This window comes from Malania oleifera, chromosome 7, assembly GCF_029873635.1.
Source record: "Malania oleifera isolate guangnan ecotype guangnan chromosome 7, ASM2987363v1, whole genome shotgun sequence".
NCBI classification, from domain to species: domain Eukaryota; kingdom Viridiplantae; phylum Streptophyta; class Magnoliopsida; order Santalales; family Ximeniaceae; genus Malania; species Malania oleifera.
Window position 1 is genome coordinate 102,851,746 of NC_080423.1, and position 72,089 is coordinate 102,923,834.

The 72,089-nt window shown below is 36.0% G+C and overlaps 2 protein-coding genes across 2 annotated transcripts; one reads left to right on the forward strand and one right to left on the reverse strand.

The window, feature by feature from the left end:
* Positions 1 to 2,795: 2,795 nt before the first annotated feature.
* LOC131159732 (uncharacterized) lies at positions 2,796 to 9,046 on the reverse strand. Its single transcript, XM_058114873.1, has 6 exons — positions 8,720 to 9,046; positions 8,474 to 8,566; positions 5,204 to 5,453; positions 4,980 to 5,076; positions 3,238 to 3,303; positions 2,796 to 3,109 (listed from the first exon to the last, which is right to left on the reverse strand). Exons 1-6 carry the CDS (start codon positions 8,967 to 8,969, stop codon positions 2,942 to 2,944), a joined length of 924 nt encoding a protein of 307 aa, XP_057970856.1. The 5' UTR covers positions 8,970 to 9,046; the 3' UTR covers positions 2,796 to 2,941.
* Positions 9,047 to 37,410: 28,364 nt separating this feature from the next.
* LOC131159733 (F-box protein CPR1-like) lies at positions 37,411 to 38,763 on the forward strand. The gene has a single exon (XM_058114874.1). It carries the CDS (start codon positions 37,493 to 37,495, stop codon positions 38,573 to 38,575), a length of 1,083 nt encoding a protein of 360 aa, XP_057970857.1. The 5' UTR covers positions 37,411 to 37,492; the 3' UTR covers positions 38,576 to 38,763.
* The last annotated feature ends 33,326 nt before the right edge of the window (positions 38,764 to 72,089 follow it).

Below are 72,089 nucleotides of genomic sequence, written 5' to 3' on the forward strand. Positions count from 1 at the left end.
ACTTGTTGGTAGCTACTTGGCACTTTAATGCCCCTAAAAATCTCAATGCTCCCACCATATTCTGTTTTTTTCTAAGGTTGCTGTCGAGGTTTCGGTTTCCCCTCGAAGGGCCTTTAGAACATTCAAAGTCTTTCGTTCAGGGCATTCCGCCACTCAATGCGGTCCCATGCAAAGGAAACATGAGACTTGGCACTCGACGCTCCCCACCACCTGTTCGTCTGCCCCTCCACTCCCTAATCTTTTATCTTTCCAAGAACTATTTATCTCCCTGTCCTTTCCCCCATTTGTAGGCTCATACACTTTATTGGGCCTAGAATCATTATTGGTGGACATGGGAAAATTTCGCTTCCCAGAATTGTTTGAAAAATCATCCAACTGTTCAGCAGTAGCGAAGGTGGCAGAGAGATCACTAGCACCTTGCCGGCGCAGTTCATTCTTCAGCCATGTCTTCAAACCCCGAAGAAAATGAAATAACCTGTCTGATTCGGTTATGTCTATGATGTCCAACATCAAGGCCTGATATTCTCGAACATAACTCCTTATTGAGTCGGTCAGTTGCAATTCCATTACTTTGCACCGTGCTATGTACTCTACATTTTCTGGGTAGAATTGGGTCTTCAACGCTTGTTTCAACCCTTCCCAAGTGTTAATGACACACTTATTGTGCTGAATATCATTCTAATTAGTTCTCCACCACAATTTAGTATCCCCAACCAGGTATACAGTTGCCATATTTACCTAGTCCGCTTCTAGATCCACTTATAAGCACATGAAGTAGTGCTCCATACCAAAGAAGAAATTATCCAGTTCCTTTGCATCTTGCGTACCCCCAAAACTTTTAGGTTATGGTACCTTTAATCAAAAACCCTCACTTGGATCTGCAATCGGCCTTTGGGCTATTTGTGCCACTGCATTCACTTTCACCGTCATCTCTTGTAAATCCCTCTGAACTTGGTCCACAACACTTTGGACATTGCCCATCTCCTTCAAATCTTCCTTCAAAGCAGTGATGGACTCCTTAACATCTTCTGCAAGGAAATCAAAATTATCCTTTAGCTCCCATAAGGAGCCCTTAAGCTCTATTGGCTCTCCTCGTTGGGATGAAAGAGATGGCAATATGCCCTCAATATGTTCCAGCCTACTCTCAAAGGCTTCCAATTGCTCGATACTCCTCTAGAAGGCCTCAAGCTCTATTGGCCTTTTCTCCAAGGATCTTACACATGGAATGAATTTTTCAAGTTTCTTAAGTCTCTCTACAAATTTTGATACCTCATAGAGATTTCCCCTAGGGGTTTTCTTCAACGGCCTCAAGCTCCGTTGACACGCCTTTCTCCTTTATCAATGTTGCCACCAACCCTTGGAGTTCACAACACGTTGTCTCCAAGGTTACAAGTTTTGTCTCAAGTGCCTCAATGTGCTTAACTTTTCCTGACTTGTTTCTCATGTTACCACTCATGGTGCTCGCACATACTGTGCTCTGATACCAACTTTCACAGACCCCCAAAATGGGACTCAAGTAAGGGCCGTGCAACACTCGTTGAGAGCTCTCCCCCAACGAGTCAACCAAATCTCACACGTTCAAGCCTACAAGCACGAGCATCAGGTGAGTCTCAATACTCAAGAGAAATAAGGAACAATATGATATCACACGAGCAATATATTTACATACACGGAATAAGGTTACAACAATCAGGTATATCACAATCTAAGGCAACAAAACACCATAATAAAAAGGACTACTTGTATTATTCAAATCCAAGAGAATAACCATACAAACGTTAACACAAATAATCATATATTCATTCTAAATCCCTAGAGAATACAATTATAGTAGTATCTCTCTCCCCCTTTTTCCCATTACATTGTCACTCCCTAGCACAGGACCTAACCAAAACAATAGTCCCAACACCAATGGAGCAAACTTTGCGGGGAAGTCCATCTTGGCCTCTTATAGCACTGTTTCATTCTGCTTCTTTGTGCTCTTCAATTCATTAGGGTTTTGTCTCTCTCTTCATGATCAAAATCCTCACAAGCAAATCCCCACTTCACTTGAGCTTCAAATCTGCATGGTAGCAATGTTCTTTACATATGGCATTGCCGTTGCTACCATTACCCCTAATGAAAACGGAGTAGGGACTTTTGTCACTCTGCTTACATCTGTCTCTCCTTCAACCGTTTCTCTTGTTGTCAAGTTGGCAAGACTACACATCAGGAGGCTTCCTGAACTTGTCTCAAACATAAAATCACTTGAAAGGATGGGGATGGATAGTTCACTAGAAGAGTACAATAACCAGAAGTATAATTGGTGCTCGATTTGTGATTGGGGCTATTATAATATACTTTTTTAAATCAGATGCCGTCAATGTGATCTCTCAAATGCTGCCTCAGCCAGAAAGAACCATTGCTCACAGATTTTGCAAGATAAAATGCCTGTGTGGAAACCCTGAAAAGGGGAAGTGATGCAAAGGGTGGATGCTGTAGTTAAATAGTGTTGCAAACAGTTGTTGATCAATTTTTAATGTATGATGCCTGACACCCTAGATCTCGAACACATTATTTTGCAGACTCAGTAAGGATAGCAGTTCAAAATAGAAGCAACAATAGATTGAGATCTGTGTGTTACAAAACTTGTTGAGAAGCTCACCTTATGCCTCAGTTCAAGCTGCAAATAAATATCCCTCGCTGGCTTTCTTTCTATTTTTTGTTAATTAAGTATTCAAATCATTGCTTTTTACTTTTAATATCATAGTTTACCCATCCATTATACACAAAGCAGTTTATCTCGCACAAGTTAGTGTTTGCAAATGTGAGCCATCATAAGAGTCAAATAAGCTAACAAAACCTTGGCGACAAAGTTTAGCAACTGAAATAAAAATCCCTACAATACAAATACTCCACTGCAAATTTTTGAAGTATATACTTGAGATGACTCCCCTGGAGATCAACATATTTTATAGGTTTTATTACCAATTTTACACTCAATGCCATTGAATTTGCAGGTAAAAATATGTTTTTGCAGTAATCCCTTCTTCAGTTCTTCGACCACTCTCTTTAAACTAATGCTTATGTCACCCAATGCCCAAGCAATGGATATATGAGGGCGTGGATCCTACAATCAATAACCAATAAAGCACATTACTTATATGAGGAATAATATGTCCTAGCAAAATTATTGCTCTAATTACCATAATAAAAGGTATCAACTGGCAAAATAACCATGAAAATAATCAGCCTCACCTTATAAAATTCAGGAAGATTATGAAGTTTATAAACCTCATTAACCAGTCGAATTTGCTTCGTAATCTGAAATTAATTCAAAATTTCAGAATCATGTTGAGAGAGTGGAACTTCAAAAAAGAACAATTTCAGCATATAAAATTAATGAAATAATCTTGCCATTTAGACAAACCTCAGCACCCAATGGATCTAAACAATCTTCCATATAACTAAAAAATAAATACCTGAATGAATAACTAAATGAAGGAAAAAATCCACAATTTGATTATGGCTTGATGCAATAATAAACAGGAAAGATAAAACTATCTCTGAGGCGCTGAAGAATACGGTATATTATTATATTGTGACAACCTTTGGATTTTAAATTTTTAAAGCCCTTAATTGCCTGATGGTGTGCTATATGCTTATGCTTTCCTTAATCATGCATTTTGTATATTATTTGTTTAGGTCTCTATATTATTGTAGGACACAACCCTATGAAAATACCAGCCCCATGGCATAAATGATATAACCCAAGTCCTTGTGGGTAATTCGGTAGACATTTTAGAATAAAAGAGGAGGGCTATTTATGAAAGAAATTTTATGGGAGAAAGGTTGAACTGCCATGTTGAAGACTTTAGATGCCTAAAATAGGAATAAGAATCAAAATAGTTACTTACTGATAAATTAACCAGGTGCTTAGATACGAATATTTGAAATTCCTCTGTATATGTTTTAAAAAACTAGAGTCTTTTCCTTCTTTAACTATGAGTTTAGAATAGTCTTCTTGTTTTTGAGATGGAGTAGGATTCAGAAATTAAAGCCTCATTGCCAAGTACAGCGAGTAAAAGTACCTACCATTGATGGATAAGAATTATTTGAATACACTTGCACAGTTGCATTCCGTTACTAAGCTTGTTACTTTCTTGTAGGCTGGACATCTAAATTGCCTTCTAGAGATTTTCATTCTTCCTCCTTATCACCCACCTTAATGACAAACTTTTTTTTTTTTCACATTTTTGTCACCTTACCATCCTTTCAAACCAACTCTTCCCCCACCAAACCCTAACTCTATCATCTACAATGTGTCAAAGGAAAACCACCATTATAGTTGATTCTTGATAGCACAAAAGTTTTGCTCCCCATTTTTTTCCTTCATATTTAAGACCCAAACATTCTTTTGTTTTTTTCTAGCATCCATGCCAATCATATACCTAAATATTTTCCTAACATTTTGACACTATGTTCACTTTTGCAAACATTTGCCCACCTTTGTGTATTGTAGGCAACCTTGTGCTTTCCTTTTTAATGGATGTACCAATTTAATAGCAAGGAAACCAACATGTCAACAATTACACCCAAAACTCACAGATACAATGACTTCTTATTTGGTGTTTGGAAGTATGGATTTTAAGCCATGGATTTGGAATTGGAACTGTGTGAAATTTGACTAAATTCAATACAATTTTGTGTTATTTTCGTCAAAATCCACAAAATCCCAAATCCAAGACTCAAACCCCATGTTCGCAAATGTGGTGTTAATATATTGGCTTATGCTGATAATAATAATATTAAGAGGCAATTTCACAACATGAAATGGAAGAAACACAATCCATAAACTACTAAATAATGCATTGATAACATCAAAAAGAAGACCTTAAAGAGCCCTTGCAAATGATTTTGCTAGGAGAGACCCTAACAAATTTACTTGAAAACAAACAAGACAAAAAGAGAAATTGTCAAAAGAAAGCTAGCCGGCATACCTCTACTAAGCCTCCTGCAATAACTTCAATTGATAGGAAGGACCGATTTTGCTCATCATTGACAAAAACCTCCCATCTACTAAAGTCAATCCAATAACTGTCTTACAATCACAAAAGAAAATATCTTAAATCCAACTGATGGAGAAATTGATCCAGCAGGCCAACTGTGCAATGCCTTACCACTGCACTAAAATGTACAAAGTAAAAGGCATTATAGAACTGACCGCTTCTGGAGCTGAAGCTTTTGGCGAAGCATTGTCACAACTGAGTCAATCTGGTGCACTCGGATTGGCACAGTTCTCCCCAAACTTATGTGAAATTCTCTTCCTAAGGCAACTTCATCAAGTTTGTGATCATCTTTACACAGAATGTTAAGTGGAATGTCAACATCAACAGCATGAAGACCAGGCATAAGTGATGTAACCTTCTTCAAAAACCTGGCCATCTCCCTCTTTGACGTAGATGGTATATGAACTACAAGCACACTATCTATTAAACTGCTGTATTAACTCCCAAACATTAAAGTTAAGTTGAAATTAGCCACAGAATAATATCCAAACTACGAGATCCCAACAGAAAAATCGAGCTCTGAGATAGCCATGCAAAGGATATCAAACGAAACATTGCAGGTAACTGCATTATGTGTCTAATTTTTCAATGGCTTCTGACTAGTTCTTCCCTGATGGCAGAACAAAGCAAAAGCATGCGACTCCATTATCTTACTCACAAAAACCTCATATTGCTGCAAGTAATTCTGAATAATTCATCAAGGAAAACCAAGGGAGTGCCAACCTAAACACAAAGCATATTTATATGATAAGAAAAACATCTATAACTGTCTGCATATCCATTTTGGCATGCCCGTGAAGCAGTCTAGTAGTGTTTTCAACATCTATCTTTAAGCTTTCAGATATCTCCTCACCCTAAAAAATTCTTCCATTTCTTTCCCTCATACAAACTAAAAAAAAATAGTGATAGGGATTAAGTTAGTAATTTTTCCTAACAGATTAATGACTTGAATCTAATATCTTAAGTTCTTGTAATGCCTGGGTTTATAGAAGTAACAATTGAAAAATCCTAAATTTATCCTATCTAGAACGGTTGTTACTGGTTGTGATGTTCACTCTAGAAAGTAGCAATTCATTCACCTTGAACTCCTCATTCCAATTCCTCTCCAATCTAAATTAGTTTCCATTTGCACAGCTAAATTATTGGTAAGGCTTATATGCTTGCCAGGGTCCAGAGTTTTTCCTTCAACCCAATATCAAATATGTTGAAATCAAGTTTTGTTATTGAAAAATTCTAGAGTCACAAACTTTATGAAATTCAGTTAAACATGACTCCTTCAGTGTTGGATTTACTAGGCGGTCCATTAATGTCCCATGTTTGTAAGATTGAAGGTAACTTCTAAAAAAAACTAAGAAGTATTTAGAAGCAACACCTTTGATCTTGACTATTGCTTATAAATTTCTTCACCCCCACCCCACCCAAGCAGTCCCTTTTATTAGCTTTCTCACGAGTAAAAAAGGTCTCTTATGCCTAGAAAAAACCGCCCCGGAGGGGGGGGGGGGGGAGGATGAAGGTCTCTGCTTTTCAGGCATTTTTAAAAAAAAAGTTCAGTAGTGGTTAATAAGAACTGCAATTTATTTATTTATTTATTTTTCAATTTTGGGAACCTAATGAAGTGTACTTTCAATCGAATGGTTGATATAGGTTAACTCTACCTACACAATTGATTATGGTGTTGACGGCACTACATACGATCATCTTGTCACACTATTGGCAGCGTACATTGTGGTGATTTGCCATATTTTCACTAGAACAAAAGAAAAAGACCAATTGGAAAATCTAGAATTTCCACATTATCAATTTTACTTTGAAAGGGATTTTATGCCACAAAAAATATTACCCAAAAACAAATAAAATCTTAAGCTTAGTATCCTCAGCACACAAAAAAATAAAGAAAAAAAGTCATGTGGTCCATTTCATTAGATGTGACAACAGCACAACTATAAAAAATGGATAACACAGGAAAGGCCCTTTAGGACAAATGAAGCGGCCCCAAATACAAGGATGGCATCAAAGGTAGCATTGGTATTGTGAAGGTAGAAACTGCACAAATAAAGAGGAATGCCAGGAAAGTTAAAGTTCTAGGAAAATTTTTTATTTCTCCTAAATGAGTCCCTCCCATGACAGGGGTGTCCCCAAACATGTTTCTCTACATAAACCATTATTTGCTTATAACTATTAACGTTACTAACACTCAGGATGGTTTATTGAGTACTGAGAGCTTTTCTTTTCACCTTTTTCTGCTAAGTTCATGTCACTCATTTATAAGTGACGACATCTAACAAATTTATTCCCCCTCCCCCTCCTCATGATAAATAAAGAAATTTATTAAGAGAGAAACAGAAATGCAGTATGTAGGACAAGGCATCCTCTAACTATTCCAGGAAACAACAAAAAGAAAAGAAAAAATTTCTATAAAACAATGGTATCAAAGCAATGCAATCCTATTCCACTATTAAAGAGAAGTCTTAGAATTTCTAGCATTCCTATCCACTCAAGGGCGCAAACAATGGCAAAAATTATATGTCTCCTCAAAGCTTTCCTGTCCTACTCATTCTCAAAATTCCCAAAATGAAAGAAGGTTAACAAAATCAATTCTCATCAAAACTACAAATTACTCCTCATACTCCATGAGAAAAGGGCAATGAATGACAAATGTGAACAGTCTCCAAACTCCTAAAGCAAAAGACACACATATCTGATGACACAGTTTTCTTTGGTCTTTTCCGTTGAAGCACAAGTAAAAGGTATTGATATTTTATTTCATTCAGGATCACAATCCAAGAAAAATTCATTAGTTTTTTTAGGAAGTTTTTGCTTTTCAAAGAAATGAATGTATAATAAAATACTAGCACTAGGCGTGCAAATCATCTGAATTATAAAATAAAAAAGAAAAGAAAAAGAAGAACCCTTGCAAGAAAAGTTCCCAGAGGCATATAAACCCAATTTCTTTAGCCCCTCACCAAAGATGTAAAAAGAATCAGGCACGAACTTTAGAGGAATGAGATACATGCTCCTTGTTTTGACTCACTGATGTGTCATTCTACCATGGGTTGCCAAATTCTTGATATCAAGAAATTTTTTAAAAAAAAAAAGGATCTTATTAACATGTGACAATACTTGTCGGTCATAATTTTGAGTAGGAAGAGTATGGCTAACATTTTCCAAAAGGTTATGAACAATTTTAAATTGATAAGCATTTTTTCCAAATACACGTAACCAAATTAAACAATTGATACACAATAGAATTGCGTTAGTATCCCTAATGAATCAGATAACTTATAAGTTCATTCAAGTTACGAAATTCACTGAAACAATGGATTACCCAGCGTAATCTCTCAATCTAAGCAGACTAAACAGGCAAGAACGCGCTGAAAACTATTCAAACAAGAAGTGAGACCAAAACCCAGAAAGGAATAAAGAACCTGGGATGAATACATGCAATGCGTAGTTCCCTTCAACATGAGGAAAGCTCCTGACCCGACTCGTCTGACCACTTCGCAAGTAATCACTAGTCCCTTCGTTAACAAAAATATCAAACAGTTGGTGGCTAAATACAAATAAAGTAGCAGCATTTGAAAGTGTGTTTTCCAGTTTCTCGCAGCAAAAATCAAAGATAATTGTGTTTTTGAAAGCGATTGAAGCACCTTCCAAAAGCTAATTGTGCTTACCGAGGGAATTGGGGGGGTTGAGGAGTGAGAGAGGAGGCGGCGGCAGACAAGTTTGTGCTTCGGAATTGGATTTCTGCGCTGAATTTGGAGTGGGTGGTGGAGAAGGAGAATCGAAATTGGAATCGGAGTCGGAGGAAGCGTCTCCATAGGAAGCTCTCAGAGCCTCCATTTTCCTCTTCTCCCCGTTAACAGAGCCCCTTCTGTACAACGTCGTTCTAGGCACTCGCACTTCGCACCGGCACTGGCACATATGCTGCTGGCATGCGGGTCGGGTTAGGTTGGAACGGGTGGAACCAGCTCATGGTGGGCTTGATTGAATCCTGTTGTAAAACATGTATATGTATGTAGATGAATATGTAAATAATAGGTTAGAACTATGTGATTAATCTTTATATTATCAACTATATACGGACATGTTTTATAATAAAATGTGATAATAATAAGATTAGCAACATTTAGTTTCTGAAAAATTAGATTGTTGAATTTTTATAGTTTCAAATTTTTATTTTTCTTCTTTTATTTTATTTATAACATGTTATCAGCACGATCAAATTTGTAATGATTTAACAAGTTTTGTTATTATTATTTTAAGGTAAGAATCTTATTTTCTTTAACATTTGTTATCTATATAACTTTAGTTTTTCGTCAAACTATATTTATATGTTAATTATATCTCTTATTTTGAGTACGTGCCCTTAAACATTTTTATGTTGGGATATATGTAAGAATAATATTTTCATTTAATATATGCCTAATTTTAAATTTTTATTTATTTTCAAAATGACTTTATGATGTCAAACCTTACAAAACTTGAATTCGTTGTTCTTGTTATTTCTGGAAGAAATTATCTGTCATGGGTACTTGATGTTGAGATTCACCTTAATGCTATGAATCTTGGAAGTACAATTGAAGAAGGAAATCAAACATCCCTACAAGATCGCGCAAAGGTAATGATTTTCCTTCGAGACCATTTACACGAAGAATTGAAAATTGAGTACCTTACTATTAATGATCCATTAAATGAGAGACATGAACACCAAAAAATAGTAATTCTTCCAAAAGCTTGATATGATTGGATAGACGTGCGATTGTAAGATTTTAAAACTATAAGTGAATATAATTCAACCTTATTTAAAATTATCTCTCAATTGAAGTTATGTAGAGAAAAGAATTACCGATGATGATATGTTAGAAAAAACATATTCGACTTTCCATGCCTCGAATGTGCTCTTACAGCAACAATATCGAGAGCGTAGATTTACAAAATATTCTGAACTAGTTTCTTATTTACTTGTGATTGAACAAAATAATGAATTTTTGTTGAAAAATTATTAATCTCGTCCAATGACTCAACACCATTTCCTAAAGTGAATGTGATTTTTTCTCAAGGTCGTGGATGATGTCATGGTAGTAAAAGGGATTGTGATAGGAAAAATTGTTGGACCCGTGATGATTATCCTTCAAAGTTTGAAAGCAAAGGTACTGAAAAAACTCAAAGGAAAAAGGACAAAGAATAAAGAAAGCTTTGAACAAAATAACAAAATGTAAAATAATGATAATATTTGCTATAGGTGTGGAACAAAAGGTCATTGGTCTCGAATATGTCACACTCCTAAATACCTAGTTGATTTTTATAAGGCATCGTTAAAAGGAAAAGGGAAAAATGCTGAAGTGAATTTATCTGAACCCATTGATGCTAAGTATGAGTCTCCTTTGGATGTTGATTTTGATGTTTTTGATTTTTTAGAGGATCCTAGTGACAAAATTGATCATTTGATTGGGAATGTCTAAATTATCTTTATGTTTATGTCATTTTGAAAAAATTAACTTATGTATTTTTTAATTAAAAGTTTTACATATAATATGTTTGGTAATATTTTTTTTTTATCTTTTCTAATTCTTAATTATTACTTTTCATTTACTAGATCATACAAAATAAACTTGATAAAATGAAGGATGACATGTGTTTGGTGGATAGTGGCACGACTCACACAATTCTTCGTGTTAAAAAATATTTCTTGCAATTAACATTAGCTGAAATTAATATTAATACAATATCTTACTCTGCAAATGTAATAGAGGGCTTTGGAAGAGTTCATATTATGTTTCCAAATGGACAAAATTGTATATTGATGATGCATTGTATTCTAGTAGATTTCGAAGAAATATACTAAGTTTTAAAGATATACGTTGCAATGAATATCATGTTGAAATAAAAAATGAAAGGAGATATGAAATATCTTTTTATTACATCTACAGTTTCAAACAGAAGATCATATTAGAGAAATTTTCAATTTTTTCATATGGCCTATATTTCACAAAGATAAGGAAGGTTGAATCAAATTTTATGCACCAGAAGTGCTCCGAGCCTAGAAGTTTTATACTTTGGCATGATCGTTTTGGCCATTCTGGTTCAACTATGATGTGACGAATCATTGAAAATACACATGAACATCCATTAAAGAATCAGAAAGTTCTTTTACCTAGTGATTAATTTTGTACTTCTTGTGCTCAAGGAAAACTACTTGTTAGACCTTTTCCATCTAAATTATCTTTAGAGTCTCCATCTTTTCTATAAAGAATACAAGGAGATATTTGTGGCCCAATCCATCCATCTTGCGGACCATTTCGATATTTCATGGTTTAAATTGATCCTTCCACTCGATGGTCATATATTTGTCTACTTTCAACTCGTAATGTTGCTTTTGCTAAATTTCTTACTCAAATAATAAAGTTAAGATCAAGTTTTCTTGATCATCCCATTCAGACTGTCCGTTTAGATAATGCGGGTGAATTTTCTTCAAAAGCATTCTATGACTATTGCATGTCAATAGGAATAAGTGTTGAATATTCTATTGCACATGTTCATACACAAAATGGTTTATCGGAATCCTTCATTAAGCATTTACAATTTATTGCTAGACCTATGCTTATGCAATCAAAGCTTCCCGTATCTGCTTGGGGTCATGCTATAGTGCATGTTGCGTCTTTGATTAGAATTAGACCAACTGCATATCACAAGTTTTCACCTTCACAGTTTGTGTTTAACCACCAACCTAATATATCTCATCTTAAAATTTTTGGTTGCGCCGTATATGTTCCTATTGCACCTGCACAAAGAAGTAAGATGGGACCACAACGTCGTCTTGGTATTTATGTTGGTTTTGATTCTCCTTCTATCATTAGATATCTTGAACCACTAATAGGTGATCTTTTTAGAGCAAGATTTCTAGATTGTCAATTTGTTGAATCAATTTTTCCGTCATTAGGAAAAGGAAAAGGAAAAGGTAAGGATTAAAAATACAAGAAATTTGTTGGAACGCACCAACTTTGTCTAATCTTGATACACACACAAATCAATGTGAACTTGAAGTTCAAAGAATAATTCATTTGCAGAATAATGCAAATCAATTGCCATATGTTTTTATAGACACCAAAAGGGTCACTCAATCACATGTTCCGACTACAAATATTCCTACTAGATTGATTGTTCCTGAAGAACACCTAATGGGAATAGCAGCTAATGAATCTAAAGGGCGCTAGAAGCATGGTAAACCAATTGGTGCAAAGGATACTGTTCTTCGAAAGAAAAATGAAATGAATAAAAGTGACACTTCAAAAGAGTTCATTAACACTCAAGAAAAGGTTTTAAGAAATATAAATCAACACTTCCATATTTCCACAGAAGCAACATCAGAAGTGGTTTTGGTACCGAAAATTATGAGATCTCATTAAAATTTGAAAATATGCGGAGAAGAAATGAAATTATTGTTGACAATGTGTTTGCATGTACGATTGCTTCAAAAATTATTAATGATAATGAGCTTGAGCCTTAAACTGTAGAAGAATGTTGATAATGAAATGATTGGGCAAAATGGAAAGAAGCAATACATGCTGAGCTAGACTCATTAGCCAAACATAAGGTATTTGGACCAGTAGTTCCAACACCTGAGAATGTCAAACCTGTTGGGTATAAATGAGTTTTTGTATGTAAAAGAAATGAAATAAATGAAATTGTGAAATACAAGACGTGTCTTGTGGCACAAGGTTTCTCCCAAAGGCTTGGTATAGATTATAATGAGACCTATTCCCCTGTTATGGATGTAGTTACTTTTAGATTTTTGGTTAGTTTAATGGTTTCTGAAGGACTTGACATACACCTCATGGACGTAGTAACAATTTACTTGTATGACTCATTGGATAATGACATATGTATGAAAAGCCCTGAAAGTTTTAAAATGCTTGAAGCATATAATCCAAAACAACAACAAATGTATTTTGTTAAATTACAAAGATCCTTGTATGGATTGAAGCAATCTGGATGAATGTGGTAAAATTGTCTAAGTGAATATTTGTTGAAAATTAGATATGAAAATAATCCTATCTGTCCTTGTGTTTTCATTAAGAAGATAAATTCTGGATTTTCTATAGTCGCAATTTATGTTGATGACATAAACATAATAGGAACTCCAGAAGAGATCTCAACAACTACTGACTACTTAATGAAAGAATTTCAGATGAAGGATCTTGGTAAGACAAAATTTTGCCTTGGTTTTCGAGTTGAACATTTAACAAGTGGAGTTCTTATTCATCGATCATCTTATATAGAAAAAATCTTGAAACAATTTTATATGGATGATTTTTATCGATTAAGAACCCCGATGGTTGTTCGTTTATTTGATGTGAAAAAAGATCTTTTTCGTCCTTGAGAAGATGATGAAAAAATCCTTGGTCCCGAAGTACCCTATCTTAGTGCAATTGGAGAACTCTTGTATCTTGTAAATTGCACTAAATCAAATATAGCTTTTGCAGTAAATTTTCTGGCAAGGTTTAGTTCTACACCAACTCAGAGATATTGGAATGAAGTAAAACATGTCCTTCGTTATCTCCGTCGCACATCCGATATGGGTTTGTTTTACCCAAAGGGAGCAAAGTCGGATTTGAAAGGATATGCTGATGCTGGATTTCTTTTTGATCTTTATAAAGTTTGATCACAAACAAGTTATATCTTTACATGTGGTGATACTAGTATCTCATGGCGATCTGTAAAGCAAACAATCACCGCTACCTCTTGAAACCATTCAGCAATATTGGCAGTTCACGAAGCAAGTCGTGAATGTGTATGGTTAAGAACTATATGTTAGGAACCTGTGAGCATCCAGAAAGATGTGCGACCAAAAATTTAACTTGGTTCAGTCAATATTGACCTACGTCCATGGAGCACACACCAAATATTCACTATTTCACTGAAAATTACAATTCTTACTCTCTCTCTCTCCCTCTCCCTCTTCCTCCTCTTTATCCTCTATGCTCTCTGACTCTCTGAGCTTCTTACTTGTATCTATTACATTTCTCAGCCCTCTATTTATAGAGCTGAAATTTAAAACACAATTAATACATTAAATTGCAAATTTGGGGGTTTCATCCATCAAGATAAAATCTAAATGAATGGAGAGATAAATGGACCGCGTTTCCAACTCAACTCCATAAATGGACCGCGTTTCCAACTTAGCTCCATAAATGGACCGCGTTTCCAACTTAGCTCCATAAATGGACCGCGTTTCCAACTTAGCTCTAGCTCCTGGCTATCTCCTAGCTATAGCTACAACAATCTCCCACTTGGAGACAGAGACGCCTCCTCAATCAGTATCATGAATAAGTGATGTGCTCAAAAAATATGTCTTCAGACATGAAGACCAACTGAAGTTGAACACAACTTCAGTTTCTCTGTAGTCACCACCTTCTTGTCTGCTCGATTCCTGCGGACTAATCTGATGGCTGTCAGCTTCACAACTGGTGCAAAGATGCCGGTGTAGTCAATCCCTTCCTTCTGTTCAAAGTCTTTAACTATCAATCGAGACTTGTACCTTCTGGAGCCGTCATGCTCCTCTTCGATTCTATACACCCACTTGTTGTGAAGGCCTTTGGGCAACTCAACTAGTTCCCACGTTCTATTGGAGGTGAAGGACTTCATCTTATCTTTCATCGCAAGCTCCCACTCGCTCGTATCTGCCACCTGACATGCTTCATCATAGCATTCAGGCTCTCCTCCATCTATAGGAAGTAAATAATTAATGTACCTTCTGTTTGGTACATGGGACCGAGTAGATCTCCTAAGCTCCGAAGCTAAAGTAGGAGATGGTGGTGCGACGATCTGCTCTACTGGTTCCTCCACCTGAGGATTCTTAGCATTTTGCTATTGTGTCCCGACACATTCTAAGTGGACTAGTTCTAGTCTCTTCTTCTTTGGGGCATGGGTGTTTATCTGGAAACTAACCCTTTTCTGTTTCTCGACTATACAATCCTCACACATGTCAATCTGCACAGACTGTAGACCACTCAATTTCTCTTTTGAGTGCAACACCCTAAGTGTGACGCCCCAATTTTTGTACAATTTTTTTTCTCAATAATAAATAATCACGTCATAAATCCACAAATCGGCCACGTCAACAATCCTACTATCATTCACACGACCTGACCCACATTGGGTACCGGGTAAAAAGTTATTTTATTATACAACCTAACAGCGAAAGACAATACACACATATAAGTCAGAATACAATACCCAGAGTATCCATATACACATATACAGAATACTATCTCATATCCAAAAACAATACAACCCTAGGGAATCACACCTCCCTAGTCAAAACTTACCCTGTATGTCAGGGTCTCAGCTCCCTATGATCACGGAGCTCTACCACCTGACCTATCTCTGTCCCCTGAAAAATTTAGATAATTTGGGTGAGACATATCTCAGTAAGAAGGAATAAATTATTTATAGTGTGTGGCCATATGAATACAATTATAACACACTTTTCTTTTCAAATCACCATTTCATTTGATAAAATACACTGATATACACATTCTCATAATCATATAGGTATACAACACAAACTTTTATAAGCTTTAAAAATCATTTCTCAAAATCGATCATTCCAACACATTTTTACCTGCGAAGTTCCTGAGAATATGGAAGATTACCCGCCCATACAGGTAGCTTCCCTCTGCCCTAACACGTTATGCAGCTGGGTATGATCACATCTGATACCTATCAGGGCACTTACCTTACTCAGTAAGCCCTCAGACGGAGAGTTTCACTTCGCCTCAATTATTTATATTATTAACTCACGTCGTTCCATTTCTCAATTTTATCATTCTTTATTTATCAATTTCCATTCTTTCTTTCATTCTCATTTTAGCCAATTTTATCATTCTTTCACTTTTCATTTCCACTTTACTTTCCGGCTCATGAGTATCCTCGATATCAAATATCAACATCGCGTTTGTAACTCATGGCCACCCTGAGGACCTTTCAATACACGTCATGCTTCCCCCCATGGTCAAGGTTGTGCGGCCCGAAGGCTGGATCTAACCGCGGTTGGCTGACCTAGTTAGATCAAATATCATATCACATATCACGTTTGTAGTACGACTAGCTGGCCAATAACCCTGATCCGGACTCAAGGGGCCCAACAATCCTACACAATGGCACAGTCAACTGTCACGCCACACGCTCCAAGAGTCCGTGTGGTTGCACTAACACTACTCGCAACGGTACCGTGCTCAATATCATAACCATCCAACAAGGTTTACCACCACATACCCTCAGTCATTATGCGGTATTGACATTTTATCATTCATATTTCACGTATTTCCACATTTCTTATTTTCATATTGCAGAATTAACATTACAATATTTTCATTTTACATATTCACATTTCAATATCAATATTCTCAACACATTTCATCATTTAAATGATATTTTCTCAGTTCATAATTTATCTCATCTCATACTATCATATACATATCTTATTTCATAATTACTCAATATTTCTCAAAAAATATTTCCATATTTCATTTTTCTTCATTTTCTCAGAGAATACATTTCTTGCACATTTCACTTTCATCATTTTCCCACATTTCAATTCTCATATTAAAACACATTTCAGTATTACATATTTCACAGGGTAAATTATCTAACTCAGTTTAAACATTTCTCAATAAAAATCATATGTCACACAAATTTCATCTGATATTTATATCATAATAAATTTCAAGTAAAATAACATACGTCATTTTCACATATTTCTCAACTCATAATTTTCGTAAAAAGATTGTTATAATTTATTCCTCTTACCTGACTTATTGAGAGTCTCACTAGAATCCCAAAATCTCACGCCCACGGCGCCTGAAATTTAACTACTACAATTTACATTTTTCCTAAGATTAATTAATCTATTTCTCCAAAATAATATTCATCTAGCCTTCCCTAGGCTCCATATACCTCAAAATAATATTTAAACTATTATTTAACATCCCCACTTAATTTTCTGAATTTTGCCTACGGGTCCCAAAATTACACCCGCGACGCTCACCCGGACCCTAAATTCTAGAAATCCTACTTCACGTCCGGATGCTCAATATTTTAGCACTTCTAAATTAATGCTAATTAATTAAAAATAAGTCCCTTAATAATCCCCACACCCCAAATTTGGGGTTTTGGCCCGACACCCCCACGAGAATTCCGTCTCGCTAGACTTGTAGAAAATCATCCCTAAATTCTCATGGTGGTGTCCGTTTGTCAATTGGACTTATATTTTGCAAGAAATTAAAAAAAAAAAAAAAAGGAAAAATGGCTTACCTCAGGGAATACACCTATGCCACTCCTACCACTGATCCGCTCCGGTAGAAATGATGGCAGCGAAGAATGGAGTCCAGTGGTATCTTCGGATTTTCGATTGGGCAAAAATTCGTCACGAAATCGAGGAGAGAGGGAGAGAGAGAGAGAGAATTCAGAGCTACGTAAACAAAAAGAAAAGAAAAGAGAAGAAAGAAGAAGAAGAAAGAAGAAGCCAAAAGGTTCCTTCAGGATAATAATAATAATAATAATAATAATAATAATAATATATTTAATTAATATTAATAATAATATATTTTATTAATAAAAATAAAAATAAATTTTAATTATTATTTTTATTTTTTAAAAAAATTTGATTAATTAATTAATTAATTAATTATTATTATTATTATTATTTGAAATCATTCCACTAATCTTCTATATCCCTTTTTGGGGTTATTACATTCTCCCCTCCTTATAAAAATTTCGTCCTCGAAATTTGCCATTCCCCTATTTCACTTTCTTAGCAAAAATATTTCCAATTTTTATTAATTACCTTCACTTATGGCGGAGGAATACCGTGGTTACAACGAGGATTCTGGGAGATTACAACTATTCAAAATTCTCCCAAAACCATTCACGTTTCAAAACTAAAAATTCTATCTATCCTACGTTACACTATACAAATAAAACTACAATACTATTCCATTTACTTGACTGGCTCAGCTCTAAACTCCACTGAATAAGTGCGAATATCTCTGGCGTATCTGATCCTCTAGTTCCCAGGAAGCCTCCTCAATGGCATGGTTGCGCCACAGAACTTTTACTAGTGGAATCTTCTTCGTGCGTAGTTCTTGTTCCTTCTAGTCAAGAATCTGCACTGGCACTTCTTCATAAGCTAAAGTATCACCCAACTCCAGTGCTTTATATTGGGTCATAGGGGAGGGGTCTGGGACGTATTTCCTCAACATAGAAAAGTGGAATACGTCATGGATCTTAGATAGGACCAGTGGTAATGTCAAACGATAGGCAACTAGACCCACTCTCTCAAGAATTTCGAATGGTCCAATATACCTAGGGCTCAACTTACCCTTCCTCCCAAACCTCACAACACCCTTAAGCAATGCCACCTTCAGGAATATGTGATCTCCTGTGTCAAACTCCAATTCTCGCCATCGAGTATCAGTATAACTCTTCTGTCGGTTCTGCGCTGTCCTGATCCTGTCTCTGATGAGTCTGACTTTATCCTGAGTCTGCTGTATCAGCTCTAGCCCTAATACCTGTCTCTCTTCAACCTCATCCCAGTACAACGGGGACCAGCACCTTCTGTCATAAAGCGCCTTATACGGTGCCATCCCAATGCTGGCCTGGAAGCTGTTGTTATACGCAAACTCAACCAGTGGCAAATACTGCATCCAACGACCTCCAAAGTCTAGCACACATGCTCACAGCATATCCTCCAGAATATGTATTGACCTCTCTGTTTGTCCATCTGTCTAAGGATGAAAAGTTGTGCTGAACGATAACTGAGAACCCATGGCCCTTTGCAGACTTTTCCAAAAACGAGATATGAATCGTGGGTCTCTATCTGAAACTGTGGACACTAGGACACCGTGGAGTCTAACTATTTCCTAGATGTATAACTCAGCCAATTTGTCCATGGAGTAGCTAACTCTGATCAGCAAAAAGTGGGCTGTCTTCGTCAATCGATCCACCACTACCCAAATAACGTCCTATCCATGCAATGCTGGCTATAATCCTAAGACAAAATCTATCGTTATATGCTCCCACTTCCACTTAGGAATGTGGAGTGGCTGCAACGATCCCGCCGGTCTCTGATGCTCAGCCTTTACTTGCTGGCACGTCAAACATTGATCCACAAACTGAGCTATCTCCCTCTTCATGTTGCTCCACCAGAAGGACTCTCGGAGATCTCTGTACATTTTAGTGCTACCCGAATGTATAGTATATAGGGACCGATGTGCTTCTTCCAAAATGACCCTCTTGATCTTAGGATTGGCAGGAACACATAACCTGGTACGGAATCTCAAGGCTCCATCATCTGAAATGCTAAACTCTGGTTGACCATCTTGTACCTTTCCCATAAGTTCTACTAGTTCTCCATCATTCCTCTAAGCTGCTTTAATCCTCTCCTGTAGAGTCGGCTGCAAAACCAAGTCAGCAATGAACTCCTGGTGATCGCCCTTTACCAGTTCCACACCAAGCCTCTCTAGATCCATCCGAATCAGATGCTGAATCTCCACTGCAGATATAGATTAATCTACTTGTAAAAACCCCAAAAAAAGATATAAAAGATTAATAGAATGATTCCAAAAAAATACAAAAAATTTTAAAAAATTAAATAAAAAAAAATATTAATTAATTAATTAAATGAATTTTTAAAAAAAAAAGAAAAAAAAATTAATTAATTAAAATTAATTTTATTTTATTAAAAAATTATTATTATTATTATTATTATATTTATATATATATATATTATTATTATTCTTCTTCTTCTTCTTCTTCTTCTTCTTCTTTTCTTTTCTTTTCTTCTCTGCAACTCTTTAAACTCTCCCTCTCTCCTCGATTTCGTGGCGAATTTTCACCCGATCGAAAATCCAAAGATACCATTGGACTTCATTCGCTGCTGCCGTCATTTCTACCAGAGCGGATCGGTGGTTGGAGCGACGTAAGCATATTCCTGGGGGTAAGCCATTTCTCCTTTTTTCTTTAATTTCTTGCAAAATATAAGTCCAATTGACGAACGGACACTACCACGAGAATCTAGTGATGATTCTCTACAAGTCTAGTGTGACGAAATTCTCGTGAGGGTGTCGAGCCAAAACCCCAAATTTGGGGTGCGGGGGTTATTAAGGAGCTTATTTTTAATTAATTAGAATTAATTTAGAAATGCTAAAATATTAAGCATTTTGGGTTGAAATAGAATTTCTAAAATTTAGGGCCTGGGTGAGCACCGCAGGTGTAATTTTGGGACCCTCAAGAAAAATTTAGAAAATTAAGTGGGTGTTTTAAATAATAGTCTAAATATTAATTTGAGGTATATGGGGCCTAAGGAAGGCTAGATGGGTATTGTTTTGGAGAAATAGATTAATTAATTTGGGAAAAATGCAAATTGCAGGAGTTAAATTTTGGGCGCCAAGGGCGTGAAATTTTGGATTCTAGCGAGACTCTCAGTAAACCAGGTAAGGAGAATAAATTATAACAGTGTTTTTAGAATTATTATTTGAATTAATATATGAAAATGAGCATATGATATTTTGTCTAAAAATTATTATGATATAAATATCAGATAAACTGTGTGGCATTTGAGTGATGTTAAATTGTGGTATTTTGGAGTGTAAAATATAACGGTAAGTAATTTCTAAGAAAATATTGAGATGAGAATTACTTATGTGATTAGTGAAAAATAATGTAATATGTTATTATTATATGAGTAGAAATGTTTTGCCTGGAAAATGGGATTTTGTGAATTATTGATATTGGAAAATAATGAAATGTGGTATTTATTTATAAGTGAAAATTATTTGCATGAGAAGTGAGTATTTTGGGAAAATGTGAAAAATACATGAAATATGATATATGATATTATGAGATGATGAAATGTGCACAGAAAATGATGAAAATATTTATATTGAACTGAATTGTGATATACTGGAATATAATTGATGAAATGCCAATACCGCATAATGATTGCGGGTATGTGGTGGTAAACCCTGTTGGATGATTATGATATTCAGTACGGTACCGTTGCGAGTGGTGTTAGTGCAACCACACGAACTCTTGGAGCGTATGGCGTGATAGTCAATTGTGCCATTGTGTTGGGTTGTTGGGCCCCCTGAGTCCGGATCAAGGTATTAGGCCGGCCAGTCGTATTATAGACGCGATATGTTATATGATATTTGATATAACCGGGTCGGCTAACAGCGGTTAGATCCAACATTCGGGCCGCATAACCTTGACCATGGGGGGAAGCATGGTGTGTATAGAAAGATCCTCAGGGTGGCCATGAGTTACAGACACGATGTTGGTATTTGATACCAAGGATACTCATGAGTCGGAAAGTAAAGTGTAAATGAAAAGTGAAAGAATGATAAAATTGGCTAAAATGAGGAATGAAAGAAAGAATGGAAATTGAGAAATAAAGAATGATAAAATTGAGAAATGGAACAGTGTGAGTTAATAATATAAATAATTAAGGCGAAGTGAAACTCTCCGCCTGAGGGCTTACTGAGTAAGGTGAGTGCCCTAATGGGTATCAGATGTGGCCATACCCGGCTGCATAACATGTTAGGGCAGAGGGAAACTACCTATATGGGCGGGTAATCTTCTTTATTCTCAGGAACTTCACGAGTAAATATGTGTTGGAAATCATTGAATTTGATAAATGATTTTAAAGCTTATAAAATCTTGTGTTGTATATCTATATGATTATGTGTATGTGAATATCAGTGTATTTTCTTAGATGAAATGGTGATTTGAAAAGTAAAGTGTATTATAATTGTACTCATTTGGCCACACACTGTAAATAATTTATTCCTTCTTACTGAGATGTGTTTCACCCAATTTATCTAAATTTTTCAGGGAACAGAGACCAACCGGGTGATAGAGCTCCGTAATAGTAGGGAGCTGAGACCCTGATACACAGGGTGAGTTTTTGGACTAGGGGAGATGTAATTCCCCTAGAGTTGAATAGTAATTTTTAGTATGGGAAGGTAGTGTGAATATTTGTATGTATGTTGATAATCTGGGTATTGTATTCTGACTGATATGTGTATATTGTCTTCCGCTATTAGGTTGAATATAATAAAATACTTTTTACCCGGTACCCAATGCGGGTCGGGTTGTATGAATGGTAGTAGGATTGTTGACGTGGCCGATTTGTGGATGTTGTGGATTTATGACGTGATTATTTATTTATTATTAAAAAAATTGTACGAAAATTGGGGCGTCACACCACTGATTTCCGACTCAAAGCATCAGCGACCACATTAGCCTTTCATAAGTGGTAGCTGATAGTGCAGTCGTAATCCTTTATTAGCTTCAACCATCTCCTCTACCTCATATTCAATTCCTTCCGCATGAAGAAATACTTTAAGCTCCTATGATCAGTAAATATCTCACACCTACTCCCATATAGATAGTGCCTCCAAATCTTCAGTGCGTAAACAATCGCCGCCAACTCCAGATCATGGGTAGGGTAGCTCTTCTCATATTCTTTCAACTGTCGTGAGGCATAGGCTATCACTCTCCCTCACTGCATCAACACGCATCCGAGCCCTTTATGGGACACATCACTATAAATTACGAATCCTTCTTCTCCTAAAGGAATCATCAACACAGACGTAGTGATGAGTCGCTGCTTCAATTCCTGGAAGCTCTATTCACATTCATTAGACTACTCAAACTTCACTCCCAACTTGGTTAATCGGGTAAGTGGACCTGACAATCTAGAGAAGCTCTCAAAAAATCTGCGGTAGTACCCGGCCAATCCCAGGAAACTCCTGATCTCGTGCACGTTCTTTGGTCGTGCCCAGTCTACTACTACCTCATTCTTACTTGGATCAACAGAAATACCACCCTTGGATATGACGTGTCCAAGGAAGGTAACCTGTTCCGGCCAAAACTCACACTTCTTGAGCTTCGCATATAGCTTCTTCTCGCAACACCTACAACACTATACTCAGATGCTCCTCATGCTCCTCTGGACTCTTCGAATACACTAGTATATCATCAATAAATACTACAACAAACTGATCCAAGTACTGGTGAAAGCCCCTGTTCATCAAATCTATAAACACTGTAGGAGTATTCGTCAACCCAAACGACATAACTAAAAATTCATAGTGCCCATAACGTGTTTTGAATGTCATCTTCGGAACATATTCCGCCCTGACTTTCACCTAATGGTACCCAGAGCGTAAATCTATCTTCAAAAAGATTTGTGTCCCCTGTAATTGGTCAAACAAATCATCGATACGCGGGAGCGGGTATTTATTCTTGATAGTCACTTTGTTTATTTCCCTGTAGTTGATGCCCAACCTCATCGAGCCATCCTTCTTCCTCACAAACAAATCGGTGCTCCCCAGGGCGACACACTGGGCCGAATGAACCCCTTATCTAACAATTCCTACAACTGCTCTTTCAATTCTTTCAGCTTTGCCGGTGCCATTTTATACGGCGCCTTCGAAATCGGCGCTATCCCCAGAATCAGATCAATAACGAACTCTACCTCACGATTAGGAGGTAGTCCCGGCAAATCCTCGAAAAATACATCAGGAAAGTCCCTCACCATTGGGATCTCCTTGACCCTCAGCTCTCTTTCTGATACTGCCTTCACACAAGCTAAATATCCCTATAAAGACCCGAAAAATTAAAATGATTGAAATAATAAAAAAAAATATAAAATAGCAAATAAATAAATAAAAGGAATGGCGTGGGAAAAGGAAGAAAAAAATTAAAATTAAAGAAATTAAATTAAATTAAGATTAATTAAATAATTAAATAATTAGTTATTAAATTAAACATTTTTTTTACGTTGGTTTTTTTTTAAAAAAAACTAAAACTAATTGAAATAAGAGAAATATATATATACATATATAGTAAGTTATTATAATATATATATATATATATATATAATAAGTATAGGATAAGGTTTAATATATAAAAGAGTTGCACAGGTTCAGAGCCCCCCCCCTGAGTTGTTTCCTGCACCAGCCACCTCTGTCTTTATCTCTCTCTCTCTCTTTCAATTTCTTGGTGAATTTACAGCGAATCGAGAAACGGAAGGTGCCGTTGGAATCCTGGTTTTGTTGCCGACATTTCTACTAGAGCAGATTTTTCATGGAAACGGCTTAGGCACTACTCCTGGGAAAAGGTAATTTTTTCCCATTTTCTCAATTTCGTTATTAATATGCAGTTAAATCGACGATCGAGTACCACCACGTGGTCGTAGTTGTCATCATCATCATTTTGATGTAGGTAATTTTCAATTGAGATTTTCTAGGCCCTACTCCAAAGCGAAAGTGGGATTTGGGAATTTGATTAAATTTAAGGGTATTATTATTTATTATGGTCCTAAGAAATACTTAAATAATATTTTATTCAGGTATAATTTATTGAAATTAGGAATTTAATTTTAGGGTCTGAGTGAGCGCCGCAGATATTTTTCAAAGTCCCTGTTGGTGTAGTTCAAGAAACCAGGTAAGGGAGAAATTTATATATTAAATCAGGTTTTTCATGAATAAAAAATGACTATGTGTTATTTATGTATATATGTTTTTTTTTATGTGGGTTTAAAATGCCAACCATGAAATTTATGTTTTCTGAGCCTAGGACTGTCGATATAGTTATGTATATGTGAAAGTGAACGAATGAAAGTGAAAAGAATTTTCTAATGAATTAAATAAGAAATGAAATGTATTTTGAGCACATAAATGTTAAGTGTGGGTTGGCTTATTTTATGATAAATATGTATGAATTTTACTATTAAATTGTGTGGCATGAGAATCTGTACAAATTATATGTTAAAATGTATGAGATGCAGGCTAAGTAAGTAAAACAATGTGAATAAAATATGATATGGATAATATTACCTGTGTATGTTAAATGCAATCATGTAAAGGTACGACAGCTGAAAGCCGGGTTAGCAGATTCTAGTGCATTTTTATGTGGACTAACTAATGACAGCTAAAAGGAACTGTGTTAGATTTTAGCACATTTCTATGTGGACTAACAAATGACGGTTAAAGAGCGACTGTAGTACAAAGGAATGAAATGAAAATGTTATACAATGAAATGACAAGAAATGACAATGCAATGAAATGAAATGTGAAAGGTGAATGATACAAATGGGAAAGAGTCACTTAAAGTGAAACCCAAGGAAATGTTAAGTTATGAACATAAAAGAATGTGAATGACTGAATAACGATGGAAATAATGATGTATTATGATATTAGAAGTATGTATGTACGTAGAACATGTTACGATTGGGCGAGGCGTACCTTTCTCCTGAGGGCTTACTGAATAAGGTGAGTGCACTAGTAGCTACAGATATGGCAGTAGCCGCATAACGTACTAGAGCAGAGGGAACCTACTTGTATAGGCGGGTAGATTCCCTATCCTTAGGGCCTTTGCGTGTAAACTTTTGTATGAACTGTGTGAGTACGAGGTCATTTTAACACTTGAAGGCTTACTGAGTAAGGTGAGTGCCCTGGTATGCTTAAATTGTGACCTTTGGGTTACCAAATGTATCAGAGCAGAGGGTGCTACTTGTATGGGCGGGTAATCACCCCTATCCTTGGGTAATCTCGTGGATAAAATATCTTGCATGTATTTGAATAGGATCAGAAAATTATTTCGGAAATTATGTTAAGAATTTGCAAATGTTAAATAATATGTCATATGTAAACTCATGTTGGCCACACACTGTTTTAATATATTGTTTCTTCCCTTACTGAGATGTGTCTCACCCGAATATGAATTTTTTTTTTTTTTCAAGATTTCCTTGAGATCGAGCTTTGAGAGCTGAGATTTTTCTAACATTTTTGGGAAATAGAAAAAGAAAAGGGTATATTTCTATGTTAATTTTGGGGAATGTAAATATTTATGTTTTATGTCTTTATGTTTTAAGGCTATTGAGTAAGGAATGATTGTGAAAATACTGAATTGTTTTGAGAGTTATGTAGATTTATGGAAATGTAGGTGATGGATGATTTATATGGATTATAGTTAGAATTAGTAAACTCTGGTGTTATATTATATGGCGATTATGATTATATTTTCTGCTGCGTATGTTATGGAATATGATTTATTAGGGATTTTATCAGGTATAACGCGCTAGACCCGAGATTAAGGGTTCGGGGCCTTACAATCCCTGACAACCTTCTGATAGCAATTTACATGCCTAAATAGCAGATAGTAAATGAGGTGGGGTGCGCACACGTGATCCCACGAATCTGTACTTTTGTCCATCTTGAGGTCTAAATACTACCATTCTCTGATGACAATCAATTTTGGCATAGTGGGCAGCTAGCCAATCCATACCCAAGATTACCTCAAACCCATGTATGTCTAAAACCACCATATTAGGCAACACAGACCTCCCCTGAATATCCACTGGACAGTTGTTGAGTACCTTTCTACATACCCCTACGGCCACAGTCGGCGTAGCAACAGACAAACTAATTTTTAACTGCTAAGACTCAAACCTACACAATTTAACATAATCTCGGGCAATAAACAAATGCGTCGTCCCAGAATCGAACAAAACAGTAGCTTTAAATGATAGTATTGAAACCGTACCTGTCACCACATCTCCTTCTGCCTCAGCATCTCTTGACGTCAATGCATACACTTGTGCCGGAGCGATATTCCTCTACTGTCCACCTCGAGGTGCCTGATAGCCTCCTCTAAATGGTCAAGGAGCAGTCGCTACCTCTGGTGGTGCCTGGCGGTTTCTCGCGATATGCTCAGGCTGGTGGCACTGATAGCAGACCACCTCTCTTGCTTGGCACTCTCCTGGGTGCCTCCTCAAACATCTAGGACATGGAGGGAGCATCTGTCTGCCCTGTATTGCTCGCTCTCCTCCTCCCTGTTGTTGTCCTCCTCCGGTATCATATCACCTCCACGACCCTCGACAGGGCCCTACTTGAAAGTCAGAAGGCACGGGCCTCTTCCTCTAGCTCTGGGCTACTGCGCCTCTCTGTATGCTGCTCTCAATCACCGCAACTCTATCTACTATCTCTGAGAAGGTCTGAGCTCGGAAACCTACCACCTGCTCATACAGGTTCTGCCTCAAGCCCTCCTCAAACTTTCTCATCTTCCTCTTCTCATCTGGCCCCATATAAGGGGCGAAGTGGGACAGCTGAACAAACCTCGTTGCGTACTACTGCAGCGTCATAGACCCTTGTGTCAAATACATAAATTCTGACGCCTTCGCACTCCTAACTGTAGCGGAAAAGCACTGCTCGAAGAAAATCTCCCTGAAGCAACTCCACGTCATCGCTATAGGGTCAAGCCTCTGCTCCTCCAATACTCTCACTGATCTCCACCAGTGTTTTGCCTTCCCGGTCAATTTAAATGTGGCAAATAACACCCTCTGCTCATCTATACATGAGAGGACTGCCAGTGTGTCCTCTATGTCTTGAACCCAGTTCTCTGCTACCAGTGGGTCCGCTCCTCCAATGAAAGATAGGGGTTGCATACGTGTGAACTGCTCGATCGTGCAGCCCCTCTCCCCTGAGCTCCTGACCATCTCAGTCATCACCTGCTGAGTGACACTTCGCAACACTATGTCAGGGTCTACACCACCCATACTGGAAGGTCCTACTCCATCACCTCCCACATTCGTGTTACTGTTCCCCGGATCCATTCTGCAAAGGAAACATCTAATCTTAGCATACAATCACTATCACGCAACCTATACATTACAATAACTCATAAATTATTCCTCTATCCACATCCTAAATCCCCATTTAAGATTCAGTCCTACCACTCAGAAACAAGACCCAGCGATAGTATCCATGATTTTCCTGAAATCATCACCTCAGGAAAAACACAGAAACAACCCCGGTACCCCTGTCTCTAGGTCACAAGATCGAACCCTAAATTCTTACCTCATCCTCAAACAATCACTAACTCACATTTCAATCTACCCACCACCTATTTTCCTCAAAATCCACTCTTATACTCTGGTATTGTATTCCACTGTCTACTAAAGTCTACAGAACCTAGCAACCTAGGCTCTGATACCACACTGTGACGCCCCGATTTTTGTATAATTTTTTTTCTCAACAATAAATAATCACGTTATAAATCCACAAATCGGCCACGTCAACAATCCTACTATCATTCACATGACCCGACCCACATTGGGTACCAGGTAAAAAGTTATTTTATTATACAACTTAACAGCGGAAGACAGTACACATATATCAGTTAGAATACAATACCCAGAGTATCCATATACACATATACACAATACTATCTCATATCCAAAAACAATACAACCCTAGGGAATCACACCTCCCTAGTCCAAACTTACCATGTATGTCAGGGTCTCAGCTCCCTATGATCACGGAGCTCCACCACCTAGCCTATCTCTGTCCCCTGAAAAATATAGATAATTTGGTTGAGACACATCTCAGTAAAAATGAATAAATTATTTACAGTGTGTGGCCGTATAAGTATAATTATAACACATTTTACTTTTCAAATCACCATTTCATCTGAGAAAATACACTGATATACACATGCTCATAATCGTATAGATATACAACACAAGCTTTTATAAGCTTTAAAAATCATTTCTCAAAATCGATCATTCCAAAAATTTTTTACCTGCGAAGTTCCTTAGAATAGGGAAGATTACCCGCCCATACAGGTAGTTTCCCTCTATCCTAACACGTTATGTAGTCAGGTATGGCCACATCTGATACCTATCAGGGCACTCACCTTACTCAGTAAGCCCTCAAACAGAGAGTTTCACTTCGCCTCAATTATTTATATTATTAACTCACGCTCTTCCATTTCTCAATTTTATCATTCTTTATTTCTCAATTTCCATTCTTTCTTTCATTTCTCATTTTAGCCAATTTTATCATTCTTTCACTTTTCATTTCCACTTTACTTTCCGGCTTATGAGTATCCTCGGTATCAAATACCAACATCGCATTTGTAACTCATGGCCACCCTGAGGACCTTTCAATACACGTCATGCTTCCCCCCAATTGTCAAGGTTGTGCGGCCCGAAGGCTAGATCTAACCCCGATTGGCCGACCGAGTTAGATCAAATATCATATTACATATCGCGTCTGTAGTACGACTGGCTGGCCAATAACCCTGATCCGGACTTAGGGGGCCCAACAACCCTACACAATGGCACAGTCAACTGTCACGCCACACGCTCCAAGAGTCCGTGTGGTTGCACTAACACCACTCGCAAAGGTACCGTGCTCAATATCATAACCATCCAACAGGTTTTACCACCACATACCCGCAATCATTATGCGGTATTGCCATTTTATCATTCATATTTCACGTATTTTCACATTTCTCATTTTCATATTACAGAATTAACTTTGCAATATTTTCATTTTACATATTCACATTTCAATATCAGTATTCTCAACACATTTCATCATTTAAATGATATTTTCTCAGTTCATAATTCATCTCATCTCATACTACCATATACATATCTTATTTCATAATTACTCAATATTTCTCAAAATATATTTCCATATTTCACTTTTCTTCATTTTCTCAGAGAATACATTTCTTGCACATTTCACTTTCATCATTTTTCCACATTTCAATTCTCATATTAAAACACATTTCAGTATCACATATTTCATAGGGTAAATCATCTAACTCAGTTTAAACATTTCTCAATATAAATCATATGTCACACAAATTTCATCTGATATTTATATCATAATAAGTTTCAAGATATCATAATAAATTTCAAGTAAAATAACATTCGTCATTTTCACATATTTCTCAACCCATAATTTTCATAAAAAGACTATTATAATTTATTCCTCTTACCTGGCTTACTGAGAGTTTCGCTAGAATCCCAAAATCTCACGCCCTCGGCGCCCGAAATTTAACTACTGCAATTTACATTTTTCCCCAGATTAATTAATCTATTTCTCCAAAATAATACTCATCTAGCCTTACTAGGCTCCATATACCTCAAAAAAATATTTAAATTATTGTTTAACACCCCCACTTAATTTTCTGAATTTTGTCTACGGGTCCCAAAATTACCCCCATGACGCTCACCCAGACCCTAAATTCTAGAAATCCTACTTCAGCCCCGGATGCTCAATATTTTAGTGCTTCTAAATTAATGTTAATTAATTAAAAATAAGTCCCTTAATAACCCTCGCACCCCAAATTTGGGGTTTTGGCCCGACACCCCTACGAGAATTCCGTCTCGCTAGACTTGTAGAGAATCATTCCTAGATTCTCGTGGTGGTGTCCATTTGCCAATTAGGTTTATATTTTGCAAGAAATTAAAGAAAAAGGGGAAAATGACTTACCCTAGGGAATATACTTATGCCACTCCTACCACCGATTCGCTCCGGTAGAAATGATGGCAGCGGGGAATGAAGTCTAGTGGTATATTCAGATTTTTTGATCAAGCGAAAATCCGTTACAAAATCGAGGAGAGAGGGAGAGAGAATGAGAGGAGAGAGAGAGAGAGAGAGAGAGAGAGAGAGAGAGAGAGAGAGAGAGAGAGAGAGAGAGATAGAGAGAGAGAGAGAGAGTTCAGAGCTACGTAAACAAAAAGAGAAGAAAAAAAAAAGAAAAAAGAACAAGAAAGAAGGAGCCTAAAGCTTCCTTCAAGATAATAATAATAATAATAATAGTAATTATTATTATAATAATATATTTAATTAATATTAATAATAATATATTTTATTAATAAAAATAAAAATAAATTTTAATTATTTTTTTCTTTTTTTTAAATCCGATTATTTTATTATTATTATTATTATTATTATTATTATTATTATTATTATTATTATTATTTTAAATCATTCCACTAATCTTCTATATCCCTATTTGGGATTATTACACTGAGTCCCTTCTCGCTCAGGTGACCAAGTCGTTGGTGCCAGATGTTATTGTCGTCATTTCTTACAGCAACTAAAATAGACATGGAGGCATCGGAGGTTAGAAAAGTGTTTTGTTTTTCTTACCTCGCCTAATCGTTAGTACACCCTTTGAAACTTTCCATTCATCGCCAATGAATTTCGTCGTGTATCCCTCATCTTCCAGCTGACCAATTGAGATCAAATTCTTTCTCAGGTCTGGAATATACCTGACATCCTTCAGCTTCCATACTGACCAATTTATATTGATCTTCACAACTCCCTTATCGATTACGTCGCAAGGTTGATCGTTGCCAAGGTACACCTTACCAAAATTACTTGGTGTGTACTCCTCTAGGCAATCTCTACAGCAAGTGGCATGAAATGAGGCTCCGAAGTCTAAGACCCAAGACTCCTGCTTGCTCTCCAAAGAGCAGACCAACATCTCATCATTTTCGGAAGCAATATTTGCTTTTGTCTTTCCCCTCGTCTTATATTCTTTCATCTAACTCCTACACTGGTTTTTGTAATGACCAGGTTTTCCACAGTTCCAGCACTCAATAACTTTTGTGCTCTAGGAACCTGTGTCCTGAGTACCTCTGGGATTTCTAGATTTAGACTGCCTAAGCCTAGATCTACCGCGGTTGTTTGATTGTCCATGCCTGTTTCCTCTGCCTCGACTCTCCATGTTCAAGACTGAACTCGAAGTGGAGCCATGATTCGACTGCATTCTGATTTCCTTTGTCAAAATCATGTTGATGACCTCATCGTATACAAGTTTCAATTTTCTTGCGGACCTACTGATGGCAGTAATGACACCATTCCAACTTTCAGGCAACTGACTGAGAATCAGTAGGGCCCAAATCTCATTATCAAACGTTATCCTGACTAAGACGAGTTGATCAGACAAGTCGTTGAAATTATTCAAATGTCTGCTGAAAATTTCACCTGCAGACATGCTCATCATAAATAGTATTTTCATAAGATGTACCTTGTTTGCAGCTGAAGGCTGCTTGTACATATTAACGAGCGCATCCATCAGAGACTTGGTGGATGTTATATGCTTGATATTGAACGCCACATATTTCAACAACGTCATTCTGATGGTTCCGAGGGCTTTTCGATCAAGCAACTCCCACTCGTCCTCGTTCATGGATGCTGGCTTACCCTTCAACGGTAAGTGCAATTCCTTCCCAAACAAATAATCTTCTATCTACATCTTCTAGAAACTGAAATTGTTCACATTGAACATTTCGATTTTTGAGTTGTTTTCATTCGACATCTCGATTCGCTAATCTAGAGATGGAATTAACTCAAATGGATAGCGCGGTTAGATCTGGAACGATTGAAAACCCTATAAATGGTTCAAGTCACTCAAAAAATGGACCCAAAACAACTCCGAAAAGTTTAGTCAAAGTAATGGTCAAACTTGGTCAACTCTGCTGACGTGGCAAATAACGTGGCGGTGCTGACATGGCAAATGACATGGAACTGCTCACGTGGCCGTGTGGATCCCACTAATGCCGCAGTAGCTAAGGTGGCAGGGGGTGGAGCCCACTTGCTGACGTGGCACTCAACTGACGTGGCGCACTGGCGTGATGCTGAGGTGACGGGTCGGACCTAGGTCGTGGACCAGTTCTCGGGTTAACCTGGTCTGACTCTGTATCCAAGTCGGGTTAGGTTCCCTCCAGGTTGGATTGAGGCTATCAGGGTGAAGAAGACGCGTGAAGCGCATGATGGAGCTGGTCACCAGCATGTGACCAACGCGTGTCAAAGCATCCTGCTCCGGCAAGGCACGTGAGGCTTCGTCTGGACTCTGTTCGAGCTCAGGTCTGCACGGTTCTCTTCATCTCGGCGAGTTGAATGTGATGGTGGCCTCAAAACATAGTTTTGATTCATTAGACAGAGCCCTGATTTCGGGATCACTTTCGATTTGGCTTTTTTATTCCAACTGGGCTCTGATACCACATGTTAGGAGCTTGTGAGCATCTAGAAAAATGTGACATTAGAAATTTAACGTGGTTCGGTCAATATCGACCTACGTCCACGGAGCACACACCAAATATTCACTATTTCGCCAAAAATTACAATTCTCACACTCTCTCTCTCCCTTTCTTCCTCCTCTTTCTCTTCTCTACTCTCTAACTCTTTGAGCTTCTCACTTGTATCTATTACATTTCTCAGCCCTCTATTTATAGAGCTGAAATTTAAAACACAATTAATATATTAAATTACAAAATTGGGAGTTTCATCCATCAAGATAAAATCTAAATGAATGGAGAAATAAATGGATCGCGTTTCCAACTCAGCTCCATAAATGGACCGCGTTTCCAACTCAGCTCCAGCTCGTGGCTGTCTCTTAGCTCCAACTACAACAATATAATCCAACACATTAAAGGGACAAGTGGATTATCATTGGAGAATGACACACCAACAATATTGTACGAGGATAATGCAACATGTATTGCACAAATCAAATGTGGGTACATAAAAGTTGATAGAGCTACATATTTCACCAAATTTCTTTTACACTCATGAACTTTTGAAGAAAGAAGATGTTGACATTTGCAAAATCCGTTCAAGTGACAACTTGACAGATCTATTCACAAAAGCATTGTCAACTTTAATTTTCAAGATGCATGTACATAACATTGGAATGCGATAACTTAAGAACATTTCTTAATTGATTGTATTTTTTAAGGGAAGTATGAATATTATACTCTTTTTCCTTCATTAAGGTTTTGTCCTATAGGGTTTTCCTTAGTGAAAGTTTGAACGAGACATATTCATAATGTATAGTCATCCAATGGGAAGTGTTGTAAAACATGTATATTTATGTGGATGACTATCTAGATAATTGGTTACAACCTTTGGTATGCTCACATAATAGTTCATTATGTGGTTAACCTTTATAGTTCCTGAAGAACTAGATTGTTGAATTTCTATAACTCCAAATTTTTATTTTTCCTCTTTTATTTCATTTACAATAAATTCGAGTTTATTAATTTATTAAAGAATGTATAAAATGTAAATTTGTATAATTAGTTAACGAATTATCGTTAATAAATATATCATTAACAAATGTATAATATTTTTTTATTAAAATTTTTTAGTATTTCAACACATGAGTTAGAATTTATAAAAAGGTACTTATCTTTTATTCTCTATTTACTATTTCAATAAATATGAGTTAGAATTTTTAAAAAGTAACACTTATTTTGTCTATTTATTATGTTTAACATTTTTAAAAATATAAATTACAAATACAAAAAAAAAAATAGCATTTATGATTCAAATGAATAACTAATTAGATATCTAACTCGAATTGGTTTAACAAATTAAATAATTGGGTTGAGTTTGAATTGACCAGATTATAAATATGCTACTATGCCACAAATCCAGATTGATCTATTTTGCCACCTTCATGATTATCTAAAAGATTTTTAGATTTTGTTTGGAATGCACCGGCTCTTTTGTTTGACTATAATTATTTATAGAATTTCTTACGCCACAATGGGAACATTTGCTTAAATTTAAAAGTTTCATTTCACTGTGTTTAAAAATAAGTTTTAATGGATAATACAATTATATTTCGACATATAATTCAAATATTTAAGAAACATAATAAAAAATAATATATAATTTATGTTTATGCTGGTAATAATATTATTAACATATATATTATTGCTTGAATTAAAATGTTAATATTTATTAAAATAAAATTATTAATAATTATTCATCTATCATTAATTTATGTTAATAAATTTGATAAAATCATATAATCTTTCTTTGTGATTTAACTAAAATTAATAGCAAGTCCCCCATGGTTTTCTTTATGATTCTCAAAATTATAACACTAAATATTAAGCAATGCAAAATCAAATACATATAATTAATTAAAATGGATAGCAAGATTTATTTGTCGAAAGCAGTATTAATATTCGACAAGACTAAAAAATAATCCTTAAGTATGTTGATAACTATTTAGATTTTATGTATTTAATTATGTGATTAATTACTTAATTACATAATTATGTAATTGTATGTAAGTGCGAAATTTTATGGGTGCAATTGCGGTGAGTCGTTTATACTTAATTTATGCATAAAAATTACTCTCCACTATTAAAAGAATTGTGACGTATAATTTATACAAAATTGTGATGTATAGCTCTCGAAAAGTTTTTTTTTTTAGAAAAAAAATATTATCATTAAGGGATTTTTTGTCCACAAAATATCACTTGTATTTCCATCAAGAAAATTAATGACGTTATAATTTTTCATAATTTTAAAAATCACAAGAGAGTTTAGTAATCATAATAAGAACCATAAAATGATTATTTATTTTTTTATTAAATCAACGGGTGGGATTTATATAATTTTTGTTTCTAAATTTATGTTATTAATGTACAAATAACATATTTGAAATTCATATGGATGGCATAAGACACATAAATTTTTTAATATATTATTCATTAAACTTCTGATACTTTTATTATGTAAATGACGAGCTCACGAACCTTTACCGAACCGAGCTATCGAAATGCTCACTAATAGTTTTGGTCCTTTTAAAACCTCTCATTCTGAGAGACGAGAGTTTTGTTAGGTAAACAGGTAAAAAAGACTCTTACTAATATTGTTTTAAAGTTTTTTTTATCCCATTAAGATTGCGTATTGGCGTTCAACATTAGTATTATCATTGAATTAAAGTTATAGAGTTTGAGTTAAATAATATTATATATAAATATTACCAAATTTTAAATCTTTCAATTGTAATGCCATTTACATTTAATTAATATATATTAAATAATTACATTTATGTGTATATGCATTAACATATATAATGCATGTGTATATTACCATATATTTAATGTATATTTTATAATTTTAAATATTTATTAGTATAAACGAGTTGATTTGATTTATCAGTTAAAAAAAGTATAAGTGAAGTGTCAACCAAAAAGAAAAATTGAAAATTATATCAAAGCAATGATTTCATTGAATTAACTATATTAAATTAATTAAAATTTTTAATTAATTTGGGCAATTATGTTTTATTGCCTATTTTTTGAAGGAAAAAAAAATAAAAGCTGTTAATAAATGTATATGTAATTAATAAGTATAAGAAAAATGTAACTAGACATATGCAACTAGGTGAGACTATGCAATAAATGAAAATTGAGAAAATTGAGTGAGGCTACATAAATGAAAATGACAAAATATACAAACTTCTTTTGAGATTTCAAAATTTTTGAAGCCTTTAAATTTGATTTCGGAACACTTATATCACTGAAAATACTTGTTTTTTATTAAATAAGAAGAGTTCAATGTTTTTTAGCAAATATTTGGAAAGGTTTAAGAAAATTTTAAAAACTTAGTAGAGATAATTGATTTTTTTTGAAACTTTAGGAAATGTGTGCGTTTTTTTTGTCAAATTTGAAGAGAAATCAATTATTCTATAGTCAAAAATCATGTGATGATACACTGTTTCATAATCATATGCCACATGCAACTACACGAAAAATATTATTGTGTTCACATATTGTGTGAGATTACGAGACAAATATTGTCGCATTTTAAATCTTTCAATTGTAACGTCATTTTTTAAATTTATCCCTATTGTTAGGATCTTATTATTTTCCCCATTTTTCACAAACCAAACAAAACACACACACACACACAAAACACTAACTTACCTTGAGATTTGACAAAAAGATAATAACTCTTCTAAGGTTTCAAAAATTTCAGGGTCTTCCCTGAGGTTGTAAAAAATACACAAATTTCTCCTTTCTATTTTATAAAAATGTAAATATTTTAAGGAAGATTTGTGTTTTTTTGACAAACCTCGAGAGAGGTATATTGCATTTTTGAAACTTCAGGTGATGTTTGTGATATTTTTTAAAATCTTAGAAAATATCTTTATTTTTTTATCAAATCTTATGAAGGTAAGTATCCTTTTATTAGAAAAAAAAGCATAGTATGTTCTTGGGGCCTTCCCAAACTACTAAACTCTATTGCCGCCAATGACATCCACTAGAAAGAACTACTCAATTGTGAGACTAAAGGTTAAACCACGTAGAACTACATGATAAATAAAAAGAAAAAAAACACAAATTTCTCATAAGATTTCAAAGATCTTACAAATTTTTTTGATATTTGATTTTTGAAATACTTATACTCTCGAAAGACTTTATTTTTTATTAAATAAGAGATGTTCAATTTCTTTTCAATAAAATCAAGGGAGACTTATAAAAATTTTGTGATTATTGAGGATTTTTGAAATATCTGCATTTAAAAATTATGTGATGCTACACTATAATTATAATCACATATCTTATCACTACCAAAAATATTACTATCAAAAGAAATATTTCCATATTTTAAATCTTTTATTATAATGCCAATTTTGGAATTTATCTTAGTCGGTTGTTGGACCTTTTCATTGACCTAATTTCCATGAACCCAAAAAAAAAAAAAAAATTTGGTACGGCCACATGGGGCCTGCCCAAACTACTAAACTGCGTTGAATGATCACCAATGGCGGCCAATGACATCCACGAGGAGGAACTGCTCATCGAAATCCTCTCGAGGTTGCCGGTGAAGTCGCTTGTGCGATTCAATAGCGTCTGCAGATCATGGAAAACCCTCATCCAATCCCCCTCTTTCGTCTCCGCTCATCTCAGTCGATCCAACGTGAACGCCGATCCGCCCCTTCTCGTCCACTTCTACTCTCCTCATGCTATCTCCTTGCTCTGCAATCGAACCCTCGTTCGGCTGGAGAATCTGGAGTTGCCCCCTATCAGGAAGGACTCGTCTCTGAAGATTTTGGGTCCCTCCAATGGCATCTACTGCTTTTACCACTGTGACGCAGGGGAAATTGTTCTGTGGAACCCTTCTATGCACGAATCCAGGTTCATCCAGCGGTTCAAACGCCCGCGCGAGGACCTTTGGACGACTGAGCGGGGCACCGTTGGTTTTGGATACGATCCCAAAAGCCAGGACTACAAGGTCGTCAGGGTGATTCCTAAAAATGAAGAGAGAGGTAGCTATAGGGCTGAAGTTTACTCTTTGCGTTCAGATTCATGGAAAAGAATTGAGACGCATTTGCCTCGAATGTATTTGTGTTCAACAATCCACACTTGCCTGAAAGGGGTATGTTACTGGCTGCCTCTCTACATTGCTGACATTGTGGTCTCGTTCGACCTGAACCGCGAGGTGTTTCGGGTGATCCGGTCGCCGGAATATGAGAATGCTAATTTCTTGCGACATGAAATTTGCCGGGACTATGTGAATTTGGCCAGCAATGAAGATTTATCTTTGATGATTTGTCCTTATGATGGGAAATCAATGACAGTTGATATATGGACAAGGACTGAACCGGGTGGCTTAGAGACTTGGACTAAAAGGTTTTCATTTGGACCCATTGTCCAGAAATGTATGCCTTTGGGATTTTGGAAGGATGATGAGATTCTTATTGAAGCAAAAAAAGGAGAAATGATCTCCTACAACCTTAATACGCAAAAGGCAAAGGTTCTTCGATATCTTCGAGTTTCTGTTCGGCTGCTTACTTATTACACAGAGAGTCTTGTTTCCATCAAAGGAGATGCTCAAAGTGCTTGACAATTGACTAGGATGCCATATGTATCTGGCGCATATACATTCAAACTTTTTTCTTGAGCTAAAACTTGTTTCTATGTTGTTTTAGGCAAGTGTTGTTTTAGGCAAGTGTTGTTTAGGAGTCATTTGCATGCTTCCATTATCAGACTTATCTCATCATGAAACTGAATGGATATGGCCGTTTTTTTCTCCATGCTCTAGTTTTTCTCTCCTCGGTGTTGTGGCATTACAGTGTTATCTATCTATGGGTTTTTTAGTTTGTTTTCAGTGCATAAGCTCCTAATTTTAAATGAAGTAGTTGGGGGTTCCTAAGAATGAACTGAGGTAGTGTTTGGAAGCATGGTTTTCAGGGCTTGGATTTGATTTTTTTTGGATTTGGAAGAAATTCAATACAATTATATATTACATTATTATTCAAATCCATATAAATCCAAATCCAAGACTTGAAATCCATGGTCCCAACCATAGGGTAAATGAATTTGAAATAAAATATTAACTGTTGGAAGGAAAAGACGGAAAAGTAGAGCACCAGAGTTCTGCGAATGCATTGAAGGGGTTCAAAATGAATGTCTATTGTTGGAAGAGGAAGAAGAAGAGGAAGAAAAGATAGCACATTGAATGTTGTTTTAAGATGCATAAATAAAAGATTAGATGGGCTTTGGAATGGATCACAAAACCTGTTTGCATATTTCAGATAATTTCATGTGCATCATCCTTTTCCTCTTTTTTTCTCTGTTCTTCAAATGCTTTGTTCTTATAGAAGCTATCTTCTCAATGTGTCTTCGTATCCTTTTACTTAGTTTTGTGCTTATTTTGGGGGAAAAAATTATTTTATTCTTAGGAGAATTGGCCCTTTATGCACCCCTTTCCCAATTGCCACAAGCCAAGCTTGTTTAGGGCCTCATTTTGGCTTGTCTTGTGTTCATTCAACTTGTAACCATCATGTAAATAGTAGTGTAGGATTTAATTTTGAGTTGAGTAGCGTTTTGGTAAATATGTGTAGTATATAACTCATGCAAAGTAATGTTTCTTTGTTTTAGAGTGAGAATAGCCTAGAAAGCTCTTTAAGAGAGTGAATTTTCCTAACTAAACACATTTTGTCTATGAAGGCAAGTGAATTAAACCACCTTGTTCTCCTTCATATGATTTAGCTTATTGTTTGTTGTGTACTTTGTCTCTGATGCTTGTGAGAATGTGTTCATGAGACGGATCCTTGGTTAGTTTGACTTGTTAAATCTTGCATGCTATAACTAGAACCACACGATCCTCGCATGGTGTGAAGAATTCAACTGGTGATAGTTTGTGGGTGTTTGTTTGCACTGAATGGGCTCTAACTAGAGCCGGTTCATTGAATGACTTTTAAATTAAGAGACCAATAATGTTTGGCTTGACATCTAAATGTCCTTTTAATCCCTATGTTTCAATCAACCCTCATTTCATTGCTAAAAGACATTCAAAGGCATTTCCTCATACTATCACAACTATCTAATCCAAAATCTTTGTCCACCTCTTCCTCTCCGCCATACCCGTACTCTCACAACCACCACAGCATGCTGCCTCCCACAATGACCACCATGCCAACCACTCATCTCTACGCCACATCCTATCATAAACATCATCAGATCTGGAGTAGGCAAGACCACCGCCAGCCACCGGTGTGTATTCGGTTATAGTCAGTTCAGTTCTAGCCAAAACTGATGACTGAACCGAACTCATTTTCAAGAACTGCAAACTGATACTGAACCAAAAACAGATGGTTATTCGGTTCATAGGAAAATCGTATTTCTACAGTTCAACTCAGTTTACTTACTGAATTTAAACACTAAACCAAATGACTAAAACACTTGACCCACCACTGTTTAGTGAGAAGTGGGTAAAAGGCTCATTAACAAGCCCCTTTCAGAGAGAATTAGCCAGTTGGAGCCTACAATGGGAGCATGCATAAAAGGAGAGGGGCTCTTGTGTATTTACAAGGTAGATAGGACTACCCCCATCTATCATGGAGCTGATGTGGGACAAATTCGCTCACAAGGTGTTGCCCACTTGCTCTTGCACGGTTGCATGATTGCATATACTTGCGCATGCTGTCGACTGTGGAAGCAATTCCTGTTGTCCCACATTGTTTGGGAGAAGGGAATGCACCAATTTATTTTTGCATAAATTGACCCCATCACCAGAAAAGCCAGCATCGGACTGTTTATTTGAATGCCTGTTATCATGTTCAATTGTTCATGAATACATTCAAAAATCCTATGGATGGAGGACTTCTATTAATATTTGATTTTTTGGGACACTTTTGCAAAATACAAGTAGAGGTTTCTATCCAAATCTTGAGAGAGGTTTGTGAATTTTCAAAATCTTAGAAGAGGTTCTCGAATTTGAGGTCTATATCTTTTACTAAAATAATTTTCTTTTCAAAATAATTTTAACAAATAAATCGTAGAGATAATACGTAAAATGTAAAGAAATGGAATATGTTTCGGTTATTTGGTTTTTTTGATTCTGTATATTTCCGAAAATAGAACTGCAATTGAAAACTGATTTTGAAACACATGGAAATAAAAATTGATCCAAAATGTAAAATGGTTTAGTTTCGGTTTGATTTTCAATTTTTTTGGTAATTTTTGTACGCCCCACTGGCTACCCATTGTCTCCTACCGACTGTATGTGGAGGAGAAGAACTAGAAGATGTCGTTGAAGAAAAAGGAGGATCGTCAAATTTGGTCTTCGATTTCTCCTCTGATCTAGAGTGGGGAATGGATACATGATGGCCATCATCTCGATCTTGCTACACCGCCGCCAGCCTTTGCCCCTCCCATCACAAGAAATGAAATATATATATATTTTATTGTTTTGATGAGCTGATACTTGGGGAGATGGTTGATACACCAAATTTGGTGCAATTCCAAGATCTTCTTTTTTTGGATTAAATAAACCTGAACATTGGCCACTCGAGGGATGAGTCCCACATCCAGATATGGGACTCACCTAGCCTTTCTTTTGGGTTCATTGGAATTTCACTAAGTCAATCTCGGTTACATAACAAGATATACCTTATCTCTCTAATTGTATCATTTCTCCCTTCTCTTAGACCCTATTTAGAACCTAGAAAATATTTTTTTAAAAGAAAAGAAAATATCAAGAAATTCATATTTTTATTCTTGGTTATAAAGAAAACGAGAAAAATTTTTTAACAATACCAAATTTATAAACAAAATTTTAATTTTACATATAGTTAATATTTTTTTTCTAATTTTTAGTCATACTAAAACAATTTTTTTTATTTTTTATAGTATTTAATAAATAAGAAAAATAAAAAAAAGGGTTTCCTCCTTCCCCCCCCTACCTTTTTAAGTAAAATCTTTGATTAAATCTCTAGATTTGAATTCGATATTTCTTAGCCTCTAATTATTCGAATGTGTTTTGCACTGGGGGCAATCATAAGTAACAAAATTTTTTAATTGATTTTATAATTTTGGAATTTTGAAGGAGATTAAATTTTCTTGTCTTTTTCTTTTTTATAGTTTAAAATAAAAATTTGCGCATTCCACACTTAATACTTAATTTTGTCAAATGCCCCATTAATATCAGAGTTTAGTATAGTGCTTGGTGATCTGACTGTATGTTGCTTAAAGCATTCGTGGAGAAAATATGCCTCCTAGGTATAAGTGCATTTATACAAAGAGACTCGATTTGCTCAAGTCCTAAGTCAAGAATGTCTACTTGGTGGACCTAGAGATGGCCCCACTTGTGATTATACTTCGTTATCTTTTAAGGATCTTAAAAGCAATTGCAAGGTTTGATTCTTGATTTAACAGGAGACACTTTGCTATAATGCAAGCTAAGATGAGAGAGCTAACCACAAAGAGTGGAGAGCCACTAATGTTCCACGCAATGGATGAGCATATAATGCCCACGAGCATAAGTTCTGGTGGTAAGGAGATTCATCAGATGGTCTTAAACAAAGATAAAGTTTGAGGTTCAAACCTTATCGCCTGCAGCGCACATCCGCAATTTACCTCCTACGTGTTAACTGAGGGCACGATTGGCATAGGGGTGGGATTAGTCTGACGCGTAAACCCAATACACCCGGCTTATCAAAAAATAAAAATAAAAATGGATGAGCATATAGAGGAAAGAGCCCTAAATCCTACATTTTTAGAAAGAATTACTACCTAGAGAAAGCCTCCAAGAGAATTTGCACTTCAACATGGGAGATTTGGTGCTCGTCAAGCCCCATCTAATTAGTTTCTTTGGCATTATGATAGAAGATAACATAATAAATATATGAAGGACTAGAGACTCTAGGCCAAAAGGCCTCTTATAAGGTTGATCCTTTGGCTTGGATGAAAGTGCTACCTCCAAAAGCCATTCTACGTTGCACTAAAGAACCAACCAGCACTCCTGCAGTCAATCAACCATAGCACCATGATCAAGCAACACATAGAAAGAAGTTGAAGAGATTCCTTGCAACCGCATAGGATGCATGGATTCTAAGGTCGAGGTCTGAGTTTAAAACTATGATATTTAATTTTAGCCAACCTTATAGTCAATTTGTTCTAGTTGAAATAAGCTGCTTTGATCATGATGTGGTACCAAATCATCACTAAAGAGTGATAAGTTTCCAAGAATGCAGTTTTCCTCCTCTAAATTTGAGCACAAGTGTTTAAGCTCGTTCAGTTTCTATTGAACATTGTTCTTTTTGGTGTTTACCCCTGTGGCCACTATTTTTAAGCTTTTGGAGTTGTACTTTCTGGCTTCTGATTGAAGGTTCAATTAGATAAATAAGGGTTGAAGACCATGCACAATAATACTCATAGATAGAACAATTGTGTGGTAGTAATAATTTTCACAAAGAAAGCAATTGAGGCTACTCTAGGCAAATTTGCAACATGTATTAGAAACAACCAAATTAACACCCCTGCTTGTTTTGCAAGGGGGAGAAAAGAATGACAGATAACTAATTTTTGAACGTTACATGGCATGTTAAATATGGTCAAAACAATTGCACCCGATGTCGACTTGGTCGATCCTGGTCGAACCTTGGTCGAATATGTTTCGCGATTTGAACATATGCAACCTTTCTAAAAAGACATAATTCTGTCTATATAAAGACAGAATTAACTCCACGAAAAATACAGAAAATTCATCATTCTCTCCTTCTCTTTCTTATATAAAGCTTCTACAAATTATATCTTTTTCAAATCTGAATTATATTATTTGCAGAAATAGAATTCTAAAAAACTTGTTCAGATTATTCTAAGGGTGTTTGTGATTAGTTTTCATTTGTGTAAAATGCAAACTGATATCAAATTATATTTTAGACTTCATTGTATCTTAGAAACGTATTTGCTGACTCAATACACACCAATCTGGTGAGGGCAAATAACGTTTTAAGGAAAACGATATTGTGACGTGTTTTGAAGCATTTTCAAATCTGCAATATTTTCCTATTTTAATAATAACAAATTACTCCAATATCTGAAAATAATGGGCACCTCTATACAGCAGGAAACATAAATCACATATCCACATATGCATATATATATCAGAATTCAGTATTTTCAACCATAACTACATAATACCTTTCTCTCTCCAGTGTCAACTACCCCAAAAATACAAAACCCTACACCAAACTTATCATATATCTAGGGTGACCAAGTGATCTCTATCCGCGAGTCTGATCTGCTCGCCTAGTTGGCTCACCTGAAAAAGGTTAAAGTATGGGGTGAGTCGACGCTCAATAAGTGGAAATATGCTATTACTAATGTGTGGCGACCGAGTCATAAAAATTATAACATTAAAATATATAAAACTGCATGATCTAGAAAAATCTGCAAAACACATGTATAGTAGCTTAAAACATTTGCATCATTTGAACTTTTATCATTCATACTGCTATATCATACTATATACAACAAAAGCGGTAAAATTGTATACATATAAATAACTGTGCTATTTCTATGGGACTCTGTATGTCATGATTTAACCCCTCATGACAGGGTTGTGCGGCCCATAGGTGGGACTTAACCTGGTCGGCCCTCCAGGTAAGTCACTATACTCTACACTACTCCAACCCGACCAAACTGCATACACTCCTAAGCTCGGGACTAGCTGCTACCTTATCAAACCGGCCCCCTCCACCCAACGAACTGGGGAGCAGCATACTCCCCGAGCATGGTTGACAGTACTCACACACTATCTAAGATATGTGGTTGCACTCTATCTGTATCTAGAAACGGTACTGTGCTCTGTATTCTATATCTGTACTATATCTGTCTGTAATCTTTCCACAGGGATCTGATACTATATATATACGTACTATACTCTTTATACTGTTTTCATTATATTTTCAAAATAACCATAACACTATATTGTTGTACTCTAAATACTGTCATATCTGTAGCATCTTGATGCTATAACTGTGTAATCTGTCTGTACTTTCTTTCTATATAATCTGTCTGTACTTCCTTTCTGTATAATCTAAGTGTTATGACATTTAAGAAAACATAACTTTCTATATACACTGTATATACTGTTCTGAATAAATATTTGTATACTGATATATATAACTATTTGTATAATCATATGAAATAAACTGTATATGTGTACAAATTATGTCTGTATAAAAGTTGCAATTATCTAACTATATCTATATAACTTGAAATACTGAAAAACTACATAAACTCCATATCATTATCATATACTCAGGCCACACATGCTTTAAAAATTCATATCCTGTATAATATCTGGTATACATGGATACGTATATAAAATTTCTAATAACGTAAGTAAATCTCCTAGCATAGCATATTTCCCTTACCTTATCTTTGAAAAGTCCCTACTGTACTTTAACCCTATACTCACAGGGTTCTCCACTCAACACCCTGAAAACCACATCTCCCAGAACAAAACATCAGTATTTCTTCATGTATTGTATTTTTTATAACTGAGGGAAAGACAAATATCAAATAAAATGTCTTACCCTGAGATTGGGACGAAATCCAAACCGACTCCACCAATGATCAGCTCTAGCATACTTGCTGAGAACTTTGCCAGAAGCGTCGTGGTGGCTTCAGATCGTCGATCCGGCATAAAACGGGCCCAGAATCGAAGAGAGAAGGAGGGAGGGGCGTAGAGAGAGAAAGAAGAAAGGATTTGGGCCAAATAATGCTGAAAAATCCAAGTTTTCACTATTTATAGGGTCGAATTCGTTGACGAGACATGTCACCTCGTCGATGAGTCCTTTAATAATTTTGTCGACGAACTTCACCCCTCGTCAATGAATTTCAGACTGTCCAAAAACCCTTCTCAGTATCTTCTCGTCGACGAGGCGTGGCTTCGTTGACGAGGTCCCCTTACACGCTTGTCGATGAATTCCCTGTGTTCATCGATGAGGCCCTATGTAAGAATTCCGAGTTATTATCTCCAAAGTGCAATGTATGAGGAGGTCATTATATTGACGCTTATATTGGGAGGTAAACATTGACAGTGGTATGAGGAGGTTGTTTACCTATTTACCATGAACAGAGTGTTGTTTTGTATGCTGTGTGGTTTGATTAGTCCTGTGTGGACATTTATGCTGTGATTTGATTAGTCCTGTGTGGACCAGTCCTATGTGGACATTTATGCTATGATTTGATTAGTCCTATGTGGACATTTATGCTGTGATTTGGTTAGTCCTGGGTGGACTAGTCCTGTGTGGACAATTACATGATATATGTGGATATAAACCCGGTGTGGGTAAAAATTGGAAACTGTATGATTATTTTATGTGGATTGATTGTGATATGGGTATAAGTGTGACTCTAATTAATTAAGTATTTAGGGTAAAGTAAATTATTCCACCCGAGGGCTTGCTGAGAAAGGCAAGTACTCTGGTAATTAATTGTGGGTACCAGAGTAGAGGGAAGTCACTTGTATGGGTGGGTGATCTTCCCTATTCTCGGTGACTTTATCTGAATACATCATCCAAGGGCTTACTGAGAAAGGTGAGTGCCCTAGTGTTAGCACTAGAGCAGAGGGAAATTACTTGTATGAGCAGGTAGATTTCTCTATTCTTGGGAATTACCAATCAAATATTGATGATTGTGGAATGTGGTTGGTTGGAAAAGATGTTGACTTTGTGTGATTATGGGCATGATATTTTGGATTACTTGTGGATCGTGGATGCATTTTGGATAGATATTTTAATTGTATAATAAACACTTCAGTCACACACTGTTATAAACTATTTCTTCCTTACTGAGAGGTGTCTCACCCCATCATATGTTAAATCTTTTCAGGTTTTCGGGTGATCAAGCTTAGATAGCTCCAAGGCAGGGTAGTTTTGTGAGTGAGACTTAAACGGTTATGTTTTAGTTTTTATGCTTTATTAAATTTTTTGTCAGGTTTTGTATTATAGAGAACGTGGATGTGTGAAATGAGTTTGATGACGTATAATTATAGAATTCTGGTATATTATATTCGAGGTTGCTTTATTATTATCCATTGCGTTAATGGTATCAGAGACGCGTGTCGGTCTCTTAACACTCCGGGCCTCACGTGGCGGGTCTGGGGCATTACAGTCATCGATCCCTAGGTCAAACTCAGAAACCCCTATACTTTAGCCTCTCTGACTGTGGTAGTATAGTATCTGTCAAAGAATATATCTCTGAATTGGGCCCAGGTCATTAACACTGAGATGGGTCTTTGTTCCTCTAGCATTTTTGTGGTCGTCCACCATCTTTGGCCTCTCCTGCCAACTTATATGTGACGTAAAGGACCCTCTGCTTGTCGGTGCAGTGGAGCACCGTCAGTATCTTTTCTATCTCCTGCATCAAATTCTTTGCAACTGCAGGATTATTTGTTCCCTAAAATGTTGGAGAGCTCATCTTCGTGAATTTTTCTATCGTGCACCCCTGCGTAGTAGATGGACCTCCCTGCTCCCCGGAGCTCTGTGCAATCTGATCCATAACCTGCTGAGCTACACTACGTAATATAACGTCTGAGCCCCCGCCTCCCATGCTAGACGGCCCTACTCCATCATCTCCACTAGCATGGGCACTACTACCTCCTGGGTCCATCTTGCAATAATACCAAATCATTCTGAGAATCAAAATCTTACAATGCTACTCTAACAAAAATACCCCATACCTCCTATCACTAATTTAGGGTCTAGCCCTACCATATGGAAATAGAAATCGATGATAGTTTACTATGGTTTTCCTGAAATCATCACCCCAAGAAAATCACACAAACCACCCCGAAATTCCTGCTTCCCGACTCCAGAACAGAACCCTAAATTCTCATCCTAATTTCCTAACATTATCTCACTGATATTCTATCCTATCCCAATTCCTATCCTTCCTCAAAATTCATTCCTATGTTTTAGTATTGTTTTTCGCTGCACTCTAGAGTCTGCAGAATCTAGTTACCTAGGCTCTGATACCAAATTGTAACGACCTAAAAATCTATACCAATTTTTTTTTCATTTAATTAAACTTTACTATATACTGAAGCATAATTTACTCTGATACCCCTGGATTATCTACTATAACATCTCAGGCTCCAAATGAGCACTGAGGAAATCCTGTTCATTTTGCATAGCTACGCAGTAGAAAACATAAAACCGTACATCCATATTTATAATACCATAATTCCATAAATCCCTAAACTATACAAACACAAAAACACATCTCCTAGTAACATCCACCAAAGACACTGGAAAACTACCCAAAAACACATCTCCCTGAAAACACTTACCCCACAACCAGGGCAGTACAACAACCCCTCTAACGGCGAGCCTAATCTGCTCGTCTAGGTTGATCACCTGAAAAATGGTAAATCACTGGAGTGAGACAACGCTCAGTAAGAGGCAATATGCTATTACTAGTGTGCAGTGACTCAGTTTCATAAATACTACACTAATAATTTCTGATACTGTAAAAGCTGGTAAAACAATATACAGTACAACTTGCATTTATAATTTAAAATACAACTGCAATATATGAGTTCTCTAGTTTTCATACTTCTAGTATCATAATATATCTATTGATAATCTGTAAATTTGTATACATATACATAATTGCGATATTTACCCTAGAAAACTGTACGTCATGATTTAACCCCTCATGACAGGGCCCATAGGTAGGACTTAACTCTGGTTGGCCTACCAAGATAAGTCAACGGTATCTCTACCAATCCTCAGTCCAGTCATCTACAATCCCTCCAAGGCATGGAACTGATATCTACCTCATCAAACCGGCCACCTCAACCCAGACTTCTGAGGAGCCTACAATCCCTCCAAGCACAGTTGACGAAAAACTTCCACACTCTATCTAAGATGTGTGGTTGCACTCTGATCTGTAATAGCAACGGTACCGTGCTCTGCTGATATCTGAACTGATTCATCAGGATCTAATACTGTATAATACTATTTTTTATATATACATCTTACTATTTCATCATGATTCCAAAATAACCATAACACCGAAAACTATTTTGAAAATACTGTAATATCTTAACTGTAATAGTTATAATAACTGATCTGTAATTTTTTAAATGTATAAACTGTATATCATAGTGTTATGGCTTTAACATTTTGGAAATCATAATAATCTGTACATGCTATAACATATATGTCTGCAAAATATATCTGTCTGTATAATAACTGTCGGTAAAATATATTTGTCTGTTTATACATTGTAAATCATAATTTTGTATAATCTGATAAAACATACTTCCGCATAAATACTATAAATCATAGTAATCTAAAAATTATAGGATTTATGTACTAATCTAATAAGGTCTCATGCCACACAATTAAATAAATAAATATTCCCTATTCTAAAAACTATACCTTCTAATATACAAATAGTTTGCATACTGGATAATAACCTCGAAAACATATAATTTACTGATAAACATTTCTCAATTCCTAGCATAACATATTTCTCTTACCTATTTGACTAGGAGGCTTGCCTCCAACTCAATCGACATGCCCTCGGCGTACCAACCTCTGAATCTTGTAATTACATATATATATATATATATATATATATATATATATATATATATACACAAATTCCCCAGAAAATAATCATACTCACGTTTCCTGAATCTGCCTATTCATGATTTCCTAAACTATAATTTAGTTGGGTTCCTGGAAAAATATCTACTGGGGTCCTCAATCCATGCCTACAGGGTCCGAAAACACCCTAACCCTAAAATCTCAACACCCTAATTTTTACTTCATAAAACACAAGTATATTCTCATACAACACAAAATCTAGCCTCAGTTAAACCTAGTAATACTGCAAATACCAAAATAATCTACTTACCCTGATTTTGAGATGGTGCCCAAGTTACCCAAACCGACAATCTACTAAGGCAAACTTGTAGAGAATCTTTCCGGGATCATCATGGAAGCTTCTAATCGTCGAAATGAGGAGAAATGGAGCGAAAATAGTAGAGAAAATGGGAGGGAACTGAACTAGAGAGAGAAAGAAAACAAGAAAATGAATTTCTCTCACTGAAATTCTAATTTGAGCTATATATAAAGTGCTATCCACATGACCTCATCGATGAGCCATGACACGTCGTCGACGAGTCCAAGAAAGAGGTTCTTCGACAAAGACATAACCCTCATCGACGAATCTTAGGCCTTGAAATCAGCCCTCTCGGTAAGTTCTCATCGACAAAACACGTGTCCCCGTCGACGTGCCCAGGAAGACTGCTCGTTGACGAATGCTCTGCGCCCGTCGATGAGACCCTGCTGAGTCCTCCTTTGAAATTTCCTTTTCTCTACTTCCTTTTTTTATTTAATTGCAATAATTCTTCAGATCTCTACAATAAGTGTGAGATAAAAATATTGCTCTTTAGCATGTGAATTTCTACTTTCTTAACATGTGGACTTCTAACTTTATTGCCAAATCAATATATGTCAATTGTACTTTTGATTTAAGATGAAAATTTTAAGATGCTATGCATGTTAAGGGCAAATTTACTCTTAATACTTAATTTGAAATTTGCATGACTTTAGCATGAATCTCCTTAATTTTATTATTCTTTCAATTTTTAATAATTTTTTAGAATGAAGTCTATGGAAGTCATGGAGACAAAATATATTGGAGAAAGGGTCAATGAATTGGTGATTCATCACAATTGTGTCCAAATCTTCACACTATTATGTTTTAGTATAGGTAGGATTTAAACCTCAACTAGTAGTGTGGGACAATGTTGTTCCTTGACTTGCAAATTTCCACTTTCTCACCATGTGATGACCCAAACTTTTGCACTAAATTGGTTGGTGTGGGATGCCTTTTGTTTTAAATGAGATTTTGCATGTTTTGCATGTTCAAGCAATATTTACTTATAATTTATTTTAAATGAATGTCACTTTAATGTGAAACGCTTACCCTTTTATTTCTTTTGTTGTTTGGATAAATTTTAAGATGAAATGATAGATCAGAGGAGAGACAATGAAAAATGGATTCTAGAAGTGAAAAAACCAAAAAAAGAAAACAATTGAAGAGTAAAAAAAGAAGAAAAGAAAATAAAAATGGTTGTATGGGGAGGGATGAAGTTTTTATGTAAGTTGTATGGATAAAAGATGTTGAGGAAAGGAGAATCGGTGAATTGATGCTTTGTAGAGCTTCTACATCCATTACAATCACCTTCAAATTGTCACCAAGCCCTTCTTTATGTTGCTTTTAAATCCATTACAACTACCTCCAGTAGCCACACAGTGATCATTTGTTCTAGTAGTTTAAGTTAAATTACTAAGTGTAATATGCTCTAACTTTGTGTTAAATTGATCGTATAGTATTGATCAAACATGTGAATTATTCCTTAACATGCGATGAAAAATGAGAGTGACAACAAAGTCTTGAAGTGAAAAAAGTATAGTATTGATCGTAGGTGTAGATTATTCCTTAACATGTGAATTTCTCCTTTCTTGCCATATGAGGGTCTAACTTTGTGCTAAATTGATATATGTGGCTGTCTTGTATTTGAAATGAGATTAGAATATTTTATTTACATATGATATTTTACTATAAATAAATAAGAATTTAAAAAAAAAAATAGGATTCTAACAAGAACTGCATGGCCCATTTTTTTCTTTGACTTCTTTGTTTGAATTTTAAAGATGAAATGATATACTAGAAGAGATAGAGTGAGAAAGAAAGTATGCAAGTGAAAAAACAATACTAGAATAGAAAGGAAAAAGAATAAAACGAGGTTGAGGAAGGGATGAGATTTATATAGATCTAGAAATAAAAGATAATGAGAAGGGGAGTGGGAGAACCCTAAGGGTTTTACATCCATCTCAATTGTCTCTAAATCTTGTCCAGTAAGGGTTTGTATGACTTTTACACCCATCTGGATTGTCACTAAATCTTGTCAGGTGAAGACTCCAACCCTAAGCATAGGTGTAGGAAAACTATATTTTTTATTGGCCATGAATTCCACTAATTTCTTATCATGTGACAGCCTAACTTTACTATTAAATTGATAAAATGCAGGTTGCTTTTTGGTCTAAAGTAAGATTTTGACATGTTCTGCATGTTTCAATTCATATTTACTTTTGATACTTTGTTTCAAAAAATTGAGACTTTAACATGAATAATTTTACCCTTTTATTTCTTTGTCTATTTGAATAAAGTTTCATGATGAAAAATAATAGTGATTATAACTAAACCTAAATATAAAAATTGGAAAGCTTAAAAAATCAAAAATAAAAAACATAAAAAAACATTCCTAGCAGGTAATAACTAAATTATAAAAATTGTTGTATTTGATTTTGTTAAAAAATGGTGTATGCGAATAATTATGTTATATTTTTTTCAAGTCGAAGGCAATATATAGATATAATTACATCTTACAGAGCAGGAAACAATCCTATTATAAGGGAAACTAAATATTCTTATATTTAATACACAAGATTGGTCAACTAATCGGATTCCTAGGATTAATTACAAAATAAATCTAATAATTACACCACAAATTTAGCTCATGCTAACACTCCCCCTCAAGTTGGAGCATAGATATCTATCATACACAACTTGTCAATCATACCATGGAACACCTTTCCTGAAACTACTTTCGTGAGCATATCAGCTAACTGACTTTCGAACTAGAAAAATGGAAATTGTATAATTTTTTTATCGACGTTCTCCTTGATGAAATGATGATAAACTTCAACATGTTTGGTGTGGTCATGTTATACAAAATTCTATGCAATCTCAATGCCTGCCTTATTATCATAATGAAGATTCATAGGTTTTGCATATTCATTCCCCAAATCTTTTAGGACACTCCTAATCCACAACAATTTGCATATACCATGAGCCATATCTAGGAATCCAGCTTTTGCATTTGACCTTGCCATGACCTTCTGCTTCTTGCTTCTCCAAGTGACAAGATTACCTTCCACAAAAGTAAAATAACCAAATGTGGACCTTCTGGTTGTTTGATTACTTGCCCAATCAGAATCCGTGTATACTTTAATGTTGTAATATGTGACTCATATATTAAGTGGACACATGTACAAAGAAAACGTGGTTTGAAAAATACAAATGTTGGTTTATAGAAGAAACTGTCAATGGTTTGCATAGTTACATCAACGATGTTAGGCTCAGGAAGAAACTATCAATGGTTTGGCAGAGATCATCGATGATTACATCGACGGGATGATCTCAGGAAGAAACAATCGATGTTTTGTCTGAAACCATCGACAGTTTCAGTTGCGGTAAGAAACAGTCGATGGTTTGTCTAAAACCGTCGATGGTTTGATCGGCACTGTTTTTGAATTTGAATTGCGAAGTTGAATAGGTTTGGATTTTGAGGGGAAAACTTTTGGGAAGTTGAAAAGGGTTAGCATATATACAATTGTTGTAACCCTTGTTTGACATGATAGTGAATATTACAGTTGTTTGCTCCTCTAGACGTAGGCATTGCCGAACCACGTTAATCCTTTGTGCCATTGATTTATTGCTTTCATATAATCTATGTGATTGTATTTTTGTATTATTCATCGTTGGTTGCCACATTGTAAGATCAATTTTGCGTGCTGCGTATTGATTTGCACAACAAATTTGTATTAGAGCAATTGGTTACAATGGCTCGGATTTCTTCTGCAAAGTTCGATGTTGTCAAGCTCGATAGAACGGAAAATTTCAGACTATGGCAAAGGAGGGTTAAGGATCTGTTAGTGCAGTAGGGTTTGGTGAAGGCATTATACGGTAGTCAACTGGAAGGCATAGACGAAACAAGTTGGAAGGAATTGGAAGCGAAGGCTGTGGCAACTATCAGGCTTTGTCTGGCTGATGGCATGTTGTATCACGTCATGGATGAGGAATCTCCAGCGACAGTTTGGCAAAAACTAACAAGTTGGAATATGCCCAAGTCGTTAACAAACAATTTGTATCTTAAGAAAAAATTGTATTAGCTTAAGATGGCATAGGGTTCAAATTTGAACCAACACATCAACGTATTCAATCAAATCATCAATGATTTTATGTGGGTTGATGTAAAGTTCGAGGAAGAAGACAAGGCATTGATGCTACTAAATTCCCTACCTACATCTCGTACCTATGAAATTTTGGTTACAAATATAATGTAGGGAAAAGAAACCCTGAATTTGGAGGAGATCACAAGCGCTCTATTAGGTTTTCATCAGAGGAAGAAAGCCAACAATGAGATTTCACAAGGTGAAGGACTTATGGTGAAGGATAACCAGAAACATAAGAGAAGCAAGTTCCGAAGCGGATTGAGTAATAATAAATCTCGGTCCCAGTCCAGGAAGAAAAAGGACATACGGTGTTTTAAGTGCGGGAAAAAGGGGGCACATAAAACTAGATTGTCCAAAAAAGAAGAAGGGGAATGTAGAAAATTAAGAAGATTCATCAAAATCTGCGAATGTAGTGGAAAAAGGAGATTCAAAGAGTGGTGATGGTGATATGCTTTATGTTTCATCAGGTTTAGATCATCTCACAGATTCTTGGATCCTTGATTCCGCGTGCTCTTATCACCTGACACCAAATAAAGATTGATTCAGCACCTACAGGTCAGTAATTCTGGTTCTATTCTGAAGGGAAATGATGTTTCACTCAAAATTGTTGGAAAAGGGAATATCAGAATTAAAATGTTTAACGGTGTTGTTAGAATATTATGTGATGTTAGGCATGTAACAGGTTTAGTTACAAGTCTGAAAGTGGGGTAATGGAAGTGTGTAAAGGTGTTTTAATAGTGATGAAGGGACAAAAATTAGAATGAAATATCTACACACTACTGAGTACCACAGTTGTGGGTGGAGCTGCAGTTGTAGAGTTTGAGTCAGTTAATATTGTCTTATGGCATATAATGTGATACCCCATGGATGAAAAGACTTAAAAGGATTAGATGTTACTACCCATATCAACAAGGTGTACATTTCTTTTCGAGAGTCTTCCTATAAGAACTTCATAGTTAAGCGTGCTTGGCTTTGAGCAATCTTGGGATGGGTGACCACCTAAGAAGTTTTCTCAATAAGTGTGTGAGTAAGGAAAAAACACACTAAAAAGGACACGTGTTGGTTTGTGGGGCCAATCATTAGTCTGATAAAGCCCGCCCCCTCTGTCTAGTCCAGGTGGAGGAGGAGAGACGTAGTGCTCCCTGACAAACTCAGGTTGGGGCGTTACAAATGGTATCAGAGCCAACACCTAGCCGGAAGTGTGATGAGATTCACATCGCCTGGGTTTGGAAATGTAGGTTCGCAACGAGAACGTTGCGTTCTATAAGTGGGGGAGAATGTGATATCTCATGGATGAAAAGACTTAAAAGGATTAGATGTTACTACCCATATCAACAAGGTGCACCTTTCTTTTTAGGAGTCTTCCCATAAGAACTTCATTGTTAAGCGTGCTTGGCTTGGAGCAATCTTGGGATGGGTGACCACCTGGGAAGTTTTCTCAGGAAGTGTGTGAGTGAGGACAAAACACACTGAAAAGGACACGTGTTGGTTTGTGAGGCCAATCATTAGTCTGATAAGGCCCGTCCCCTATTGTCTGGTCCAAGTGGAGGAGGAGAGACGCAGTGCTCCTTGGCAAACCCAGGTTAGGGCGTTACATATGCAATTAGGGCATATAGGTGAGCGTGGAATGATGGAGCTTTATAAGAGAAATTTTTTTAAGGGTGTCAAAACACTCAGGATGAATTTCTACAGTTATTGTGTTCTTAGGAAACAGAGTAGGGTGACGTTCAAGATAGCTACACACAAGACGGAGGGGATTCTCGACTATAGTCATTCAAATGTTTTGGGGCTGGTAAAGGTAGCATCACAAGATAGACATATGTACTTCGCAGTTTTTATCGATGACTACTCACAAAAGGGCTAAGTGTACTTCATGCGGCACAAGTTAGAGACATTTGCCAAGTTCAAACTATGGAAAACTGAGGTGAAAAATCAGACCGAAAGGACGATTAAATGCCTCAAATCAAACAATGGAACTAAGTACGCTGATTTGAGATTCATAGAGTTGTGCAAGCAACATGGCATAAGGAAACATTTCACAGTATGCAAAACACCATAACAGAATGGTGTGGCGAAAAGGATGAACTAAACTTTAGCTGAAAGAGCTCGATGTCTCAGGTTGAGTATAAAGCTTGCAAAGAACTTCTGGGCAGAGGTGTTAAGTATGGCGTGTTTCTTGATTAACAGATCACTAAGGGCATCACTAGATCGGAAAGTTACAGAGGAAGTGTGGGCAGGTAGCGCAGTAGACTACTATGGTTTGAGAGTATTTGGAAGTCCAGTGTAGAAATCCGAACCCAGAAAATAAAGGATATAAATAAGAAAAGAAGTAAGGGAATTTTAAAAAGGGCAGAACAGTAGGCTTCATCGATGAATCCCCTGTTTTTGTCAACGAATGCCCTTCTGTGTTTTGTCAACAAAGTTCAGGCATCGTCAACGAAGAAATCTTGAACGACAGAAACTTTAGGCTTAAGGATCATCGACAAACCCCTTCTTTCGTCTACGAACTCCCTTCTTCAATTTAGCGATGAAGGCTTCAATTCGTCGACGAATCTAGCTAAGTCAACGGCCTATAAATACATTTTTTAGTTACTTCTTGATTAAAAAAGTTAAATATCTCTCTCTCTCTCTCTCTCTCTCTCTCTCTCTAACTCGCGCCCCTCATTCTCTCTCTCTCTACGATTCTTCGTCAATTGTCGCCTGAATCGATGATCGGAAGTTACCACAAGGATCTGGGGGAAATTCTTTACAAGTCTAGCGGAGTGGATTTTTAAACAGGATCTTTCCAGGCATCACCACAAATCTGAAGTAAGGGTAGAAATGGACTATTTGTCTAGCATTTAACTGTTTAAATAGGGTGTATGTGTAATGCCCCGAACCTGCTAAGTGGGGCCTGAAGGTTACCTATTTCCATCACCTGTTTCTAATACCAAACACCACAATCATGCAACGGAATTAATATATATAACCTCAATTCAAATAATAGAGTCTATATATATATATATATATATATATATATATATATATATATATATATATATATATCTCATAAACAACTACCACCATTTGTTTATATTACATGCCCGTATTTAAAAACATAAACTATACACAAGTTGTTTCTACAAACTCCCCAAAATTACCAAAACGCTACCCTGCTGGAGCCCTAAGCTCGATCTCCTGATGAACTTGAAAATATGATCATCCACTAGGGTGAGACACATCTCAGTAAGGATGAACAAATCATTTGTGTTTCACTAACCACAACATCTGATAAAACGTACCATTAACAACAATACTATCATCTCATATCATACACGCATTCATAAATATTTTTAATAATAATAATACTCGAGAATAAGGAAGATTACCAGCCCATACAAGTAGTTTCCCTCTACTTTAATACTAATATTAGGGCACTCACCTTACTCAGTAAGCACTCGAGCTATGTATATAGGAAAAGTCTCCAAGAATAAGGAAGGTTACCTGCCCATACAAGTAGTTTTCCTTTGCTCTTATATGAAACTGAAAATACCAAGGCACTCACCTTTCTCAGCAAGCTCTTGGCAAAAAGTTTTACCTTACCATAAATATATATATATATATATATATATATATATATATATATATATATATAATCAAATTAACATACCATTTATCATATCAGGTCACATTCCACACAAACTATCCACACGGGAGAACCCTGTCCACACAGGACTCTCATTTATACAAAATACATGGTCCACACAGGACTCTCATTTATTCAAAATACACGGTCCACATAGGACTAACATCATCACAGAATACATGGTCCACATGGGACTAGTCCACACAGGACTAATATCTTCACAGAATACAAGGTCCACACAAGACTGGTCCACATAGGACTAACATCGCACAGAAACATACCGTGGCCCACACAGGCACCACTAAGCACCAATACCAATCCCCATGACCTATTCGTAGTATATTAGTAGAACAACCTCCTCAGGCCTGCCAATGCTCTACCCCAATATATAATGATAACATACGAACTCCTCAGGCCTGCCAACGTATATCGTGATTACATCTAGGCAATATAACGAACTCCTCATGTCTGCTAATGTTATATTGTGATACACACAAATAACCACATAAAATGACTCATATACACACATCACATTATTTATCAAGCAGCAATCTCAAGCAGCCGGTATTCTCAAGCAATCATTATTCACCAATAGTTGTACTCACAGCTAACCAAGGTTCAGTAGTCACATCAATCAATTAAATTATGAAAGTTGTATTCCTGCCACACAATTTCTTTTCCATATATATATATATATATATATATATATATGTAAATTATATCAAAAGTCAATATTTTCCAAATGCCCATCTGTTCAAATAAATCATACCTAAGTATATATATTTTGTATACCCAAATTAATCAGTTTAAAATTTAATAAAAACCTACTATAATTAATTCCCTTTACCTATTTTCTTAAATTACGCCTGCGGAAACCCCGAAATGTCGCCAGCGGCACTCACCCAAATCCTAATTTAGAAACCTGAGTTTATCAACCCAAACTTCATTAAAATTTTATTTTATCATTCCCTAAGCCCTATATACTCCATATTAAGAATAAAACTCAAAAATACCCTACTTACCTTGATTTTGGGATCCCCGAAACCTCAAACTGAAAATCTACTTTGTGTAGGTTGCATAGAATCCTCCTAGGAATCCCGTGGTGGTTCCTGATTGTCAAAATGGGGCTTAATGGAGCAAAATCGAAGATGGAAGGGTGGGGGACCGTAGGGTTTCGGAGAGGAAAAAGAGAGAATTTAATTTTTCTTTGAAAACTGCTCGCAAGACTTTCCTTATAGTCACCTCTACGCAGAAAACCGTTGTCGGTTTTCTCAGACCACCAAAAAACCATTGTTGATTTTCTATTTAACCGATCTGTTTTTCACCGTTTATTCGTTATCGTTCCGCGGTAACACCAAACTATCACCGATTTTCGTCATGCCCCCATTGCCCTAGATGTAACCAGCAGCATTAGGGAGAATGTCGGAGTAGGGGTGTCATATGCTATAGATGCGGTAAACATGGTCACATAGCTCAGGAATGCCGAGAACCTCCGAATAATGCACCAGCTTCAAATCAGAACCAGAGGAACAACTCGGTGCCTTGCGGCGACAGTGCCCCTGCACGTGTCTATATGTTGGGTACACCTGAGGAGGGCAACACTAAAGGCCCAGGTAATATGTTTATATTAGCATATGTATTAATTTTGTTTAACTTTGCATGATTCAGTGATGTATATATTGGATTGGCTTATGAATGTGTGTAGTTAACTTTTTGGTTGTGAAAATGGTGATTAACGAATTTCAAGGATGGAATTCTTTTAAGGAGGGGAGAATGTAATGACCCATAAAATTTTAAATATTTAAATATAATAAAAGGAAAAGGGGAAAATAGAATAAAGGGGAAAAGAAATTTCAAAGGGTAATAAGCAGGCGCTCGTCGATGGGCTGGATTTTCTCGTCGACGAGCAATCTTCTGAGCCTCGTCACCGAGTATGCATGTCTTGTCGATGAGGGTTTACCGAGAGAGGGTTTCGAATATTTGAATTTCATCGGCAAGCTCCCAAGTTCGTCCACAAGCGGTGTTTTTGGGCTCGTCGACGAGGCCACATGGCAAGTTGCTTATAAATAGGAAAAAATCATATTTTCAGAGGAAGAAACCATTTTTCCTTATGTTTCTCTCTCTAACCACAGATCCTATACCTTCTCTCTTCGATTCCTAGCCGAATTTAGCTCGGTTCAACGATCGAAAGTTACCACGAGACTCCTAGGAAGATTCTCTACAATATAGGTGGAGCGGATTTTTGATTTGAGAAATTTGGGAAACATTCCAAAACTAGGGTAAGTGAGATAATTTAAGATTTGAGTATTATTTTGAGGTATTTGGAGCCTAAGAAGTGTTAAATGGGTATTTTTCTGAGATTTGAGGAATTTAGAATTTTTGGAATACAGGGTCTCATTTTGTTGATTTTAGGTCGAATTCCGAGGAGTAGGTAAGGGGAAGTACTTTGTAATAGTACTTTTATTAATTTTAAACTGACTAATTTTGGGTATAATTTCTACATATTCAAGTATAATTTTCTGAACCATGCTGGTATTGAAAATAATTTTTTTAAATATATAATATATTGGGAAAAAATTGTGTGGCGTGAAAATAGTTTTGAAAAATTTAATGGTTGCGAGTATTGTGGATTGAAAATTTATGGTGATTGTGAATATTGTTTGGCTGTGAAATCTGCTTGGTTGAATATACTGGTTAGTTGCGGGATACTGATGTTGTGTATACTGTGGTAGAGCTATGGATGTGTTGAGTGATTGATTTTGTTATTGGTTTGTGTGTGGTTCATGTAAATTGCGATATAGCGTTGACAGTGGTATAAGGAGATCGTTATATCGTACCTGGTATAATCGTCATATAACGTTGGCAGTGGTATGAGGAGGTTGTTTACCTATTTAATGTACATGGTGGTCTATGTTGTAATCTGTGTGATGGTTTGTCCTGTGTGGACCTTGTAATCTGTGTGATTGGTTAGTCCTGTGTGGACATGTATGTTGCATAATTGACAGTCATGTGTGGACTAGTCCTGTGTGGACATGTATGTTGTGTGTGCTAGAGTCCTGTGTGGACATAGACCCTGTGTGGGTTTGATTGAAGAATGTATGAATTATCTTGTATGGAACTTTGTGAAATGATTGCCATTTCTTGTGAGTAACTTTAATTAAGTATTTATGATAAAGTAGATTACTTCACCCGAGGACTTGCTGAGGAAGACGAGTACTTTGGTAATTATTTGTGGATACCAGAGTAGAGGGAAGCCACTTGTATGGACGAGTGACCTTCCCTATTCTCGAAGACTTTACCTGGATACATATTCTGAGGGCTTACTGAGAAAAGCAAGTGCTCTAGTGTTAGCACTAGAGCAGAGGGAATCTACTTGTATGGGTAGGTAGACTTCCCTATTCTCGGGAATTATTAGTAAAATATTTATGTAATGCCCCAACTTGGGTTTACCAAGGAGCACTGTGTCTCTCCTACTCCACCTGGACCAAACAACAGGGGGGTGGGCCTTATCGGACTAATGATTGGCCCCACAGACTAACACATGTCCCTTTCAGTGTGTTTTGTCCTCACTCACACACTTACTGAGAAAACTTCCCAGAAGGTCGCCTATCCCAAGATTACTCTAAGCCAAGCACGTTTAACCATGGACTTCTTATAAGAAGGCTCTCGAAAAGAAAGTGCACCTTATTGATATAGGTAATAACATTTAATCCTTTTAAGACTTTCTTCCATGAGGTATCACATTCTCCCCCACTTACAGAATGCAATATCCTCGTTGCGAATCCACATTTCCAAACCCAGGCGATGTGAATCTCATCACACTTCTGGCTAGGTAATTGCTCTAATACCATTTTGTAATGCCCCAACTTAGGTCTGCCAAGGAGCACTATGTCTCTCCTCATCCACCTGGATCAGATAACAAGGGGCGGGCCTTATCGGACTAATAACTGGCCCATAGACCAACACGTGTCCCTTTCAGTGTGTTTTTTCCTCACTCACACACTTCCTGAGAAAACTTCCTAGAAGGTCACCCATCCTAAGATTACTCCAAGCCAAGCACGCTTAACCATTGAGTTCTTATGGGAAAACTCCCGAAAAGAAAAGTGCACCTTATTGATATGGGTAGTAATATTTAATCCTTTTAAGGCTTTCTTCCATGGGGTATCACAATCTATGTATGTGGGCATGTGATTGGATGACACAGAAGGAGACCATGGTGTGATTATGAACGTGTTACCTTGGCTGCTATTGGATTATGAATGCGTATGTATGGATATTTTAATTATATATATTGAACACTTCAGCCACACACTATTGTAAATTATTTCTTCCTTACTGAGAGGTGTCTCACCCCGTCGATGATTTAATCTTTTCAGGTTATCTAGGTGATCGAGCTTAGATGCTCAAGGGCGGGGTAGTTTTGTGAGTTAAATATATCAAAATGGAATGTATTAAGTTTTATGTTTAATATATTTTAATTCTGGTTTTGTATTATGAAGAATGAGATTGTTTGAACTGTGTACCTCCTTGACTAGAGCTATTGAGCCATAATTTTCTACCTTTTCATTGTTTGAACTTGATGCATCCGGAGTGGCACTTTCCTTTTCCTTGGCTCCTCCATATTTCTTCTCGAGCTCTTCCCATGTCTCCTCTGCATTTTCACATGCCATGATATTATGAAAAACATTAGAATCTAACGCACGATATAACATATCCATGACATTAGAATTTGCATGCATTAAACTAGTATCATTTTCATTTGTAGACATACAAATTCTTTTAACTATTTCCTGTCAGGTCTTCCAGTCTATTGATTTGATAAAAATACTCATTTTCAGTTTCCAAACCGAAAAATTTTCACCACAAAAATATTGGAGGACTAGAATAAGATCATCCTTCATCGAATGGGGATACACCAACGTGAGCCATCGTGATCTTTTTACAAAAACAGTTAAGTCAATGTAACAAGAATCTAATACCAATTGAGAGTTGTGGTGTATTTCCAAGAGGGGGGTGAATTGGGAATTTAAAAAATTCTTCCTAGGTTACATATATTCAATTTAAAATCAACAATCAGTATTACACAAACCTAGGGTCTTTATAAGCAATTTGCAAATACCACAAATAGAATGAAGTGAGAATCTTTAAAATATGCACAACAAATCAAATATAAATATAAGTGTAGAAACATAAAGAGAGATAGAGAGAGAGGGCGCAAACACCGAATTTTTAACGAGGTTCGGCAAAACCACCTACGTCCTCGCCTTGGTAAAAACACCCAAGGATTCCACTATTCCGCTCCTTAAAATCAAGCGGAGCTTCCCGTTACAATCCACTACTTACAAGAGGCACAACTTCCTCCTAATCTGCCAGTTATAAGAGGCGCAGTTTCCTCCTAATCCGCTGCTTACAAGAGGCACAAATTCCTCCTAATCCGCTGCTCACGAGGCGTAGCTACCTCACCCGGTTCACAACCCTAACCGTAAATTACAAAAGATATGGAATTTAATGCATACAAGAAAATGCTTCTTAACCAGGTTGATTTGTACAAGTAAAAACCTTAATGCACTCTCAAATGATTTTCAATTGAAGCTCGGTAGAGTATGATAAACCTCTCAAAAATATTTTACAATTAATTAAGTAAGAGAATGGAAAAATGATTTTCACAATATGATTGACCTTATCAATTATGAGAAGCCTTCCAAGCAAGAAAATATGAGTGAAAAATATTGCTCAAGGCTCTCTTCAAAAATCCAAAGAATTTTTCTCCAAAAATATATTTTCTAATGAAAGGAGTAGGAGAAATGATTTCTTTCAAAATTGACCTTTTAAGAAAAATAGCAAGAAGAATTTTCAAGCAATATATATATATATGCTCAAGCTCAAACCTTGCTTGTAAATCCCAAAAATAATTTCCCCAAAAATATTTTCAAGAAAAAGAGGAGGAGAAATAAGCTTTTCATCTTAAAAAAATGGAGTATAAAATATGTTTGGGAAGGAGAGAAAAAACAAGAATGCTCCCAAGAGTTTTTCTAATATTTTTCAAGTGGTTTAGGCTTATATTTATAGGTAAAACCCATTACTAGCCGTTTTATGGCTATTAGAGTATTAAAATATAATTTAATTTGAAAACTAGCCATTTTTCGGCCGTTGGGGTGTTTTCTATGCGGATACCCTTTGGTGTTTTAGACATAACTTTTTCTATACAACTTAAAATTGAAAGTTCTTAGTATCAACAGGAAGTTAAGAGAAAATTCCACAACTCTCATGTTGGACATGTTTTAAGATAAGGAGTTTTCGATAGATAAAATTGCTCATCAATGAGACAAAAGAAACATGAAGGGAATTTTTCTACTGCAGACACCTTTCAGTATTTTGAACATAACTTTTTCTATACAACTCTAAATTGAACGTTCTTGTTATCAACAAAAATATAAGAGAAAATTACACAACTTTCATGTTGAACACTTTTTAAGATAAAGAAAAGTGCTCATCAATGCAACGGAAGAAACATGAAGGGGTTTTTTTTTAAAAAAAACTTGTTTTGGAAAAATGTTTTCATGAAAAGTTTAGGCCCCTAAGGTCAATCTAAGTTCTTGGTTGAGCTTCAATTTAGATCATATGATATGCATGCATACATTAAACATAAATAATTATTACAACTTAAAAAATAATAAATAAAGTCATCAATTCTTCTGCTCCTCTAATTGTCCATGGAATACGCCTTGGAATATGATCATTGATGTGCATTCAAGGCTTCCATTTCCCATATGTTACCCGTGCTTAAAAAAATAAACTTGTTCATAAACTTAGGACACATATGAGATACTGTTATTTGTTATAATCAAAATAAAATCGGACTCAAAAAGTCAACAGAATACTAATTGCGCAGATAAATATAATATGCAAAAGTTAAATCATGCACAACATTCACAATATATTGAATATAACATACATGTGCAGGAATATAACGTGCAGGAAATTAACAACAGACACACGACATGTTATTGGGGTTCGGTCAATACTGTCTACGTCCCCGCCTCAAGCTTACAAGAAAGAGGATTCTACTAGTTGCTCAATTGTGAGTGGAGCGACACCGTTTACAACACCTTACAAGCTGGTGCACCTAGTTCTCTTAACTGGGTCTGAACTAGTCTGAAACTATTCATAGGGCTAGTCTCCTTCTTCTGACCATACGTCGGGAATGCAACAAATAATCAAATATTGTGCACAAAGAAATGCTTCTAATACAAGCAGATGTATACAACAATTACAGCCCAAAATATGCACTCACAAGTGATAAAAATTTATGCTCAAGTGAGACCTTGTAAATCTATGTGTCAATTCTCAATAATGTGTGCATGTATGTATGTGAGAGTGAGAACCTTAATTCAAGATAGTATTTTCCAAGGGACTTCAAAACCCAAAGCAAATATCCAACAAATATATTTTATCAAAAATCAAGCACAATGGATATTAGGGTTTAAGCTTGCAAAAGTTTTATCAAAAGAATAATATGCAAGCTTTTGAATCTTACAATATGGATGCAAAGATTCACAAGCAAAGATTAGCTTTTCCCAAATAAGATTTATCAAAATAAAGCAATATGGGAAAATCACAAAGCTAACTCTCATGAATAATTTTCTAAATAATATGGATGTGTGAGAGTATAAGCTTAATAAAATGATATATGAGTTTAGCCCACATATATGAAGATCAAGCACACTTCACAATTGCAATTTATTTGCAAAGTGAAGAGTATATGAAATAATGATGCTCTCTACTAAAATATTTTTGCAAGAAAGAATCAAAGAGAGAGTGTATAATATGCTTGAAAAATGAAGTGTAAGCAAATGAGAGTATAAAAAATTTAGAAAGAATTTTGCTTGATCAAAATGCTAATCTCTTTTTAATTATGACAAATGAGGGGTATATATAGAGTTGGGCAAAAATATAACTGTTGAGGACATACAGGGTATTTTGAAAATTGTTTAATTATGTTTAATACAAATTAACCCTGATTTACTGCGGTAAAAATTTCACCAACTCGAGAGGTTTGGTCAACCATATTCAAGGTTCGGTCGACCATATTACTGAGTTCGGTCGACCGTGACCATTTTGAATTGGAGATATGGTCGACCATCTCAAAGTAATTTCGAACCCTTCATGGGTTCGGTCGACCAAGGCAGTTTTGAACTAATGGTTCAGTCGACTAAGTTGTTGAGGGTCAGACACATGTCAATTCAGTCGACCATGGAAGATATGTTCATTTCAGACCGGTCGACCAAGCGAAGTCAATATGTTGACTTCTGGTTAGTTCTATTGACCGAGGCTTTTGTACTGCTTAGGGTTTGGTCAATCGAGACCACTTACAATGTGCATTTAAGTCATATTTTGGTCTATATGCTTCATCAACCCAGTGTAAATAAGCATAAGAAATTTTAGGCTATATAGGTGATGATTCCTATGGTCATTCTAAGGCCTCTTGAGCATATACATCCCACCATGCATGATATGCAAATATTACAAACCATTATTACAGACCTAGAAACTAAATGTAATTACAATAAAAAACAAATGTCTTCAATCTTCTTACTATTTACTTTATGGATTATGTCAGGTGTATGTGTATTATCCGTCTTGACCTCTATTCTCCCTATCCCTTATGTATGATCTCAATTACGGGTCTGTTTACATGCTAAATACACACATAAGTTCACTGTATTTCATCAGCATCAAAACAGAGATTGAACTCAAAAAGTCAACAATCATGAAAAAAAATTTTATTCTTTAAAAAATTGTGAAAATAAAATAATTTTTTAAAATATTATGAGCACAAAATAGAAAAACAACTTTTTGTGGATATTCATTCTTGTCTCTTTCTCTAACAAATAAGACATTAATAATTCTTAATTATTGATCGTGAAAGCACATGCACAAAAGCTCAAATATAATTTTAATTTACCAAAACATTGTCTAAAGTGATTAAAAAGGGTAATGGGTAGGGTAACGAGTAGCTTAATCTTGATCTATAGGTCATTAGCTTAAAGGAATAGCCTCTCTTGTTATTCTTTTTGTTTTTTAAATTTTTATCCTTTCAATTGAGTACTATAACATATCAAAGACTTGGTAATTCTTCTTTACATTTTAAATGATATGTTGTTAAGATAATCTACAAGCACAATTCTAGGAGAGTTAATATCAATAATTTTATCCTTTTTGTCCCCAATTTTCAATTTTAAGGAGTATCTTATTATTTTATTAATAATTTTTCTTACTGTGAATCTAGCAAGGGTTAGATAATTTTGAAACCTTTTGATGCCCTTGTTATGACTAAGGGTTCTTTTTCAAAATCAACATGATTTTGCTTGTAAAAATCTAAACTAAATTTATATCCTCTTATCAAATTTCCAAAACCTTTTAGTTCTTTTAGAATTTAAGAGAATACATTTATATAATTAATTCAAGAATTGGGAAGCCTACAAAAATAAATGTTAAAAAGTTAAGTTTAAAGAGAGATTTATTTAATTATTTCTATATTTTTTCACCATATGTTTGGAGAGGTTTTAGACTTAGACTTGTAAAACTTTAATTTACTGAAATAGGAATCTTCAATTATCATGAAAATCATACAATCATCTTTTATGCGGAAATAAAAGTTTCATAAGACATACTCGAATCAGTCATAATGAAATCTCCTTTTTGAAGAAAGCTTGTAGAAATTATTTCTCTCACTTAACCCCTTTTCTTTGCTTCACCAGAACCTATGGGAAAATCTGATGAAAAAGAAGATGTGGATAGAGAGAGGACAATTCCTACATTTTTAAAATAAATCGTTATCCTACTCCCCATAAAAGTAGATAAATGGAAAAATAATTTCCCCTATTATTTCTCACAAATTAAGTAATCGTGCATCTCTTTTTCAAAGCCAATAACCACCTGATTTCATTAAGTCCAAATAATGTCTATATTACCCGTTCATGTGGGACATATTTTAACCGGACTTGTATTTGATTTGGATAAGATGTAATATAAAATTATATTGAAATTTACCTAAATTCACCCAAATTCAAATCCAAGATCTGAGATCCATACTTCCAAAATGCAATGTCAGTCTTTTCTAAAAAATAGTTGTTAGCTTTGGTGCAATCCCAAGAGGGGGGTGAATTGGAGATTTAAAAATTATGCATAGGTTTATCTAATCCAACAATCAGTATTACGCAACCTAGGGGGCAGTCTAGGCAATTTCAAACCCAAGCAGATATTTAACCAATAAACATACAGATGCAGAAAATAAAGTGCGGAAAATAAACTGACACCAGATATGTTATCGGGTTTTGGCCAAAGTGTCTACGTCTCCACCTTGGCTCACTAGCACAAGGATTCCACTACGGCTCACTTAATGGGTGGAGCGGCACCGTTTACAATCAGGTCAATTAGCGGGGCTGACCTCAACCTACACCTTACCAGAATTGTGCACCTAGCTTTCCTAACCAGGTCTAAGCCAATACGAGACTATTCAACAGGGCTAGTCTCCCTCTTCAAGCCCACCCCTGGAATACAACAAATGTAATTTTTGTGTACACGAAAATATGCTTCTACATAAGCTGATATGTACTACAATACAGTCTAGATAATATGCAAGCACGGATGATAGTAAATATGCTTAGTGCTTAATAATGTGCTATACACTCAATCTAATGTAATTCTACAGTTAATGATCTAGAGTGTATTCCCAAGCAAACTTTGAAACAAATAATTAAGGTAAATCAATCAGCATAAGTTTCAAAGTATTCTAATAATAATATTCAAAATATCTCAAACAAGATTTTCCCAAAATAATGGTTCAAGAGATATTTGAAAAAAAAATGTAAGCTTGTGAAAAATATTTTACAAATCAACATCACACAAGCTTGATGAGTCTTGCAATCAAGATGCAAAGACTCACTCGCTACAAGGGTTTTCCCACACAAATATTTATTACTTAAATCGGGAGGAAAACCCTAGCTAGAACTCTCTATGAAAAAATCAATCAATCAACAACTAGGAGAGTTCAAGCACTTTGAATCACTCAACAACACTCTTACGAACTTGGATTTCTCAAAGGAATAGCAAAGAGTTGATGTATGGGCTTATATGTGAAGAAAAGGCACTTAAAATTTCAGAGGATTTTTAAGTTAATTTAAGTGCTAATCATCTCTTAATTTTACAAATAAGGCCCTACATATAGACTTGGCCAATTTTATGACCGTTGGGGACTTATTAGTCATTTCTGGAAAAGTTTAAATGAGGTTAATAAAAATAACAGCGTTTTTAACCTCAGTAAATTTCGACAACTCGAGAGCATCGGTCGACCGTCTTAAGTGTTCGGTCGACCGAAGTACTTAGCTTGGTTGGCTAGGGAAAATTTGAACTATGCGTTTGGTTGGCCATTCATAAGGCAATTCCTGAACCTACGAGGTTCAGTCGACCGTTGTAACGACCTGCTTAATTAACATGATTTTTTTTTCCACTGTAATAATTATCATACTCTGATACCATAACATTATCCTAAGCAGCGAGAAGCATAATACAAATAAACATTTCCATACATAATGATATACCATACTGTATAATACTAGAGTGCTATCATGTTTCCCAAAAGAATATATACATGTGTTACTAAATCCCCAAAATTGCCCTCAGCTAGCTAGGGCAAATACAAAAACCCTCCACTGTACTCACTTTGCTGTCAGGGCACTACAAACGCCCCTCTACCTGCGAGCCTGGTCTGCTCACCTACCTAGGTCACTTGAAAAATATTTCAACACTGGGATGAGTCAACGCTCAATAAGACGATATATGCTATTACTAGTGTGTGGCAAATGAGTCATCATATCATAAAAATCCGTTTCCATGTAATCATGTATATCTGGATCCATAAATACAGTACAAATCATAATATTCATTACCATTTTCATGTCATTTAACACGTCTGTATTTAAGTTACTATTCAAAATACTTCTAACATACATAAGTAATTCCCTTGTCTCTGTAAATCAGAATATACATAATAATAACTGTAACCTTCCCCTGTGGATATCTGTATGTCATGATTTAACCCCTCATGATAGGGTTGTGCGGCCCGTAGGCGGGATCTACACTGGCTGGCCGACCAGGTAAATCACTATACTTCCTCGATCGATCTGCCCACCTCTACCCATATCTGATGGGGAGCCTATCCACGTCAAGGGTACTATACGACCGACCTACAGCCTATTATCTGAATAGGAGGTTGCACTCTGTAAACTGTATACTGCATGTAACTACAGTACCGTGCTCTGTAAACTGTACGGTCCAACAAGGTCTGATACTATATACGTATTCATATATATACTCTTTCACTGTTTTCATCATGTTTTCAAAATTACCATAACGCTATCTTTCTGTTCTGTACATACTATAACTGTAGCATCTCGATGCTATCTCTGTATAACTGTCTATATATTCTGTAAATGCTCTGTTTGTATACTTTGATTGTTATGGTAATAGAAATCATGGCATGCTTTAAACTCTATAAATCATAATACTGGAACTACGTAATCATAATACTGTATTCGTAATTCGTATAATCATGGTGTTAAAATCCGTAAAATCATGGTACTGTAATTCACATAATCATAGTACTAAAATACATAAAATCATGAAACTACAATTCATAAAACATACTCCCATACTACATACATATTTCTCAAGCCACACCATACTTGAGTACATAATTTTCATAAATAAATACACTGCATAGTATTTAGAAATTTCCTAGTATAGTATATATCCCTTACCTTAACTCTGAAAAGCCCCTATTGTACTCTAGCTCGATACCCACAGAGCCTCCTACAAAACACCCTGAAACCAATATTTGTCAGAACTAAACATCAGTATTTTTTTGCCTGTATCATTTCCTATAACTACCACAAGGCCAAAAGGAGACTAAAAGGTCTTACCCTAAATTTGGGATGATTTCCAACTCCGATTTCCCAACGATCCGCTCTGGTAGATGCGTAGAGAACTCCGCCAGGAGCATCGTGGTAGCTTCGGATCGTCGATTCGGCGACTGGTGGGGCCGAAAATGAAGAGAGAAGGGAGAGAGAGTCGTAGGAGAGAGAGAGAGAGAGCCGCGAGAGAACTAATAAAAATCCCGATTTTTCTCCTTTTATACTGCTAGATTTGTCGACGAGACACATCACCTCGCTGACGACTCATTCATAAAATTCGTAGATGAAATTCAGACCGCCCCAAAACCTCCCTCTGTATTTTCTGGTCGACGAAGCCCTGTGTTCGTCAACGAAATTCTAAAGACCTTCGTCGACGAATTCTACGGCTTCCTTCTGATTCTGGTTCTATTCTCTCCCTTTTATTATTACTAACATGCTATTATTCTTCGGATCACTACAACCGTACTGGGTTCGGTTGACCGAACTGTATGAACTTCGGTCGACCAAGTCATTTTGAACTTGGTGGTTTGGTCGACCAGAAAATTGGGACTTCCCATGAGGTGGTTCGGTTCACCAAAGCATTGCAGCTCATTTCTGATCGGTCAACCGAAGAGTCAACTTGCTAACCCCAGGCAGTTTCGGTCAACTAGGACGTTGGAGTACATTTCTGGTCGGTCGATCGAAGGGTCAAAATGTTGACTTAGTGGAGGTTCGGTCGACCGAATGCTTCTGTGCATTACAGTTCGGTCGACGGAACATCCCTTTTTTGAGCATTTCGGTCCTAGTCCCATTATTAAATTATCCCTATTCATATGATGATTGAATTTAATTCAAAAGGGCATATTTTAATGCAGACATGAGGGTCCTAAGGTTAGTCTAGGTCTTTTTGAGCATATCATCCTACTATGCATGATGCAGATTATTACAGACCATATTGTGGTACGGTCCATATTTAAATTATAGTCCATAATGAAGAATATAAAAATAATTACAAATACAACACAATTTTCTTCATTCTTCTGTGTGATCACCATACGCCATCATGATGTAACTTTCTGTTCAAATACACGCGTAGGGTAAACCTACATGCAAGCTCATGACAAATGTCAGTACCAAGTGTATTTGTGATTATCAAAATCGGGATATGACCAATTAGGTCAACAATCTCCCCTTTTTTTATGATGACAAATACATTATGCAAAAGTGGGTACAGCCAAGAAAGGCTCCCCCTGACTATATGCATAAAGAGAATTAAAGCTTAATTATTTATGAAAGAACCCAATTTTGCCTCTTCTCCCCATTTTGGCAACAGCAAAAAGGGCTAGGAAATATAGCACGAAGGCAACGGTCATTTAAATACAAAAGATAAATTGAGAAAATTTATGAAAAATTTGGCAGCATGTCATTTGAAAATAGAGTATTTCC

Excerpts from the sequence above, each read along its gene's own strand:
- LOC131159733 (XM_058114874.1), top strand. The coding sequence starts at position 37,493 with ATGGCGGCCAATGACATCCACGAGGAGGAACTGCTCATCGAAATCCTC.
- LOC131159732 (XM_058114873.1), bottom strand. The coding sequence starts at position 8,969 with ATGTGCCAGTGCCGGTGCGAAGTGCGAGTGCCTAGAACGACGTTGTAC. Across the intron at positions 5,454-8,473 it reads ATTGCATGTATTCATCCCAG|TTCATATACCATCTACGTCA; the intron begins GTTCTTTATTCC and ends GTGTGCTTGTAG. Across the intron at positions 3,304-4,979 it reads TTGCAGGAGGCTTAGTAGAG|ATTACGAAGCAAATTCGACT; the intron begins GTATGCCGGCTA and ends AATTAATTTCAG.